The sequence below is a fragment of the Schistocerca gregaria genome, chromosome 4, assembly GCF_023897955.1.
Source record: "Schistocerca gregaria isolate iqSchGreg1 chromosome 4, iqSchGreg1.2, whole genome shotgun sequence".
In the NCBI taxonomy this organism is placed as follows: domain Eukaryota; kingdom Metazoa; phylum Arthropoda; class Insecta; order Orthoptera; family Acrididae; genus Schistocerca; species Schistocerca gregaria.
In genome coordinates, this window is record NC_064923.1 from 309,665,416 (window position 1) to 309,737,504 (window position 72,089).

The 72,089-nt window shown below is 40.1% G+C and overlaps 1 protein-coding gene across 1 annotated transcript; it reads right to left on the minus strand.

The window, feature by feature from the left end:
• Nucleotides 1-13,086: 13,086 nt before the first annotated feature.
• Nucleotides 13,087-40,808, minus strand: LOC126267002 (uncharacterized). The gene is made up of 7 exons (XM_049971763.1): nucleotides 40,193-40,808; nucleotides 30,276-30,528; nucleotides 20,808-20,862; nucleotides 20,505-20,654; nucleotides 15,413-15,570; nucleotides 13,879-13,984; nucleotides 13,087-13,790 (listed from the first exon to the last, which is right to left on the minus strand). Exons 2-7 carry the CDS (start codon nucleotides 30,525-30,527, stop codon nucleotides 13,696-13,698), a joined length of 816 nt encoding a protein of 271 aa, XP_049827720.1. The 5' UTR covers nucleotide 30,528; nucleotides 40,193-40,808; the 3' UTR covers nucleotides 13,087-13,695.
• Between the last annotated feature and the right edge of the window lie 31,281 nt (nucleotides 40,809-72,089).

Below are 72,089 nucleotides of genomic sequence, written 5' to 3' on the forward strand. Positions count from 1 at the left end.
TAGATAAAGGACAATGTTTTTCATGGTGTAGTTTATCCTATGTACAGAAAATTGATGGAAGCAGAATTGTGTCTGTCAGGTTAACCAAACACCAGGACAGTCTGATCACACTGAGGAAGAAAGCAATACATTTAAAGGACATGTAAGTATGTTGGAAGACTAAAAAGGATTATTTGATCCTATTGGACCACTGCCTGCCACACCACTAACTCAACATCATATTCCCACTGGAAATGAAGCACCTATTTAAAACAAACCATATAGAGTCTAAAAGCATTTACTGCCTGTCATGGATGAAGCTTCAAAAGTAGATTATGGAAACAATGGCCTTTTGTCTGAAGCTTTTTTCGGTGTCCACAACAAATCACCAAATGACAGCAAAGTATGTAGGTTCTTGATAATCTTGCTGTAACTTCAGGCTACAGTCATATAACACAGTTAAAATGGCAGTTCTGCCATTTGATTGTATAGATTGTTTATTATATGGTCAAGACATGATTTCAGCCTTTGGCTACTTACAAGTACGATACTGAGAAGATATACGGGATGTACCAGCTATCGTGTCCTCCCAAAATATCTCTGGAACAATAACAGCTATTGGAAAACGACTTTCACCGGTATCAATGTAGGGCTGGGGCACATGAATGTACATATTTGGAAACATTCTAAAATGAAAGCATGTGTGTTTTTTTAACACAAACTTATGTTTTTTTTTTTTTTTTTTAATGGACATCCTTTATTTTTTCTTCATCAATCCATAGCATGACAAAGCACATACTCAATGACGTTGATTGCATCGCAATATTCCCATTACATCCCGAGATATTAAGACGCAAAGTTGACACTTGAAACACCCGACATGCACTGCCAGCGCATGTCCTGAGGCTCAGGCATGAACCCCATGCTATCCGTAATCGCGATGTGATTGACATGCATAATCACACCTCCATACTTATCAAGAGGTCTGAAATGAATAATACTGCTGCCATCAACTCTCATAAGCACATAATGGTTTCCCTCTTGCACGTTTTACGTATCTACGTACACAATATGAACCAGTACTGATCGGTGTACACCCGTCAGGTTGTCTTATTTATCCTGCACACCCAAAATAAGGTTTATCTAATGCGTTATATGACCCATTGTGCCTGTCGTGCAGAGTCTGGCTCTACCTAGTCAAGTGTCCAACGTAGTTCCTACTACTGCCACAGTTATCACTTCGCCTTGTTTATGATTTGCGACCCATGCAAACTCCTGTACTCCACCAACCTCTGAGCATCCCATTTGCTGTTGCTTTGGCGTGCAGTACACCGCTTGCCAGTGTAGTCGTGCATCAGAGTAATCTAGTGACGGCACGGAGGTAGTACACATTGCGAATAAACGTTGTGTTGTGGAACTTATAATGTACACACATGAAGATATGCTAGAAATCCTGCTGATCTATGGAGAATATACATTGACGGGAAATACGTTATGAGATTGCTTGTTTGTTGATAGTACTGTTAGCGAACATTATGATTATTAAGTAAATATGTCTGTTTTCTACCCTACTCTACATACCTGTACTGTACCCTGTTGTAGGTGGACAAAATGCTGTTCAGGCAGAACGACTGTACAGAAGACGATTCCCTGACAAGTCATCACCTTCGCGTCAGATGTTTGGTCATCTCACATCTCGTCTATGTGAAACGGGAAGCTTAAATCCAAGACCTTGACATTTTCCTAGGACACGCACAGATGAACATGCTGAAGTTGCTGTGCTCGCTACCATAGCTGTGAATCCTCAAATCAGCACACGCCAAATTGAACGTGAAGTTGGTGTGTCGAAATCAAGTGCACAGCGTATTCTTAAACGTCATAAATTTCATCCTTACCATGTTCATTTACACCAGGATCTTCATGGAAATGACTTCCGCAATAGAGTAATATTTTGTCGGTGGGCTCAGCAAAAACTTCTGACTAATCCAAATTTTTTTGCAGATGTTCTCTTTACCGACGAGGCATCATTCTCCAACAAAGGAATTGTTAATATGAGGAATATGCATTATTGGTCTGCAGACAATCCAAAATGGCTCTGTCAGGTAGAGCATCAACGTCTGTGGAAAGTTAATGTTTGGTGTGGGATTATTGGAGATACCATTATCGGACCTTTCTTTATAAATGACATCCAAAATGGCAGACAATACTCCAGATTTATATGACACAATCTTCCTGTTCTCTTGGACACCGTACCTCTGAACCGGAGAATGGTCATGTGGTATCAGCATGATGGATGCCCTGCACATAACACCTTACGAGCACGACAACTTCTTAACCATAAGTTCCCTGGTAGGTGGATTGGACGAGGTGGCTCAGTTAAGTGGCCTGCCAGATCTCCGGACCTTACACCGCTGGATTATTTTCTTTGGGGAGCAGTGAAGGATGCTGTTTACTAACATGAACCAACAACACCAGAGAACATGAAGCAACACATTATTGATGCTTGTACAGCCATCAAAGAAGAAACAGTAGCACAAAGTAGGGCATCCTTCATCCGCAGAGTGACCCTATGTATGCAAGCCAATAGGCATCACTTTGAGCATGAGATGTGAACGCTATGTTTAGTATGTAGTGCTGGTATCACAGTGGAAGTTTCTACAAAGGGCCATTTTACCCAGTGATGTTAAGAAACATTTGTTTGAAACAATTTGTCATTTAACGCATTAGATAAACATAGCATTGATAATTATGTGATAATAAAACTAATTGGTTAAACATGTTTACATTCATCTTCTATGTCCTACCTGAACTTCCCAAATCAAAACATTTTTACCTAAACAACGGTAAAACTTTTAGTCCACTTGCTCGTTTCATTAAAACCATCAACATGAATTTTACTATTATGAGTGAATGATTAACTGTCATTTGCGTTAGATCTACAGTAAAATAAAGTTTTAACATTGAACGGCATTACCTTTTTAGTAACGATAAGCGAAGTTAACTTTGTGACAAACGTTGCAATACACAGATATGTTACAGAACCGCATTACCCCTAGCCTATGGGATAAATATCTGCTGGAATGTACGACGTTAATGCAGGATTGCAGCACACCATATTATTCGTTTCGGACCTCTTGATAAGTATGGAAGTGTGATTACGCATGTCAATCACATCGCGATTACGGGCAGCATGGGGTTCACGCCTGAGCCTCAGGACGTGCGCTAGCAGCGCATGCTGGGTGTTTCAAGCGTCAACTTCGCGTCTTAATATCTCAGGATGTAATGGGAATATTGTGATGCAATCAACGCCATTGTGTGTGTACTTTGTCATGCTATGGATTGGTGAAGAAAAAATATAGGAGATCCATTTAAAAAAACATAAGTTTGTGTTAAAAAACGCATATGCTTTCGTTTTAGAATGTTTCCAAATACGTACATTCATGGGCCCCAGCCCTACATTGATACCGGTGAAAGTTGTTTTCCAATAGCTGTTATTGTTCCAGAGATATTTTGGGTGGACAAGATAGCTGGGACACCCTGTATATTAGGAAAATTTCAGCCAAAAAGCCACATTCTGAATTAAGCAATGACAGTTGCATTTGCATAATGTGTGTGTGTTTTGTCTAATTTAAGAAAGGCTTTTTAACTAAAAGCTTACTTGTTAAGCAATCTTTTTGTTGCACCTGTCTGCAACTCAAAATTTCCACTATATGGTGAGCACCAATCTATCCTTTTCACAATATTGCAGTTATTCCATCATGGATTTTTCATTGTTTGAGGAGATATACACAAACACAATGCATGAAACATACAATGGACCAGAAATTAGATAACATTGCAAACCATAGGTATGAACTATATGCATTTGGCATAAATTCAGTTAGATTACTAATAAGCCTGGTTAAATATTGCTCTTGTTTTTAGGTTTTAATATAAATTTTCTTTTGTACTGTTATAGAATCTGAAGATGGTCATTGTATGGCTGAAACCAGTTATGACTGTGTCATAAGAATGTGATTGTGTTTATAAATAACAAAAAAAAATTTTTTTATAAAATAATCAGTCACTCACTCCATTGAGAAAATGTAATTTTTTCTTTTCAAAATAAAATATATGATTTAAAAAAATTTAATAAAATTAAAAATTAAAATATTTACAGTTTAAAATTTATTGAATTATATTACTTAGATGTTAAGCATGATCAGACTTCTGTAAACAAAGTCTTCATTGAAATACATTAAACTTGGTTATATGATGCAGGCGTTACAGCAGATAAGAGAGATCATACTCACACTGTCTGGCAGAAATAGAACAAACATGTCTGACATACATTTAGTAACTGTACCATAAAATTATTATTATTATTAATAGATAACATGTGATGTTACCACTGTGTCTGTGTTTGTACTTCTCCTGGTGTGACTTATTTGATTACCTAGTTGTAATATTAGCCTCAGTATGACCTGAAGAGATTGATGCATGTCTTATAGTTTCCATTCTCTTGCAGTCACTTCCCTTTACTATGACTTTACATCTTTTGCACATTTTTGTGGTTTGACTTGAGTTATTTTACTGTCTCTTTTCTGTATTAGCCATATTGTAACATGAATGCATTGCTGTACTTCCTAGAACTTTCACAAAATATTATCAGTGGCTTATGTCATCACATGAACTAGATCTATATTATACTTTTCTCTGGTTTGATTTAAATTATTTTACTACTTAGTTGTAATATTAGCAACAGTATGATCTGAGGTGATTGTTGTATTTGCTATACCTTCCATTCCTTGGTAGTCACTTCCGTTTGCTGTGACTTAACATCTACTGCACATTCTCCTTGTTTGACTTGAGTTATTTTATTGCATGATTTTAGTATCAACCATAGTATAACATGAACATATTGTTGTATTTATGAAATTTTTCAATCTGCTACACTCCTTTCCCACCATTAGGGTCTTCCTGGTTTAACTTCAGTTATTTTATTACCTGACTTTAGTGTTAGGCATAGTATGATATAAATGCTTTGGTGTATTTATTAACCATAATCTTTCTTTTATGAAATTATAAAACTACATTGTTTGACTGTTGCGACAATGCATTCATGTAAGCATGTTTATTATAGCCTTGTATTTCTTCCTTTTTCCCTTTCTTGTTTATTTTTTTTCCTTTTCCCCTATCTTGTTTAGTATCTTTCTTTTTATTTGTGCCCCCCCCCCCCCCCAAACACACACACATTCCTTTTACATCTTAGTAACATCTTCTATATTCCCACTCAATTTTTTTAAGTTGCCTATTGTTTCTCTATTCCCTATTCCCCAACCTTTCCTCCTCCACCCTTCCAACCCCCCCACCTCCTTCTCCCACCTTCTAATACTTTCCTATACCATCTTCCACCAACCCTATCGCCATATCTGTATATTCATTTACGTTACTCTATTTTGCTACATCTCCCTACTGCACCCCTATACATTTTCCACCTTCCTTTGTCCCCTCCCCCACTCCACTCCCTTAAATTTGCACTCATATCTTATTACTCTCCCTTCCATCACTTCCTCCATCCTCTACACTACCTACCCCCCCCCCCCCCCCCTGGCCAGTAGCGAGCCAGTGGGTGTGTTGGACCTTCCATCAAGCTACGGACCCTCTTGAAGATGTCTCCCGCAGTCGGAGACGAAACATTGGGAATTGACACAGAATTCATCAACCGACCACAGCATAACAGCCCGGATAATTATAATGGACATGATATTTCCAGCCGTGAAATTCTACATTTTAGTATAAAAACTGGGATACCCTACTTCAGTGTGCCATAGGAGCATACAATTCACAAGTCGCACAGAGAACGTGGTTATACCCTCAAGAGGTTGCTTTTGGCCGAATGATGCCTTCCCTTTTCTATCTTTGTAAGTCCCCCATCCAGGAAAGAACACATCATCAGTGGAAAAAATCTCAAAAATATTGAAGACTATTTGGCACTAAGTGAAAAAGATGAACACCATAGCTCTGGAACAGCAAGAAAGGACTCATAATAAGAAAGCAGTATTGCCAAAGGATCATGTAGGACAACGAGTTATGTTAACAAACCCTGTGTACCAAAAGGAGAGAAAAAAAAATTGTGACACGTTATCAGGGACTATTTCGAGCGATTCCAACTTGCACCACAGTAGTTCATATAAGTCCTTGTTTTCAAGGAACTCCAGAGGCACTAGTGCCTGGGAAAAAGAAGGCCAAACTTTGGCAAGAAAAGCAGGACACTTCTATAGTTATTCTGAAACATTGGTACGCACTTAGGACCAAGCAGGAATAATAAACTAACAACAGGATTTCCTCTTAATTTAGGACACCACACAGTTCTACCCCCAAACAGCACGGAGCAGTTCCAGTGCTAGGCAACAGATGAAGAACGAAACAGAAAACGATCTCAAGAAGCCTCGTTGTAATAAGTCTGCTGTGTTGTTGCAGGGTGGCAGAAGTCCTCAAGGTGTGTCTTCTATGTCAGACCATCAGTGGACCCCAGTGTATGGGTAGTGGAGAATAAAATTCAGTGGTAATATGACACTTTTGACAAGTTACAACTCATGATGGAAAACCAGACAAGGTCCAGTGATACACAGGGTGTATATCAATTGCCACAGCCAGCTTTTACACGGTTACAGAGACAGTTACGGCAAACTACAGAGTTAGTCCCACTAGTCCAACGTAAAAGGGGTTGACTAGACACCAGTGGTTGAATCTTAAGTCATTTTCAGTATCGTCAACACAGAGAACCAAGAAAAGATAAATAAGGCTTTACAATAAGTACAAGTGGATGGAGAAGACATCCAGGGAACAGTAGACGTATACACGCTGCAGCTCACCAGCCTAGAAAAGAATACAAGTAAACAATACCAGACAGCTAAGCTCCTTGGAAGCAACACTACATCCCACTTTTGACCATCGGCAACACAACTAATCATGACTTTGACACACTTGAGACCCGTTTGAATAATGTACATACACAACAATTGCAGAGCTACTCTACACCTTCACTAATAGTGTGACTGAAACACATACAGAGGAAACCAAACTACAGGAAGCCATATTACATGCTGTTCATGGTCGTTTAACACCAATAGTGCTAGAACCTGTTCAATTCCTGGAAGGGTTACATAAGACCACACCATTAGAATTGCTAATAGCAGTAGTGGAAGAACTTTTATCGTTGTACTATCAAGTGACCACCATCACATATAAAAATACCATTAACTTGCAGCGAATGCAGATTTGAGTGTTATGACTTCCATACTTACCCAGTAGCCTGTGACACTATGCGAAAATTTGTGCATCTGAAAGTGCACAAAATACTACTAGTGACCCTGCGAAAAGTCCCACACACTGCTGTCCACACAGGAATTTACTGTGCTGTTGAACCAGGATGATCACCTCCAGCCTTACACTGTAAGTACATGCCATCTTCTGATTATGAGAGTTCACCTTGCTACACCCCCACGAATCTGTGACAGAATAACTTGAAGATATAATACAGGAAAAACATAATTCTTCCAAAGAGCAGGTCTGCATCAGTTATACTCCATGGAAAACCCAGTGGTTAATATTTTTACTAGTTACGAGTGAGGACCTTATAGTGGCAGCCAATGCATAGAATTACACAGTCAAAGATTATTGATCAACAGCAGCTGGTGCAATATTTCAAGGCCAACTTTTCAATTAACTGCCACCATCTCTGGAACCACTAACCGAAATATCATCCACACATTAATTTGCTCACCTGACTGTCTCAAGAGATCCTATCTGCTGAAAACCTGATTTATCTGAATAACAGTTTAGACCTGACCGTGCTAGCCTCCCTGTGCAAAATGACAACATTGCAATGGAGCACCTTTTAGACCACATGAAAGGGTGTCATACAGAACAGCAGTGCCAACTCATAACTATAGGAACCACAACCTCAGCAACCAGCATGATTTAAGCCATAATAGTTACTGCTTACTACTATCACTTCAAGCACTACATTACCCAAATTCCGTCTCTGACAACTTCAACCTAAGGTTCAGACCAGTCAGAATAACACCAATGAGAAACGGTCTGACCAAGGACCCAATTAATAACAAACGAAACCTCTGTGTGGAGACAACTCCTAGTGTAGTCAGAAAGAAAGTGTAAAAGACAAAGTGTCACCTTGAGTCAATTTAAAAATTTGAAGTGTAAATACTTGTAAATAAATTGATGCCTATATTATAGTAAAACTTCCAATAGAAATCCAAGGACAATTTCTTTTCTTAGAAGGGAGGAGTTGTAAAAGAATAAAACTATGTCAGAACTTGAAGCAGGGTATGGGCCTGGAGCTGTAATCAGGCCACAGCCACTGCCTGCCGGCATTGGTCACTGAACTGCATGATTAACAATAGCAACTGCCTGTATCATCACACCTCAGCATGCTGACACTAGGCCAGTCCCCCAGGAAGTCTCTACAGTCCAATATGCTGTCAAGTATGACAGCTGGTTATTGCCTCTGTTCCAGAATGACATACAAATGGAGCTGCACCGTCAAGTGAGTTGGCAGCAGCTGCATTTAAAGTCAACTGAAACAGCTCATCATAGAACAGCTGGAGCAGATACATGATGCCTAGACTGTGATGGACAGTACCAGGTCAATGCCACAACTATATTTACCACTGCCAGCCCACAAACCCCCACCTGTAATTTGGAAGTGCAACACACAGGCTCTGCCATCCGTGCACCTGCTGAAGTATTAATGAAGGACTTACATGTCTTGCGCAGCTGGATGTGGTGCATTCTGATGTGTTCATGAGTTCACGACAGAGAAGTTACACCTGGCAATCATGACACGGTCTGGAAAATGCAAATCTTCCCTTACACAGCAGCTGCAGAGGAGGCACCTACTCAGAGCTATTTCCTTTGCACCTTGCTGGAGGTCAGTGCATTTGGAGACAATACTGAACAATATATTTAGTTTGCTCACCATCGAGGCCAGCTGTATCGGAGTCTAATGATTGTAAACAAACTGCAATAAAGAAGTTCTTGTATCTACTTGCTGTTTTCTCATGCTGCGCCCGCATCCATTTTCAGCAAAGAGCTGCTGCTGCCCACACCCAATCATTATAATATATACAAACAAGGTAAAATCATCTAAATTAAAAAAGCCAGTGCTCCTCCATTTACACTAATCAGCTGCTGCCTTTACCCAATAATTAAAGTAAACCATTTATACATCTTCATACAGTCCATTATCAGCTGCCTATATACGTGTAAAATCAAAATCTGTTTAATGCAAATCATTTACTAGACCATCTTACATGCTATTTAAACATCATATCCTTAAATTCTAAACTATCCAAAATGACCTCTGCAATGAGAATTAAATGGAACAACACACGTCCTGAAACAGAGTGATGTATTACGCTCACACGCATTCCCTGTTGAGATACGGGAATATATTCTGAGAAAATACCCCTCACAGTGTAACAATTTTCCACTAACAAAAAAAGATTGTGAGGATCATGAAAAATGTAAACAGCCAAAAACCATGTAAACTCTTCTTTAAAAAATTTAGAAGCCTACCCCTACTATGTGTCTATACACTCAAGGTTGTCATGTACATAAAAAAGGGCATGCTACAAAAGGAAAACGTATTTCCTTAAAACTGTACATGAATACCATTTGAGGTCACATAGTGACACACACAGAAATCATTGTTATACCATCCTGTGCAAGAAAAGTGTATATCACTCAGAATTACAGTTGTTTAATAGGCTACAAAGTCATTAAAGGTTATTAACGAAATATATATCTTTAAAAAATCTGTAACTCTACATCTTCTGAAAAATTGTTTTTACTCAGTATCACAGTATCTTGCAAACCACTTTTTGCAAATATATTGCACAGCTAATGCCAAGAAGTTCTTTCCTGGAAAATATGTATTACTAGTATTGTAAAAATGAGAGTGCACAAGTGCCAAATTGAATTAAGTGTATTGTATTGAAATATGTATGAAGGGTATCCTACTTAACAGAAGAAAATTATGTAAAACACCCATGTAAAGAATTTCCTCTCTTGTAAAGTATGCCCATAGAAACATGAAAATGACCCTAGCAAATAATATTCGATTTAACAATGTTTAAATTAATGAAATGTTATCCAACAACTAGGTTATAATATATGCACCTCAAAGATTTCAGACATAAACAAATAAGAAGGAGTTGTGCTGGTTTTATACTGTGAGTCAAAATACATACTGTCATTATTTTCCATTCTGTGACACAATACTCAACTTCTATGTCATTGTGAGGATCCTATAGCCTCAGACAGAATATTATTTACTAACTTTTGGCAGTTTCTAATCTTATCCTTTAGTTTGTCTGCACATTGCATACTAACAGTCACACAACTATAGCTGGTTAAGCTGTATCCAGCAGTAAAAAGTAAACTTTGCCTTCTGACAATGGTTTATGAATTTTGTATTATTTTTTGTTGCATGTGGCGGGCATAGTATTTCAACCATCCTTGGTTAGTCAGCAGTGTTCTTGACATGCAGACATGTTTGGGGATGTATTTCACTCTGAGGTCGTTAATGTGTGCTTGTGAGGTGGTGCTCAATGCGGTAGTAAGCTGACCCGAATCCTGGCGGTGGAAAAAATTTTCACTGCCAGTATTTGGTCAGCAAGGAAGGAGAGGTGGTGGTGTAAAGTTTATTATCACCAGACTTTGTGCCAATGTCCTGATTTAAATATTAAACCTCTCCTGTGTCTCATGGAGTGAGGGCATGTGACACTGTTGATGGTATTCTGACTGTTGGATGGGGATGTTAAGCTTGGTGGCCCCTTTGGTGCTGCTCGCAAGGAGTAGGCTGTGTGGTGGCACTGAGTGTCACCCTCTGGCTTCATTCATCATCATACAACATGTGACGAAGAAAATTGGGATATTTTTACTTCCTCTCGTTTTGCCATCTGCCTCCTTAAAATTCATTTTTTTCATCTCTGTCTCATTGGCATTAACACACGTGAGTGTAATCTGCATTTCCATAAAAGAGAAAGGTTGACCCTCAGTTTTAAAGAATGTAACATCAGATATAACTTTGTGCTTAGTTTTACACAAGTAATTGATTGTCTAATTTATTTTGACTACTCCTAGTTAATATCTTTTGTTATAGGGTGAAATCAGTAATTGTTTTCTAACTTAAATTCTATTGTTGACTTATAAACAAGTATAAATTCTGTTCTAATTGTAAACAGAGGGAGGAACAACTAATAGTAGCCTTAAAGGATGTATTTAGCTCTATTTGAAAACATGTTAGCAAAGACAGCTCTTAATTCCAAAGTAATTTCCAGTTTTGTCAATTTCTTGATTTAAACAAATAATATGGCTTAACCCTTCTAGTAGAGATAACTGTTAAAAGACGCAATTTTTTTATGTATGCAGTTAATTGAAGGAGTTAAGTTTTAACTGTATTTTCTGTAAATTAAACATCAAACAATGAGTAGTTTCAGTGCCTATTATTGTGATGATATGTAATGGCCCACTTTCTGGCTCCGAGATAGTTAGTCCACGGCTGAGTTTCATATTGGTTAGATCAACAACAATCTATCCACTTTACTGTGAAATAAGTGTAAGAGGCTATGTGCTAAAACAATGACAGTGTCTGTTCAATAATATCATGCGGCAGGAACTGTGTGGTTAGGTTTTTATTGCTCGTAGATACTCAACAGTAAACTATTGTAGCAGTTTGTTGATGTTTGCTTGCAATCTATTAAAGAGACTTATCGAATGTCACGCAGTTGTGCACTGGCCATATAACTGTGTATTATTGGAGGGGGTTGTGAACAGTGAAAGTAAAGAACTGTGAAATGCAAATGTGCACCTCTTGGCTGCATCATTTAAAGTAATCAGTGTTGAACTTCCACCCTCCATTTTTCAGCCAGTGTAGCAACACAGTATGTTGACACCGAGCACAATCAAAAAGGAAATAAAGTAGGTGAACATCACAAACACAAACATTACGTTACACAACCACACCACCCCCTCACAACACACACACACACACACACACACATGCAATACATACAATGTAGTATTACAAAAAGTTGTAATGGACATGGTGGCAAACAAATAAACAAACTACAACCAGGATGAAAATTTGCCCATCAAAAAAATGGTTCAAATGGCTCTGAGCACTATGGAACTTAACATCTCATCAGTCCCCTAGAACTTAGAACTACTTAAACCTAACTAACCTAAGGACATCACACACATCCATGCCCGAGGCAGGATTCAAACCTGCGACCTTAGCAGTTTTGCCCATCTCAAGACTATGTTTAGTTTAACTATTCATGTTGCAGTTGCATTATACCTGAAGTTTCAGCATGAAGAAATTTGTTACAGTTGCGAGATACAGAACTTATTCAAAACAAAGTGTATCTCAGATTTTTTTTTGGAGAAGGAATAATTCCAATAATAAACAATACTTATTGTGGTCTGTCATTAATTGTTGTCATTTAAACCTTTTATTGTTCAAACCATAGTATGCTACCAAAGGTACACATATGATTAGCCTATTGGAGAAATGGATGTGGAAAGCAGTAATATAGCACTGTCACTAAAATCTATGTTGCAGTGTTATGGCACATGACTAACTGCTGAGATTGGTCAGTGGAAAAAGAAAAGTGTTATGAGATCTAAAACTGTAAAATACTTGAGTTACCTGCTGTTTCAGAGAATGCTGAGCTTGGTATACTTGTTCTTTTTCCTATTATTGATTCAGACAAAAATATTAATTGTTAGTTATAAAATGATTATTTCGAATATAAGCTTGTCATCTTCATGATCAAATGTTGTTGTTTAAAGAGCCTTGTGACATCTGAGGTGTATGCATTGTCATGTGACAAAGTACTGCAGTTTATAATCAAAACTGATCAATGTATGACTACAATCTGATTGTCATCTCAACAAATAAAATGAAACAAATAGAAGTTCCTTAAGACAATAAATATTCAATGGTAAAATTTGATACCCCATGCCTTTTTATGTGACTTTCTCATTTATTTCCAAGGTGACTGTTTCACTTGAGAAATATTTGTTTTTATTCGAATCCACATTTCTGTTAAATTTTATTATATATATTTGTAAATGATATTTTGGAAGGTCTAGACAATTAAAAAATCAAAATCAAAATATTACGATTTTATGAAGGCCTACATAAGTAATATGCAATTCCCAGTGAGAACATGTGGTGTGTACAAATATGCTTCTACTTATGTAAAAACTTTATTTTTTAAAAACATATCAGCAACATATTTAGTCTTTATACAACTGATGATACATCAAATAAAAGTAATTGTAAAAGTAACCTCCATTGGAAATATATTCAACAGTGATACTGCACATTCTGTATACATATTACATTTCTGTATACATTAAACATTTTCTAATTCTTTGAAGAATTTAGTCTTTCTTAGTGTTTGAACAATAACTTCATAAGAAGAAACTCACTTGTTATATCTAAAACCAGTACACACTTCTAGTACACACTAGTAAAAAATTGCACATACTACCATTATTTTCAGATTATTTTGCACATGCAAAAACTGTAAAGTTAACTGCTTATTAACAACTGTACATATGGTTGACCGGTAATTATGCCAAAGTATCAGAAAGTGAGAACTGGTTGAGATGGCACATAACCAACCCTTAAATACAGTGTCATGCTGCTGGTTTCTTTGCTTTAAAAACTTCAACTTTCAGAGGATGGCAAATGCTGTCAGGTATTTCTCTGCCAACTGGAATCGATACATCTCCTAGAAGCAAAATTGTTATGAAACTGAGTACATAATGTGATATATTTTGCACACATTCTAATTTACTTCATTCCACTTTGTTACTCACCATGTGGACATGCACTTAATGCTACAAGAAGATCCATATCTGCTATAAATTCAATGTAGTCACCTTTCTTCGCTGGGCTGGCTTTGGCAAAGTACTGGTGTGTATCCTAAAAAAAAGATCAGATACTTAATATTATAGTTTGCTTTAGTTCAGCACTCCCATTGCATCTAGCATTTTGTAAATAATTGTAAAGGGCAATAAGTTAAAAGCATGTCTATTACCTATGGTGGAACTTAATGTATATGAAACATAACTCCCCACTGACATTTTGATTCACCAGTGACATCCCCCCCCCCCCGTACCTGATTGCATAAGCTAGTCAATATATCACAGAATGCCTAGTGCATAAAACATCCAATAGGACGACAGCTCTTAAATTGTTTCTAATTGATCACCAACCTTTCAGTTGGTGATGGTTTTCATTTAGTAAGCAGCTGTCACAGACGATACAAATTATGACTTATTGGATGAATTTTAATTCTTCACAGACTCTAAGTATAACATATAGCAGCTTCATATTCAAAGAGCTTATCTGAGGTACACAATAAGCTTATGAATATAACAAATGGAATATAGACTGCAATAGAGGCAAATAATGGCTTATACTCAACACTCACCGAAACAATTGTAATCAGGGTGGAATTAAGAATTATAAATTATGAATAAGTACTAAGGATTTTCCTCCTGAGAACAATGTGAAGAATTTTTGATCTGACAGCAAATGACTATTTCTACATTAAAAAGTACATTTACTTTTCAAGGCAGGGTTCTTTTCGGTCAATGCACATACCCCAACAATGTTTAAGTGATTTTATTCCATCAATGAAGTGCTTTTACGGAAAATCTGCAATATTTCCACCTATGGCTGCCATTGGACTCAAAATGTTTTCCACCCATGAATTGCCTTTGATGTACAAAGACATAGAGGGTGTCAAATCTGGTGAAAATGTTGGATGTTCCAATAACTTGTACCTCAAATCGCTGAGTTTTCTGACTGTCAGTTCATTTTGATGGTCAAATGCACTTTGTCCTATGCTCGGTTTCTTTTGCCCTCCCCCTCATCCATCTCATTCATGGTTTAAAATAAAAATGGTTTTCTTACATGTTTCTGACACACTCATTATGGAGAGATCGATGACCACAGTTTGGTCTCTTAAAAACCCAAATCCATCCATCCACACAAAGCTCTTTAGTTGCATATACTCCTTTTGTGCAATTAACATGGCACACAATATCAGGTATAGCATCACTGCATTTTAGGATTCAAACCTATTGGTGACTTGTACATTATGTCTTTCCCATCAACATTCCTTCACATACTTTTCATCTTGTACTTTTTGTTCCATGTGTCATCATGCACTGCCTTCAAGTCAATACAATAATTCTCGTGCCCATTATGGTGTTTTTTCCTGTTTTCTCTTATCACTGGCTAAATACAAAAACTAGTAATTCTAGTATCAATTCAAATTCTATATTTTTTTAATTCCTGAATTTGAAGTTGTTAGTAAGTACACAAACTAAATACGTATATTACCTTAGTGAATCCTGTGCACATAAATATATTCCATACATCATGTACATCATCTTCTGTCAGGCCCTCTTTCTTTACAGCTTCTGTTAAGTATGCGTGACACGAGTCATTTGTTTCTTTCCCAGTAATCAGCTTTGTTGTATACTGATCACACCTAGTTCCTGTGGTCACAAAAGACAAAAATATACCCTCCGTTACAATTTACCAACAAAATCACCAAAGTACTTCATAATTTTTTTTTCATCTGAGACAGAATTATCTCTCAATTTCAAAGCGCTGTGCAGGTTTCACAAGTAAAATATCTAAAGCTAAATGCATGGATATTTATTTTTTTATATTACATGTATGTGTATAAATAACTTTATATTTAGTTTTGAGACTTAATTAGACTTCACAAAATTCTTGAAAACAGCACATAAGTTACTTAATATTTGCATAATTTATCTGATCCAATTTTGTTTCCCACAGTTCATTTTTATGCCACTATAAACACAAATGAAATCAAACACTGGGAAATCCAGGATTGAATAATGACAATATTATGAAAAGGAGGCTGGCCTGAGGAGCTAGCGACTGTGATCACGTGTGTGCAAGTTGCATTTGCATATGTGTGTGTGTGTGTGTGTGTGTGTGTGTGTGTGTGTGTGTGTGTGTATGTGTGCGCGCATGCATGTGTGTGTGTGTGTGTGTATGTGTGTGTTTGTGTGTGTGTGCGCGCGCGTGTGTGTGTGTGTGTGTGTGTGTGTGTGTGCGTGTGTGTGGTTTTTTTTATTGAACTAATGATTGGTTCATTCATAGAGAGAGTAATATAAACATTACTTGAGGCAGGGAACACCTAGACAAGATCATAACCCACAGAGAGCTCAAACAGATGTAAGAGAGAAACAACGATGACAAAGCATTCATGAACGATCGTGTTTGTGCTAACTTCTATAAATTTGAAGAGATATTTCTACATATATGTTTCACATTTTAAAATCTTGACTTCAAGCTGAAATTTTCCTTTTGCTTCTATTGATCACTAAATATGAGTATCCAACCATCAAACTTTATAAATTCACACCAACTAACACATGAACAAAATGTAATTTGAACAAGTCATACATATCATCCTTTACATTTAGCAAAAACTGTCACAGCGTCTGAAACTGTACTGATCAAAAATTTAATAAACTCAGAAATGAGTAGTTCCTACATAGAAGGCAGGGAAGTACAAAAACTTTCACTACAAACAAAATGGTTAATGTGTGATGGTTCAACACTGCACTGAAAAGGCAGAACTAAGAACTATCCCATAACGTTAGCAGCAGTTCATCTGCATGCTGACTACTTCACCCATGGCTAATTTCCTGCCACTCTCGATGTACACTGTAACTGATACTGTTAAAAGCAATGATACTTGAATATAGGGCTGCAAATCAATGGATATGTATTCCATAGATGTCAGTGTCAAACAGTCAAAGTTAAAGACTAATATCATTATGACTGTCACTGTAATGGTAGCTGGGCAGACATTGTGCTACAGCTTCTTTTTTTTTTTTTTTTCAATGACCAGAACTTAAGAAAATGTTGATTTAGATGAACTGAGAACTATGTTCCTGACAGTGAGTAACTCTTTTATGGAAGATTTTGAGGAGTGGGCACAGACCTGAAACCCCTCTGCTTCTGGAGTTATGTGGACAAAACCATTATATTAAGGCCCTCAGATTTCACTTTCCCCTGCAACTTACTTGGTCTACATTTAATTTATTTTTACTTAGTGATTGTGATTCAGCCACTTTCAAGAACTTTCCAGGCAACCATGACTGTGTACTGGCTGATCTCATAGGTCTAGAATTACTGGAGCAAGTGCAACAAGAACATTCTGTCAAGTAACTGCACTGTTTTAGAATGACAATGGATGGAGCTCCTAAACAGAGTTGTATTGAAGTGCTCAGGGTCTCATGTGGAAGTGTGTTATGTGTGGTGGAACCATATTACATCACATAGTAAATATTTATACTTGGTCTCCTCATTCTGAAAGACTTGACTTCTGTTAATCAGGGAAACTGAATGGGTAGTCAAAGTGAGATTTTTTTATAGCAAAAAGATACATGTAAAAAATCAAGCAGTAAAATGAAGCGAGCTGCAAGCTTTGCATCATTCCACTAGGTAAAACACAGAGTACTGGCTTCTATTCACACAAATATTTATCTCAATAGACAGGTGAATAATATATGTCTTCATTTCCAAATTGTGCTAGTCAAAAGAACACGTGATAGCTGATTGGAGAATGGCATCTATAAGAAACTGACATTCGACAATTTGTGTGTCAACACACGTCAACATGAATCTAAGCAGATCGGACTTTTTGCACATTGGTACAGAGTTCATGTACAATTCTGAAGCAACATCACTTATCTTTGGAGAGGGACTTTTAAGAAGGACATATCTTGTCTATTCAGGGTGGTCAGAAACAGTCTGAAAAGCTTGTAAGAGTGCTGGAGGAGATGTTATACTCAGAAATAACGGTTAAGAAAAAACTGATACACTGCACCATTTCAGTCATTTAGCGTTGAAGTTAGCCAATCAGGTTGCTGTGTGCACAATTCAAGCACTTGAATGTGGTAAAATGCAGTGATGCACTGGGGTATGTGAGTTACCACTTGTTAAAAAGCTCATTACCAGTTAAAATATGCCTTATTCATAAGTGATAAATATAAGCTAGATGAGCAAAAGCTACATTTGTTTGGTCTAAGGAAACCAAATGAAGAACACATTTCATTACATTGCCTCTGGCAAGCTGCTTGAAATTGGCTGCAATGACCGGATTGGCTAACTTCAATGCTAAATAACTTAGAAATGGTGCAGTGTATCAATTTTTTTTTTCCCTTAAGAAGTATTTCTCAGTACAGCCTGCCCTGCAACACCCTTACAAGTTTTTCACACTGTTTATGAGCAACCTGTATAACTACACTGATTGTTGAATTCGATGGATATTTAGTTTCCAGACAGCTGCAACTCTCTCTCTCTCTCTCTCTCTCTCTCTCTCTCTCTCTCTCTCTCTGTGTGTGTGTGTGTGTGTGTGTGTGTGTGTGTGTGTGTGTGTGTGTGTGTATTTTTCTTTAAATTTCACATATTGTGGGGATAGTACATCCCTTGATTGATTATATTTAATGTCAAATAATTACTAGATTCTTTCAAAGATGATGTAAGTTTGAAAAACTAGGAGATATCACTTTCTTTAATGATTCGTAAGGAACATAAGAAGTATACTCATTTGCAAAAAGGAAGTTAGTCTGTTTTCTATTCTTATTTTGTGCCCATTACTCTCAACTATTGAAATGATGTTTTGAAAGAAGCAGTCACATATGTCCAATGCATAATGTAATAAGCAGAAGGAGAAACTTTCACCTTAACCATACATATAATGTGGTGCTCACTGTGTTAAGGATACACAGGTATCTAATAGATGCGGCAGATGCCTTTAAACAGTCAGTGTTGCAGTGACAACCCATTGATTTTAGCTTTGAGACATTGGTTGGTTGCTTGATTTGGGAGGAGGACCAGATGGTGAGCCATTGTTCCCACTGGATTAGGGAAAGGATGGGGATGGAAATCAGCACTGCGCTTTCAAAGAGATCATTCTGGCATTTGCCTGAAGAGATTTACGGAAATCAAGGAAAACCTATATCAGGATGGTCAGACGCATGTTTGAACAATAATCCTCCTGAATGCAAGTCCAGAGTGCTAACACTGCATCACTTCACTCCATGAGATATTGACGTCTACAAAATATACATATAGTGCCCTGCCAACATGAGTGTAAAACTCAAGCCTAAACTGGTATTTTACCTTGCAACTGAAAGTCTCTATGGTCGGTACCCCTAGTAGACTGAATTCAGAAGAGCTATAAGAATATTCCATGTAGTTACACAATACAGAATCAAGCTTGACATAGTTATTCTTGTAACTGCTAAATAATCTAGAAACCTTACATACTTGATAGATAATCTATTTTAAGAAAAGCCAGGAAAAACAGGAATGATGTCACTGAAAACCAGGGGCAGGTCCAGGGTGGACTCCAGGTGCGGAGCAGGGTGGAAAGGGGGGTGGGGGGAGGGGGTGGCAATAAAATTATCCAATGCTCTAAAGCTGTATGTTACCATTTAATTAAATAGCTTATGGAACTTTTGATTACCAGTCATCAATTTTAGAATATTTAGGGCTGTTAGAAAAATCAAGAAAAGTACATGATTTTCAGGCTGAGTCATGAGGACTCAGGCTTTTTCAGCACTGGTCCCTGTACTTTGTCCTCCATTCTCCTGGATCCATCTATGCTGAAAACTTTTACAGTCCTTTCAATCCGATGAATGATGTTCGCAATATTTAGGGGAATTTTCTTTTGTCATTTATTAGATGTCTGCTACCCACCTTCTGTGCATCAAAATTTTGTTTTGTTTGTAAATGTACCACATGCTGGTATGAAAACAGCACATCTAAGAGATGGGGCAGTGGGCAATGATATTATGACCACTGCAGCACTTGCTCCTATAAGAGATTCTTCTGTGCCATGTAAGTCCCACCTAGGAGATATGCTCCTACCCATGGAACCCCGAGGGAATAGAAAACTTGTTTGTTGACATCTGATGAAGATAAGTCAGTCACTGGTTGACAGCCAGGACACACAAGAGACATTGTACCAGGCTAATATTGCGTAACTCTGAGTGCAACCCAACTGTGAAAATACAATGTAGTTGCATAAAGAGATAATGAATACATGTATTTTGAAGAAGAAGAGTCTGAAATCATTCAGCAATAGCTGGGATCTTAAGTAACTTTCCAAGCTCACACAGGTATCACAACAGAGGTAAAGAAGTCTGGAGCCAAGATATCTGGGCCACGGTACTTCTGCAACTACTTCCAAGTGCAATGTAGACAAAGCTTATAACATACGGCAACCATAAAATACACACAAACGGACCATTACATGTGCATGATACATCGCACACAGAGGGAGTGTGTGTGTGTGTGTGTGTTAATATAGCAAATGGTCACTTTTAGTAGTTTTGTTACAATTTACTGATATACACAATATTATATTCCTCAATATTACCTATAACATCATGTACACCTGCACCATCCTCATCTATACCATACTTTATGGAGTCAGCAACTACAGTTGCCATTGGACGTAGGTACGGTAAATTGCTCCACAATCTGTCATAAACAGTCAGATGTGCAGAATGTAGCTGACGAGTTTTTCCTGCAAAACAAAGTTTGCTTTGTTTTTCTCTGGATGCATCACTTTCAATAAGCACAGTTAACAAACTAAAAGAGTACCATACTGTCTTTAAGATTTTTGTATGTCAAAATACACATTTTTTTAAAGTCCTTCCATTCTTTCATATTTACTTACCCGAATAAAATCTTTCCTTTGTATTGTGAAGATTCCAGAAGTTTAAATCACCAACCTGAAAAATCATGTATACATCAAATGAAAACTGTAGAAAATGTGCTAATGAAGTCATGCCAAACCTTATATTAATATTTTTACAAAATAATTTTAATATTACATCTCAGCACCTTAAAAACACAGAAAAAAATTTGTATCTTTTTAAAGAAGGAAACACTATAGGTATTTATCGGATTGTTTATTAATACTTATAACCAGCTACCTGTGTAAGTCTTCCATCACAAATGTCATAACAATAATCACTAAAAAATGTTTTAGAAACTTATTAGTATTTGTTGAAATATCTCAATGACTTCCATTTGTAAAGTTTGATAAATAGTCTGAAAATAGGTGAATGAAACTGTTATGTGAATATTTACCTTACAGCATTTGTTTAGACAGTTATAAGGTATATCAATGAGTATCTACTTCTATTTTTTTTAAAATGAAGTTTTCATTTCTTTGTAGCAAATTATGACACAGGCTACCTCAGACTGATGATGTATTGTCTCTAACAAGAAACATTTTTTAGAAAACATATGGGCACTATGCCAGAAACTGTCAGACTGCAGGGGAGTCCTGCAATACTGGCCTCCATTTAGTGTACCATATTACACCTTGCAATGAAATGAGGATTTTTGTTCTGTAATGATCTCCAGAGTTTTAACATACCATCATCATCTGCACTGCACTGGTATTGCTGGCAGTTTATTACAGAACGGTGTACTGACAATTTCTTTGGACTAGGTATTATTTATCTCCAGTAAGTGTGTGAATGTGTTTTCAGAATATCATCTACACATCATCATATTTCAGCGCTTCTGCATCCTCATTTCACAACTAATTTCCTATCAGTTCAATGTTTCAGGTGCCAAATGGAGTGACAAAGAATTTCCCAGAACAAGTTATTAGTAATATGTGGCACTCACAAATCTGTCTCAATATAACACACAGTATCCCTTTGAATCCACACTCAGTTACATTAGTATATGTTCTTGGGCACAATATTTGTTGCTGTTAATGTGCAGTTCAGGCAAAGAAAGTAATTCTAAGAGTTATATTCTTGTCTTTAGTGCTTCTATTAGTCCCATTCCATTTACTCCAATTATAGCAAGTGTTAAATAGGTGCTCTGTACCTATGTTAGAGTTTAGTGTGTATACCACACTGTATAAACTGGAGAAACAGAGCTCAAATAATGATGTATCTTCTACTTTGAAAAATAAATCTTGAATGTTAGGCAGCATACTAAAAAAGTTAATATTAATGGATCAGAACAGATTTCTCAATAACCATTTTGTATACTACTCTTTAAATCGCAGAGACTACCAGGATGTGACTACAGTATTTATATGGAGTCTGATGTCGAGAGGAACCATACATTCCCTTTCGGATTCAGTGCTTTAATAATCTGTTATTCAGACATAGAAAGTTCACACTGTCATGATCAGTCCAAATGCTCTATGTGTTCTGGCCAGCATTTATTCAGTCTGTGCTCATCACAGAACTAGCTGTGTTGCCTACTCTGTCAAGACAAGCACTTGTCAATTGACAGAAAATTCCTGAAACAACACTGTCTTGCTGCATTCAGGTGAGAGCGTGTTTATAAGGGTGTTGCTCCCCAGTCGTCTTGTACATCATACAAATCCTACACTGGCGTAGTATAGATATCATCACCAACTGAAGGAACCGCACTACAGAATCCTCTGAGGTGAGCATATCTCGTTGGCCCCAATCAAAGCGAGGGTCATAAGAGCCACACCATAGACAAACACCAAATAATTAGTGTGCCATGGCCAAATGTGTACTAAAATTGAACATACACATGACAATGCAGTTTTGCTAACTTACAACAATATCTTTGTGGCTATCAAGACCCAAGTCAACTGCTTTGTTCCAATGAACACAACTCCCACTTCTGTGCTTACTGTCAAGCTCCCAGCATAAATAGTATTGCAAAGGACAATTCATATTCATCAGTAACATCATGCCTATAAGCCATATCTAGACACCAGAAGGAACTGACATCTCAGGTAACAAAAATCCATCAAATCAAGAGCCTAGTTTGATTAATGAGAAATTTCTCAATATCATTAAAGGTTAATTGTCTAACAAAGGAAAGTAGGAGCACCAATCGACCTTTCAGGTAACTGGCATATTTTAAGAAACATAATGAATATTGATGTCGTTTATTGGGGTCATTCACAAATCACTTGAATGGTCATTCAAAACAGAGAAAATCTGAAAATAATGAATCATAGCTAGCACTTCTGTAAACATCTACAAGACTAATATTGTTCTCCAGCGGAATACTCAGTTCTTTTGTAACTAATTGGGAAGCTTTTCAGAGGGAACTCTCCCAGAACAGTTATTTTGCAGTTTCTTTGAGTGAAATGTGGCAAAACCCAATGTCAGCATCTACATCTAAGGTTACGACCTAGTACAACAGGAAGGTAAACATGGCGTTGGTCTTTTAACAAGCTCTGCGATTTCTTTCCAGAAAGTCCCTAATTTCATTGGAGGCAATACTGGTTAAGGTCAAGACTCCTACTACTGAATTCTGTATTGCTTCAGTGTACAAGCCTCTCCATTATAGACTCTAAAGCACTACTTGGGGAGACTTATTTAAATAGCCTCCATCTCCATATAAAGTCTATCGGGATTTTAATGTTCACCATCAAGCTCGGAGGTGTATGTCCATGAATGTGAGCAATATAGATTTGTTGGAGGCCACAGGTGACAAGAGCCTATTATTCTAAATTACGGTTCTCCTACAATGATCTCAGCACCACATAAAAGTAGATCAGCTGTTGATATCAGACATAGTTCTGGTGACTTGAGTTTTTCCGACAAATGGTGCACCAAAATGGACTCACTGGAGTCCAATTAATTCCAAATTGAGGTAAGAATCACAAGTAATCTAAAATGCACTTGCATACTTTGTCCCTCCACCACATGGACAGGCATTCTGGATAATTTATGCATCAATATTAGAAGAACCAGTCCAGCAGTTCAGCTGCTCATTACACACATACAGCCTACATGATGCTCCTTGATAACACTAACAATGCAGAACATGCTTCCATTCCTTAGAAGAAAGACTTTATCATTGGAAGGAACTGTCAGGAATCCTTCTTCTGTTTGGGTTTGCCTGCTCTCAGGCACTGGCATGACACTGTGCTTATCACATTATAATGAACTTTCTGAACAACAAGAGAATAAACACACAGTTAAGAAAGTCCTTAAGCATGGAAAGAAGCTAAGTTGGACAAACTTTTCCTCTGCATTAACTAAGGAAAGTAGTACTACAGAATTATGGCACAGAATCAATAAATTTTTGGTACGTTCTCAACCACTCACAGGTTCAATACGCCATGTCCACAGTTATGACTACCTTGTTTCTCCATTTATGTTAATAGAGCTGAAGAAACCAAGACTGGAGAACACACACAATTATCCCAGTTCTGAAAAGAGGTAAAGATAATTGTCAGTCAACTTTGTTCTGACCCACTGCACTTTGCTCTTGTATTGGATAAACACTGGAACAGTTTGTTACACAATGACTGTAGTGGTGTCTAGAATCAAACAACCTCTTGGCTTCTTCCCTGTTTGGATTTAAAAGGGGAAATTGCACAGTCAACAATATCACTCACTTCTTAACTGATATCTTGGCAGTCTTTTCAAAGAACAAAATATCATCGTTTTTTTTCCTTGATGTCAAGAGAGCATATGAAAATGTAAAAGTAGATCACTTGCTCCACAAACTGAGGGTTTTAGGTGTCCTAGAAAGAAATGTTTACAGACTAGAATGTACAATTTCAGAAAGAAAGCTTTTTATAAAGTTCAGGGTAAAATGATAGGTCCCCAGATTGCCTCAAATGTCCTCCCACAAAGGGCAGTTCTCAATCCTTTACTACATGCTGTGTACACCATGGATCTCAAAACAGCTTTTCCCACACTGATCAAAATACTTCATTATGCTGCTGATATTTGCTTGTACATTCACTCCATATCTTTTGTGGAATGTGAAGCTGCACTTTCCTCTGTTATGGCCCATGTGAAAAACTGCATCTGAGCACAAAGCATGAAAACTTTCGCCGATTCGTCACCCGTCGTTGTATTTTTCAAGTGTTCCTATAGATGAATTTGTGACACAATCGTCCTACATTTTCATTGCTACCCAGTCTCATCACAGACTTGATTTTTGGGCATTGTCCTTGATTCCTAGTTGTCATTGCTCCCTCACATTAACCTTGTAATACATGACTGTGAAAAAGCATTACATAATATCCAATCAGTCTCCCAAATTTGGTGGGGCTCTCATCCCACACATTTATTGATGTTACACAAAGCCGTATCTGATGAAGACTTGACTAAGCTCCTGTTGCATCCCATACCAGGCAAAATGACATTTGGAGAAAGTGGAAAAGTTTCAGTTTACATATGTTCAACAGCGCTCAGGTGCTATGGGCTTTACCACTAAGAATGTCTCCTTAATTGAAGTCCATTAAATGCCCTTGCATGTCAGAAGGCAGCTGCTGGTGGACAAATCTGTTCTTAATAGGGTATGCTTTTCAAATCGTCCTTTCCATTCGAAACTGGAGGCAACTGACTTCATTTACAACTGCTCTTCATAGCACTTTTGCACATGCACTGTTAATTAGAGATAGAGCATGGGCTTGTCTGTCAACAAAAATCCTCAGCTTAAGTTCACTCTATCTACACTCCTGGAAATGGAAAAAAGAACACATTGACACCGGTGTCTCAGACCCACCATACTTGCTCCAGACACTACGAGAGGGCTGTACAAGCAATGATCACATGCACGGCACAGCGGACACACCAGGAACCGCGGTGTTGGCTGTCGAATGGCGCTAGCTGCGCAGCATTTGTGCACCGCCGCCGTCAGTGTCAGCCAGTTTGCCGTGGCATACGGAGCTCCATCGCAGTCTTTAACACTGGTAGCATGCCACAACAGCGTGGACGTGAACCGTATGTGCAGTTGACGGACTTTGAGCGAGAGCGCATAGTGGGCATGCGGGAGGCCGGGTGGACGTACCGCCGAATTGCTCAACACGTGGGGCGTGAGGTCTCCACAGTACATCGATGTTGTCACCAGTGGTCGGCGGAAGGTGCACGTGCCCGTCGACCTGGGACCGGACCGCAGCGACGCACGGATGCACGCCAAGACCGTACGATCCTACGCAGTGCCGTAGGGGACCGCACCGCCACTTCCCAGCAAATTAGGGACACTGTTGCTCCTGGGGTATCGGCGAGGACCATTCTCAACCGTCTCCATGAAGCTGGGCTACGGTCCCGCACACCGTTAGGCCGTCTTCCGCTCACGCCCCCAACATCGTGCAACCCGCCTCCAGTGGTGTCGCGACAGGCGTGAATGGAGGGACAAATGGAGACGTGTCGTCTTCAGCGATGAGAGTCGCTTCTGCCTTGGTGCCAATGATGGTCGTATGCGTGTTTGGCGCCGTGCAGGTGAGCGCCACAATCAGGACTGCATACGACCGAGGCACACGGGGCCAACACCCGGCATCATGGTGTGGGGAGCGATCTCCTACACTGGCCGTACACCTCTGGTGATCGTCAAGGGGACACTGAATAGTGCACGGTACATCCAAACCGTCTTCGAACTCATCGTTCTACCATTCCTAGACTGGCAAGGGAACTTGCTGTTCCAACAGGACAATGCACGTCCGCATGTATCCCGTGCCACCCAACGTGCTCTAGAAGGTGTAAGTCAACTACCCTGGCCAGCAAGATCTACGGATCTGTCCCCCATTGAGCATGTTTGGGACTGGATGAAGCGTCGTCTCACGCAGTCTGCACGTCCAGCACGAATGCTGGTCCAACTGAGGCGCCAGGTGGAAATGGCATGGCAAGCCATTCCACAGGACTACATCCAGCATCTCTACGATCGTCTCCATGGGAGAATAGCAGCCTGCATTGCTGCGAAAGATGGATATACACTGTACTAGTGCCGACATTGTGCATGCTCTGTTGCCTGTGTCTATGTGCCTGTGGTTCTGTCAATGTGATTATGTGATGTATCTGACCCCAGGAATGTGTCAATAAAGTTTCCCCTTCCTGGGACAATGAATTCACGGTGTTCTTATTTCAATTTCCAGGAGTGTATATGCACAATTACTTGATCTTGTTTCACAAAATGTGTGAACATTTAACTGGCACATAACTAACATACAAGCCACTCATGTATTACAATACAATGTGCCTAGAATACCAGAAATGGTCAGACCTCTTGCATTACCAATGGCACTCAATTAAGAGAGGGAGAAAATGTGGGATGTGTCTTTCTCTGTCGACAAATACAAGTGTCAAAAATGTTTCAACTGCTGAAGTGAGCTTCATTTTCTTCTGCAGAAGCCATAGTTATGTTAATGACTTAAAATATGTCAGTTCCTTCATGTTTCCAAGTCTGGTATTAGGCACTACAAAGGTTGAATGCCTCCTTGCGGAGATGGACCTTGATAACTGATATAGGGCACCATGGCCACGTTGCGCTCACATGGCAAGTATGCCATCATCTTGCCAGATGAGTGCGCCGGCAAATACCGTTACACGTTACCAGTATTTATGCAACCGCACGGCACACAGCCAGTCAGCTCAGTGCTCACCTTCCGCAAGACTGTAAAGATCACTGCAATGCAACAGTTTTAACAATACATTTAAATTCTGCAGTGTAAGCAGTGTTGGAAGTCATTGTTTGCTGAATGACGAAGAAAAATGGAGTATAAGTTCGAGTAAGTATGTTTTACACAGTAACTTATGATGTATAATTTGGTTTTTTAGTATGGGTGTGCTTTAAATACTCAAATATATATTCTTTGGAGGTTATGCTTGCTGTGAAATAAATTACACTCATTTAGGCCGTTTGAATGTCGGTGTTGCCATATGGCAACACTAGGTGCTTGTACTCAGTAAAAGGATGAATTTTCTCTTTCTTGTTTTAGAAGAGGTTTCTCGCTTGCTGAGGCGCTAGAGATTTTTTATAATGACAATATTGTAGGTGATGTGTTTGTTGAGCCCCCAAATTCGAATAGAGAAGAATGATGGATTATTGTATGTGTGGTGGCTGGACAACTTACTTGTCACAATGATCTCTTCTTCATGTGGTGCACAAGAAGTTGGCCAAGTCAAGAGATTCTCGTAAACCAAGAAAAGCGAAATGTAGATTCCCAGACCAAAACTGGTAGCCAAATATAATACATACATGGGAGGTATTGATCAGATGGATAAGAATCTAGCGTGCTATCGCTTTGCAATAAGAAGCAAGAAATGGTACTGGTGTCTCTTTACATGGATTTTATATGTCGCCCTACAAAACAGTTGGATTTTGTATAATAAAGCAAGAAACCAAACTATTTCTCAGCTTGATTTCAAGAGAGAAGTAGCAACAGTGTACCTGCAAAGACACCAAGCTTTACCAAAAGGAGCCGGGAGACCATCTGCATCAAGGGCATGTTCCGACAGCCGCATATCAGATTCAATTAGGTTTGATAAGACTGACCACCTCGTCCAGCACACAGAAGGAAAGAAGAAGAAAAGGTTGCACACAAGGACTGTAAATCTATTGTGAGAACAATGTGTTCAAAGTGTAATGTGGGATTGTGTATTGACTGTTTTATTCCATTTCATGTAAAATAATGCTGAGTTCAAGATTTGACTTTTGATTATGAATTGTACTGTGTTATAAAGTATCAGATGTATGATGAAGACTGAATAATAAATTTGCACAAAACTTGTGTATGTAATAGAAATTTCAATAACCAACTTATTTTAGTTGAAGTTGTAATTCATATAAATTTAGGTAGTGAAAGCGCCTAGCGTTGCCATATGGCAACGTCAAATATCTCACTAATGGCAGTAATGACTTTTGTCGAAACAACTCTGTTGTGTAATTTATGCCTTTTACAGACATAATAACACAATTTAAAAAAAATAATTAAAAAATTAATTTTGTCGCTAATGGGTTAATGAAAAAGTTGATGTTCTTGCTAAAGAAGCTACAAAATCTTGACTTTCTTTGATCACAAACTTTCGTCTTCTAAATTGTACTGTCTGACGAGATGGAATGCCTTTCAGCTATGGGAAGAGTACTGGAATGTGTCTCTGTTCTTCAGAGGAAGATATTATGCCGGTGTTCCATCTGTCATGCCACGTAGACCCCTATCAGATGGCTGGTATCCACTGTCCACCATGTGTGATTCAACCATGGAAGCTTTCAGGTGCACCTTCACTGCCAGTAATTACTCCAACTCCATTCTGTGACTGGATTAACGCTACAGAAGGTGACAATCACATCCTCTTTCACGTGAAGTATGAGAGAGGCACAGACAATTGTTTTCGTAATAATTACTTCATCTGAAAGTAGAGTTTCCTACAATGCCATCATTTGGCTTTCTTTGAGTGATCCTGCTTATACTAAAGAGTTTTTTATAGTTTTACCTGCTGCCAAGATATCTTTGTAGTAATAACATGGCACTGAGAACTAAGTCAACCATTGTTTCATGTTAATATGTATTTTACATGTATTATTATTTCAATTTAAGCTCTGAACATTTCTTATGCTCCTGTTCATTGTATTTTATTACTTAACTTGTTGTGACAGACAATTACCTCTTTTAATCTAACACACAAAATTTTTGCACAGCAGGTCAAAAACTTTTGTTAAACATGCACTTGTATCTCTGCTTATATTTGTGCCACTACACTATTGCTAATTGTGAATGTTATTATATTGTTATTCCATCTTTTACTTTACTAACAAAACCCTACTGTAAAATATCTTACATGCATGTTAATCAACAGCAGGCTCCTAAATGCCACTTTATCACTAAGCTCTCTTATTGTGTCATCAACTTATGAATTGAATAGTATCTCAGTTATTTACATTTTAGATGGCGAAATGACCATTAGCTGCCAAAGGTCATATATATAAATAAGGGGTGCTCTATCAAATGAATCAACATAACATCAGTACAAACAATGACAGTATCCATAAAACAAGACATGGGCAAGCAAGTAAGGAGTAAGAGAGGCTGTAATTTAATATAGAAGAAAAAGATGATCAATGTCAAAAAACCAAGTCTATAGCTGTCACTGTTTAGGTTACTTAAAGGAAGGGAGATTAGAGCATTGTGTTCCAATCACGATAACGATATAGCCATCAGAGATGATACACAACCTTGACCTGGACAAAGATTAAAACATAATTTTGTCATACTGTTTTCAAAGAAATCATTCAGGCATTCAGCTTAATCAATTTAATGAAACCATAGTAAACCTGAATCTGGATGGTCAGATGGGAATTTGAACACTGTTTCTGACTTTTGTCCAGTGAGCACTGCACATGTTCAATTGGTTTCTGATTTAATACATGGTGTTTTAAGGAAGAATCTTACCTGTGAACCTTCACAGACAGTTATCCGACACAGCTCTCCTTGCATCACTTTCCATGTGCGAGCAGACTTCTTTGGCACAATGAGTTCAAGAACCCTGTCACCTGTGAGTGCTTCATAACGACGATCATCATAGTATGAACGATTAACAGCAGCAGCAGCAGGTGAATCATAGCACACTTGCACAGGCCTGCGTGTAAACTTCCTTGGGCCCTCACCACGACCACACCATCCCACTACACAGCCATCCGTCATCCTATACACAAAGAATATACCGCAATCATGCAATATGTAAGAATAGAGGGCTGTTGCATGTTATGACATTACAGTCTAAGAAAAAAACATAATTCATATATATATAGTCATTTACATATTTACAAGTCTAGTTTGACAATAATAAGATTGGTAGCCAGATGTGGCCTTACAGCAGGACCGTCCTAGTATACCTGAAGGAACTTGGGAACCAACAAGAAACAAATCAGGTTGGACAGAAAGAATGAAAGGCAAGGAACTACAGCTGAACCATCGAAAATGTCATTAATCCATCAAAGAAAAACTATAACCACTATCTGGAATAAAACACAGGTCATTTCCATCTACGAGAGGGAATACAGAAGTCATAATCTTATAGTCCAATATCATTGACATTTATATGTTGTAGAATAATAGAACATATTCTGAGCACAAAAATAATGTTGCATTTCCAACACAATAACATCTCCTCTGTGCCATCTAGCAAGGATTCCAAAATAACTGGTCAAGTGAAATCCAACTTATGTTTTTTGCATATGACATCCTGAAAGTTCATTAGTTAGTTTCATGTTCCATGGATTATTTTGCATGATAAATCGCAATGCTGTGGAATTAGTCATTTTACACTCGCATCACAAATTAATTTTTACATATGGTTACACGCTGAACATTTCTAAGTTAGATTAGAAAATAAAATAAAATAAAGATGTAAATAAAATAGAAAGAAACTTCCACATGGGAAAAACATATTAAAAACAAAGATTCCAAGACTTACCAAGCGGGAAAGCGCCGGCAGAGAGGCATATGAACAAAACACACAAACACACACACAGAATTACGAGCTTTCGCAACTGGCAGTTACTTCGTCAGGAAAGAGGGAAGGAGAGGGAAAAATGAAAGGATGTGGGTTTTAAGGGAGAGGGTAAGGAGTCATTCCAATCCCGGGAGCGGAAAGAGTTCCCTTAGGGGAAAAAAAGGACAGGTGTACACTCGCACACACACACACACATAAAAGAGTTCCCTTAGGGGAAAAAAAGGACAGGTGTACACTCGCACACACACACACACACATATCCATCCGCACATACACAGACACAAGCAGACATATGTCTGCTTGTGTCTGTGTATGTGCGGATGGATATGTGTGTGTGTGTGTGTGTGTGTGTGTGTGTGTGTGTGTGTGTGTGTGTGTGTGTGTGTGTGCGAGTGTACACCTGTCCTTTTTTTCCCCTAAGGGAAGTCTTTCCGCTCCCGGGATTGGAATGACTCCTTACCCTCTCCCTTAAAACCCACATCCTTTCATTTTTCCCTCTCCTTCCCTCTTTCCTGACGAAGCAACTGCCAGTTGCGAAAGCTCGTAATTCTGTGTGTGTGTTTGTGTGTTTTGTTCATGTGCCTGTCTGCCGGCGCTTTCCCGCTTGGTAAGTCTTGGAATCTTTGTTTTTAATATAAATAAAATAAAGATACACAGATGTGAGCTAGTTGGCCTACTAACAATCTTTTACACATAACAATAAAAGAAATTATTCTACAGGATAGAAGGAGATGTCAAGGAGAAACTGTCTCAACTTGTTTTCAAATTTTACTTTGCTGTCTGTCAGACATTTTATATCACTGAGCAAGTGATCAAAAATTTTTGTTGCAGCATTGTGCACACCTTTTTGTGCCAAAGATAACGTTAATGTGGAGTAATGAATGTCATTTTTCTTTCTATTATTTTAATTATGTATATCATTGTTCCTTTTGAACAGTAGTGGATTGTTTACAACAAACTTCATGAGGCAATAAATATACTGTGAAGTAGCATTCAGAATGCCCAACTTCTTAAACAGACGTCTACAAGATAGTTGTGGATGAGCACCACATATTCTTACAGCTCAACAGAGCAATGGAGAATTTCTAAAGATGAGTTACCCCAGAACATTATTCCATATGGCATTATTGAGTGAAAATGTGCAAATTAGGTCAGCTATGGATCAAGACAATCTGGGTGGAAGCAGTATTTCTTGATTTCCATAAAGAATTTGTCTCAGTACCCTATAAACACTTCTTAACAAAAGTACAATCCTATATGGGACATCAAATGAAATATGGAACAGGATTCACAATTTCTATGTAGGGAGTATTTCTTTGGATGGAGAAGTAACTTCAGAGTGCCCTAGCAAGAGTTTTTGGAACCTTACTGTCCCATATGAATACTAATGAGATTGCAGACGATATTAACAGTGACCTTAGACTTCCTGCAGATGGCACAGTAATCTGTAATAAAGCACTAGCTGAAGGCAACTGCACAGATATCCAGTCAGATCTTGATACAATTAAGAAGAAGCGCAAAGACTGGCAACTTGCCTGAAATATTCAGAAATGTAACATTATACATGTCACAAAACAAAAATGTTATGGTATCTAATCAGTGAGTCATAACAGCCACAACTGAAATAAAACTCACCATAATCCCTGGATGTAATAATTTTTGGGGATATAAAATGGAATGATCACATAGGCTCAATTGCTGGTATAGTAAGTAACTGTTGGTTCACTGCCAGGACATGGGAAGAACACAGTCAGTCTACAATGGAGGTTGGTTACAAAACACCCATGCGATCAATCTTACGGTATCGCTCCAATATTAAGGACCCATTTCAAATAGGACTAACACAGGATATTGAACATGCACAAAGAAGGGCAGCACAAATGGTCACAAGTTTAATAAAGTCTTCTTGGGCTTCTAGCCTCATCAGGTGGTTAAAATCCCTTGAGCATTCAACTAAGCTCTCCTCAGCCATTGCCAGGCATAAATGTCTGCTGTGTCACTGTGGCCTTGCCGTTACATAGTCACTCTGCTCGCTGTGACATGACTGGTGCTCTCTTCCTTGTCAACTGTGGCAATTTTTTCATCCTATATCTGCTGCGCCTACTTCAACTTCACGATGGCTGGGTATCAGGCTGTGTTGAGCTGCAAACCACCATCCTTATTGATGGTGTTTCAGATATTTTCATTTTTTGCTGCTTCTTTTATGATGCCATCCCAAAATCCCTTTGTCGTTGTAATGACAGACGTTTCTTCGAACAGAACTCAATGACAATTTTCTAAAGCACATTCTACCATGGCAGCTTTTTCAGGATAGCATAAGCATAAGCACCTCTCATGTTCCATCTGGAATCGTTCCATAGTGGATACTGTTTGGCCAATATAGCAACCACACTGACAAGTATTTTGTACACTCCAGGTGTTTCAAGACTAGTCTTTCACAGGCCTTATGAGCTGTCACATTTTTGCTGGGGGTTTGAACACTGATATGATATCATACCTCTTCAATTTTTCCTGATAGTGTACCACAGAAAGTCAGAAATGCAAGTTTCTTGTTCTCTTCTTCAGAAATAACCTGTGATATTTAGTGATGCTGTTTTCTTGGAAGACTTTTTGGAAGTTGCTTAGATCTAGTGGCAGATTTTCAGCATCTTAGACAACTTTAACCTGGTGAATTAGAGTGTTCGGAATGCCATGTTTTTGTGCTGGATGGTGGTGGCTAAGAGCGTGCATATACTGAGCCACACATGTAGGTTTCCAGTATTCACTGTGGCTGAGGTGTCCAATGGTTTTCCCGTGAACAATGACATCAAGGAAGGGCAATGCACTATCTATCTCTACTTCCATCCTAAACCTAATGTGGTTGTGAATGCCATACAGGTGTTCTAAAAATTATCATAGTTCTTCGTCTATTAACAATAAAAGCAACTTGGCCTATCTGAAGCCATGTCCAAAGCAATATCTTCAAATTTCTCATAAAAAGGTTGGCTGTCAGAGCTAACGGACTTGCAGTCGCTATGCCATCCAACTGAGTGCAATACGATGATGTCAACTTATGTCTAAACACTCCCACAATCATACTATTGAGTAACTGGGAGAGAAGATCTATGTAGTCTTTGACAGGAACATGTGTAAACAGGGAGACCACATAAAAACTGTCCATTGTATCACCTTCTTCAAGATGCAGATGTTTAGTTTGGTTCTTGATGTGTTGCACACAGACACCCACAAGTGGTGTAACAAGGCTGGCAGGATGTTTTGGCATTCTGTTAATCGGTGAACCACAGCGCTCACAATGGGGCAAAGAGGAGAACCCATTTTGTAGATCTTTGGCAGCCCATAAAGCTTAGGTGGTCTCAGTTTCTGAGGGAGGAGAATCTTAATAGCGGCTTCTTCCAATGATCACTGTTTTAGGAGTACTGATGTCATCCTCAGTGGCAGTTTCCAGTAGTATCCTCCTTGAGAAACAGCTGAATTTTAAGTGTTGTAGTCACCTTTATTCAGAATGATGAATGCATTGCTCGTCACCTCGTAGGACCACAATGAGGAGGTCACTGCAAAGTGTGTGAACCACCTGAATATCAATCATATAGGAATTACATTAACCACAGAGGCATTTAAACATTCATTCTTCCCACACACCATATGTGAATGGAACAGGAAGAAATCTAATATACGGTGGCATAGTGCCCTCTTCCATGCACTTTACAGTGAATTTAAGGGTACAGATGAAGATGTAGTACTTAACAGCCCATTAAACTTGTAGGCGTGGGAAGTAACTGTTGGTGTGGAAATGAGCTTTATCCAACATTCCACAAGAGTGAGGAAGCACTCCATAACTTTAAAAAGTCCAATACAGTATACAAAACAACAGTTTTTATGTAAAGTGTGCCCATTATTTTATGCTTAGATTCTCTAGCCCCCTTGGATAACTAGAGGCAAACAAAGATATTTGCAGCTGCAAACCTTAGAACCAATGACATCTCTGCAAATGAGCAGCCTCAACATTATTGCTCAAATTTCTGTTTATACACTCAGACTGTTGCTGAATTTGATATTTTTTATGAACCCATGTATACTATAATGCACACTTGTGCTCAAAATTAAAGCAACTAACTGCTATTTGTCCATTCTATGCCTAATTCATGAAATAATCATACAAACTGTCAAAAAGTGTCGGTATGATTGTGTTCTGCATGAAAAATGGCATTCCGTTCAACAGACAACCATGCCGATGATGACGTCAGCGCACCTACCATTGGGGCAGTGTTTGCCTGTTAGTCCCACATCCACAATCGCTGTGCATAAATTCACAGACAGTGCAGTATGATGCAGACAAGATGCCTACCAGACTCTTTGCAGCTGGGGGCCATAGGAAGAATGGAAGCTGGACAGTTGCCAACTGATGGCCTGAACTCTTAATAAGAATTGTTCTGTTGTTTCTCAGATGTGGTGACAGTTTATAGATACCAAAACAGTATCCCAAAGACCAGGGCGAGGCGAAACACATGTGACATCAGGAAGAGAAGAACGTTATTTGGCTGTAAGGGCATGACATTACCGCCTTAATACTGTATGGCAACCAGCATCGGACGTCTCAGCATCTATTGGACATGTTGTATCGAGGCAAATGGTGTATATAAGGCTTCGGCGGAATCACATTTATTGTCAGAGATCTGGTGTATGCATACTTGTGTTGTCTCTTCACAGAATGGAACGGTTAAAGTGAAGTTGCCAACATGGCACCTGGATGGTCGAAGAGTGGGCCATGTCCTTTTCATGAATGAGTACCGATTTAGTCCGGTGAGTGTATGGATCTGCATCTGGAGGAAACATGGTACATGATCTCTGAACCCAAACATTATCGAACTGGACCGATATCGAGGGGTATCCCTAATGGTGTGGCTAGGGAGAATGTTGACCACTCGAACGCCTCTTCACAAAATTGTACAAGTGAATAGGCAAGGTTTAACTGTTGTCAGGTATCTTAATGACATCTTGGGACATCATGTGTGGTTGTTGTTAGCTACTGTGGCCCAGATTTAACACTGATGGTTGATAATGCTCAACCCCGCAGAGCACAGGTGGTTGATGTTTTCTTGTAAACAGAAGATATTGCACGCATGGCGTGGCCTCCTCACTCTCACAATTTGAATCCTACAGACCATGTCTGGGATGACTACGGAGATGGACTGCATCACATCAGCATCCACCAACCACTCTCCATGACTTGCGAGTAGCTCTGCGGGAGGAATGGGCGTTATTGCCTCAACATGAGATTGATGACATCATTCACAGCATGAAACATTGTTTTCAGGCCTGTCTTGCTGCCAGAGGTAGTCACACCCCATGCTGAGCACATTAACCAGCTGCCAGAATGTGCATGCAAATCTGTTACGTTGGAAAAATGAAGTGCAATTTTTTCCACTGTTATGCATGTTTCAGTTGCTTACATTCTCTATTCTTTACACTGTTTCTACTTTACTGTCACCTGTTTATATTATTTTGTAGCAAAATAAATGCAACCTTACAAAATTTCTGTTTGTTGCTTAATTTTTAACACCAGAGTAGGACTTGCATCTGTTACTTTACAACCCAGTTTGAACTTTGACTATAAGAAATATGTCTACATTCATTATGTCTTTTTGGTGTTCTTCTCATTGGTAACATTACACTCTATTATAGAAATGCTGTGTACTTTTCTGGACCAATCCTCTCACTCTGTAAGTGAAAGGCACATCTTCCTTACTCTGCTATCTGCATTCCGTCAAGAACTGGATAGCTAAAATTGCATGCACTTAACTGTGTCCCATCATAAAAAACATTAACAGATTTACCATTAGTGTTGAAATATTCTTGGTTTGTTTGCTTAGTGAAAAGATAGTATATGGCATTTGGAGTTATAATGGCAACAGGAAAGTTTAAACATGATACTCTAACGTCTAATAACAACACTGGAACAAGACACCAAGCTGACTCAAAATTGAAGAACACCATAATGTGTAGCACTAGATGTAAGAGGAATTGCAAACAAGTGATTAAACTCTTGTCTGAAAAACAGGGTACAAAAGGTAGAGATAGCTAACATGCATGCTGTTGATAAATTTTTAATAAAACAGTTGTTAGATAAGAAAAATATGAACATAGGTGTTCCTCAGTGTAGTGTATTGGGTCTATTTCTGTTATTAATATGCCTTATATCAATGACATTCTAGACAGTAGACTTGGGAAAAATTCCCTTTGGTGGTGGCAGCAATATTATAATCACTGATAAAACACCAGAGCTCCTACTAGAAAAAGCAAATGAAACTCTCAAGGGCATCTACAACTGAGCAGTATAAATCAAGAAAACGAACAGCATACGCTAAAACATAAAAAAGGAAAACATCTCTGTCACATTAAGCATTCATGATAAACCACAGATTATGTAACAAACAAAGTTAGGGATGAATATGGACTGTCACTTAACATGCAATGAACACACAAAGATACTGGCAATAAGAATGTCATTAGCATATTACTTTCATAGATTTTATCATCGGATCGTAACAATGTCAAATAGAGACTTGTAATTCCTACATACACTCAGTTCTTAGCTATGGGATTCTTTTCTGGTGTTCAAAGGTATAAAATGTGCACACAATTTTTTATCTAAGAATGATAATCAAAATTAGTGGTCAGGCTTACTGTAAAGAAGTGTTGGAAAAAGTGGGCATCCTTACCGCACTGCATCAAGTGAGTACAACCACCAGTCTGTTGTGCATGTCAAGGAAAACATTACTAAGCGTTTCATTAGCAGTTCTACACAGAATCACAGAAGAAGACCCAGTCTGGACTTACATTCTCCAAGGAAAACCAAACAAAATACTCAAAACACTACTTTCAATCAGAAATAAAATTCTATAATAAATTGCCCAAGGTGAGGAGAAAGATCACTATAATACATCTGTTTAAAAAGGCAACAAAACATTCTTCATAAGAAATACAGATAACACTATTAATGATTACTTAGAGAACTCAGATCAGAAGGAAGCATCATATTGCACTAAAGTACATGATGATAGTTTAAAGCTTTTACAAAAAATCACGTTTCAAGATCTAAAATGCATCATATAATGTCTTGTGAATCTCCTGAGTTCAGCATCTAACACATCATAGGGGATGCTGATTAAGTTTTTTTAAGTATACGGAGGAAGGACATGATGATGTGCAGAGAATGTAGTTGAAAGTTTATGGAACTGCAACCAGTTTTCCAAACAGACTGGAGTTAGTATGAGGGGCACTGCAGCATGTCCATAGTCCAGGAATAACCAGCAGATGTCAGTGTGTCCAGTGATAAAGAGCAAAACTACATTTCATATTAAAAGTAAATTGTGTGTAAACCAAAGAATATTACAGAATAGTGAGCAACCAAAAGAGGTAGTGCAGCTGCTAAGACACTGACTCAGGTGTCCCGATTTAGTTATTCTTAAATCACTTCAGGCAAATGCCAAGACAGTTCTTCCATCAAGGCCACGGCAACCACCTGTCTCGACTACCTGTCCTGTCCTATCCTCCGAATGCATACCATAAAATGGGACGAACAGAAACAATGGGGCAATAAGAAACAAAATGTCCATAAATGTTCCTATGCTACCATATCAGAAGACAGAAGAATACCATTTGAAGTTTTGTTTGCCTAGGTTGTAGGGAATCAATGTAAAATACAATTCATTTAACATTTTTAGTTTTTGTATTAAATAAAACTTTTTTTAAACCAGATGAATTCTGTTTCTTACTCTCCTACATCCAAACAAACAATTGTCACTTGTCATTATTCACGCCAAAGACCAATAAATAGAAAAAATTATTAACACCGCTGTTTCTATTCCTCCTCTCTGTGGTGTGAACAGAAATACTAAGTTTTTATATTTTATGTTATAAAAGTGTGAGGTAGGTCTCCGATCCAATTACACGTTTAAAGTTAGACCATTATGTAGAATCCCATAGAGGCCAACTGTAATTTAGTTTTTAATGTTTATATTTCAAATTATCAATTTTTTTCCTTTTAAGTTGAAAACTGTTTCTATTCATTCCATTTTATGGTACATACATATTCTGTGTCTATGTATATTTTGAGCTATTAATTTTCATTGTATATTAACATGACAATGCCTATATCATTGTGAGATGAACCTTCAATGAATAAAAATAAATAAATACCTTTATGCGTTTAAGCAAACGTACCAAAGCTTTCTCAGGAACCTGCCAGTTTAATCTACATATAATACCAGAATATGGTATGTAACATATAACCAGAAGATTTATGGCAGCTGTGAAAAATAGATTTCAAAGTGTAAACAAACTGAGGAAACAAGTACAAAATCGTTTGAAAAAATCCAGGGAGCAAAGATTCCTGACGTAGTTCAAACAGCATTATATGGTATCTTCACTGAGCTTTTGTCTCTGCAATATTTCATAGACTTTCGGTTCGGTAACCTTATTCTGTGTTTTTTAAGTAACAGTGTGCTTGTTGTCCACAAAAAAATAATGATTTTGAGATATGAAGAGAAAGAAAGAAGGTTCCACACTGTCAACTAAATATGAAAAATACTGTAGTGTAAAGCAAAAGTGGGGAAAACTATTGTTTTATAGTTTGCATTTTGCGTCTATCAATCAGGCACAACAAAGAAAGAAAATATCTACGGCGTCTAGTTCACTGGAAACATCCTATGCATGTAAAAAAAAACTTTAAACCACTTTCCTGACAAAAATTACCAACAATGGTTCGCAGGTTTTCAAATGACAGTCAGAAGCATCAGCGCTTGCACACACTTGTCAAGCAGTCGACGCGAAAATTAAGCCTGTTGTGGCCTACCTGAAATACAAAGCTTCTCCGCTCCTCTTCGGCAAGCGTCGTCGCCCAACTGATGTGACGCTAGGAAGTAGGTTGATATAAGTAGCGGCCGCTCACTCAGCAGTAATCGACAATATCCACAGTTACGCTGCTGTTTCAGTCGTGGCAAGGTCAGCGAGGCTGAACACGTGCGTCCCCCCACCCGTGAATCAGCAGCTTCTGTCACACAGCAGGCGCCCGCCCTACCACAAGGTGCTGCAAAATGCTTCAGTAACGCTGTACGCGATAGCACGCAACACATGCTCAGCAATGACGCTGCGAGTTAGCTTTCAACTCTTGCTCGCTCTCTCTCTCTCTCTCTCTCTCTCTCTCTCTGGATGCTGCACATCACTGAGTAAACAAAGGCGTCTCACGCACGCGGCAAGCCTATTTCTTCCGGTTTGCGGAGACATTATTCTCAGAATGTATTGTTACGCATTGGCTGTGCCTGCGGCTTTTTTTAATGTGATTTATGATTGTGGAGTTGGTCTTCCCGTCTGCTACGTGTGAGCTTGGTGCACGGGCGTCATCGTGGACGTCCACGAGGATGTGGATTGATGAGGACAGACTTATTCATAGTAAAATTCTATACCGTAATGGATTTCATGTTTTTGCCTTTTCTTAGACTTTATTATTTGTGTTTTTTTATGCTCTGCGACTGTTCCATGACTAATTTGATATTTTTCTATTGAGTGTTTCTCTACGAGAGAGGCGAGATATGTAAATGCAAAAAATGAAGTACGTAGGTTTTACAATACCTGGACTGAGGAAAAGGCTACACTTCATACAAATAACTTAAATTGATGCGAGAGTTTTCATTAATTAAGCTCTTTTTAACAGCGAAAAGATCAGCTCTCTTGAAGGAAAATATACGGTTATTTTTGACGTTATTTTGTACTTCGAAAGCAAAAAATAACAGCAGTTAAGTTAAACAGGCTCAATGCATTGTCTTACAAATATTGTTTGATTTCTTTGTGTGTATATATCTTCGCTGGCAAATAAACGTCGACAGTCCGAAATGTCTAGATGACTCTTTCTGCTTCACATCTTCGCAGTTAGTCATAGCTACAAACTTTATCAAGGACATCCACAACGAAGTTTTCTTTGGTGTTTAAATACACTTTATCGTTGCTAGTTTCCAATCTTATAACCACATTTTCACCGTGAGGTTCTGGGCTGATGGAAGGGACATTGTATGTCTAGTGTGAAATCACCACTTATCGACGGTGACAGCACCTGTCGTTCCGTTCCATTGACGTCTGTGGTATCAATCGAACTTCAGCATAATGTGGATCAACACAATGAGAAGTACTACAGAGTTAACAGTCACTGAAGTTTATCACTCAGTTCGCGCGAAATAAACGCAGTTTTCCTTGTCGCAACTGTGTTTTTCCATTGGTCTAAGCGACACAGATCCAAAGCTTTGCAGAATCTGCGGAAAGAGTATATTCCACCTTTTTTGGTCGATTTCATATATATATACGGGATGGAGAAAAAATTGTTACACGAAATTTTAAGTGTGGATAGCTGATGCCAGTAGGAACCAAATTTACTATGTGTTGGCCGACAGCTCTGAGAAGGCGGATTTGCAGTAGTGTCCCGCAACACGTTGCAGATTTAACTTTGGCCTAAGAAGAAAAGTTTGAGTACCTGGGCTCCTGGATTAACAACAGTTTGAAACAGAAGATAGAAGAGCGAATAATTAATGCATGTGCACGCCCTAGAATAGTTACAGTGCTCCCTAACTTGACTACAGACTGCTTAATTTTTTTGAAGGCCTATAAGAGGACTTGAAAGAATAATTTCGACAACAGACATTCTGTTTCATTACATAGAACGTCATTTCTGCATTTACATTTAAATGATTACTATTCAATTCACAATAAAGTACCTGGCAGAGGTTTCAGCAAACCACCTTAAAGCTATTTCTCTACCGTTCCGCTGTCGAAAATCGCGCGGTAAAAACGAACACTTAAATCTTTCCGTGCGAACTCACAGTTCTCTTTTTTTTTATTATTTCATCATCATTTCTGCCTCCTGCGTGCATGGGCGCGATTCTCACACTCTGAGGAGAAAGTTGATGATTGAAATTGCACGAAAAGATCGTGCTGCAACGAAATATGATTTTGTTTTAATGACTGCCAACCCAAATCGCGTATCATATCCACGGCACTCTCTCCCCCGCGCAGCCCTTCTCTGAACTTTTTTGATGTCCTCGGACAATCCTATCTGATGCGGATCCCACACCGCAAAGCAATACGGCAGAAGAGGACAAGTGTAGTGTAGGCAGTCTCTTTAGCAGACATATTGCATTTTTTAAGTGTTCTGCCAATAAATCGCAGTCTTCAGATTGCTTTCCTCACGACATTACGTATGTGGTCGTTCCAAGTATTTAGTTGAATTTGCAGTCTTTAAATTTGTGTAATTTACCGTGTAACGGAAATTTAGTGGATTCCTTTTTGCGCTATGTGGAAGACTTCACACTTTTCATTATTTAGCGTCGATTGCCACTTTTCGCACCATATAGATATTTTGTCCAGGGCATTTGCAGTTGGTTTTGATCATCTGATGACTTTACAGAGCTATATATGACAGCATAATCTGCAAATAATCTAAAAGGGCTGATCAGATTGTCTCCTAAATAGTTTCTGTAGATCAGGAACAGCAGAGGACGTATAACACTTCCTTGGGGAACGCCAAATACTACTTCTGTTTTACTCGATGACTTCCTGTCAGTTACTACGAACCGCGACCTTTCTGACAGGACATAACGAATCCAGCCGCACTTCGTAGACACACAGTCCGATTGGAAAACACTTGTGAGGGATGGTTTCACAAGCCTTCTGGAAATCTAAAAATATGCAATCAATTTAACATCCCATGTCGATAGTACTCGTTACGTCGTGAGAATAAAGATGGTGCAAATGGCTCTGAGCACTATGGGACTTAACTTCTGAGGTTATCAGTCCCTTAGAACTTAGAACTACTTAAACCTAAATAACCTAAGGACATCACACACATCCATGCCCGAGGCAGGATTCGAACCTGCGACCGTAGCGGTCGCGCGGTTCCACACTGAAGCGCCTAGAACCGCTCGGCCACCACGGCCGACGAGAATAAAGAGCTAGTTGTGTTTCACAAGAAAGATATTTTTTGAATCGGCGTTGACTATCAATAAATCGCTTTCTTCGAGGTAATTCATGAAGTTCGAACACAGTATATGTTCCAAAATTCTCCTACAAATCGACGGTAGCGAGATAGTTCTTTAATTTAGCGGATTACTCCTATTTTCTTTTTTGGCTATTGCTGTGACTTGTGCAGCTTTCCAGTCTTTAGGTACAGATTTTGAATAAGAGTAGTGGTACTCGTGCTATGAAGATGATTAATAGGAATGGTTGCGTTGAATGAAATCGAATGCTTTGAATCGTTGTTGACTCCTTTCCCATAGCTACTTTAGACAGCAGGTGACACTGTTTTAAACAGTTAGAAAATGCCAATAAATAAAAGATACCAAATCAGTTCCACATAACGCATCTGCGAACGTCAATTCACCGTATTGCTTCTGCTCTCGTAGACGTACTATTATCACAATATAATTGGTGGATGTCAGATGACTTCGCACCGCTATGGATTGTGCCAACCTTAGGTATGAAACACTAAGTGCGCCGTAGCAGCGTAGCATTGCAGTAGGCATTATGAAAGCAGTCTTGATTCCAGTGTGCTCCTGCCTCAGAGGAGGAGGAGGGCTTGTTCCTCCACACCTTTCCTTCCTCAGCAGCAGCTCTTCTGCTATAAGGTGACGGTCGTGTGCTTTCGTTCCCAGCGTCCCCCGCAAAAGAGCCAAGTTACCGCAAACTGGAAATGGCTGGGTAACTATAATTGTTCGAGTAATCATAATTATTCTGGTAAACGATTTTATACATATACGCACACATGAAAAAAAAATCGCATCAGCCCAGTTCCCAGAACTCCTGAAGACAGACGTTGACTGTGGATATTTTATCACAGACACAGTCCCTTTGACTGTTCAGAGATTTCACTAAACCCGCCCAAAGGTGTAAACAACCATGCATGGGCAGCGCCTGTTTGACGGAGGGGGCCCGACAGCCAATCAGTTTTAATCATTACACCAGGAAGGAAGTAAACGGCTCGTATTGTCTGTAGTTCAACCGTGCCTGGACGGTGAACACCGTGGTTCGGTCGCGTCCACATTGTTACTTTGTGCCAGGAAGAGCTTTCAACAAGGGAAGTGTCCAGGCGTCTCGGAGTCAACCAAAGCGATGTTGTTCGGACAAGGAGGAGATACAGAGAGACAGGAACTGACGATGACATGCGTCGCTCAGGCCGCCCAAGGGCAACTACTGCAGTGGATAACCGCTACCTATGGATTATGGCTCGGAGGAACTCTGACAGCAACGCCATCATGTTGCATTATGGTTTATGTGCAGCTACAGGACGTCGTGTTACTACTCAAACTGTGCGCAATAGGCTGCATGATGCGCAACTTCACTCCAGACGTCCATGGCGAGGTCCATCTTTGCAACCACGACACCATGCAGTGCGATACAGACAGGCCGAACAATATGCTGAATGGACCGCTCAGGCTTGGCATCACGCTCTCTTCGCCGATGAGTGTCGCATATGCCTTTAACCAGACACCAGACAATCGTCGGAGACGTGTTTGGAGGCAACCCGGTCAGGCTGAACGCCTTAAACACACTGTGCAGCGAGTGCAGCAAGGTGCAGGCTTCCTGCTGTTTTGGGGTGGTATTATGTGGGACTGACGTACGCCGCTGGTGGTCATGGAAGGCGCCGTAACGGCTGTATGAAACGTGAATCCCATCCTCCGACCGATAGTGCAACCATATTGGCAGCATACTGGCAAGGCATTCGTATTCGTGGACGACAATTCGCACCCCCATCGTGCACATCTTGTGAATTACGTCCTTCAGAATAGCAACATCGTTCGACTAGAGTGGCAAGCATGTTCTCCAGACATGAACCCTATCGAACATGCCTGGGATAGATTGAAAAGGGCTGTTTGTGGACGACGTGACACACCAACCACTCTGAGGGATCTACGCCGAATCAACGTTGAGGAGTGGGACAGTCTGGATGCGTCGATGAATTTGTGGATAGTATGCCACGACGAATACAAGATGCTTCAATGTAAGAGTATGTGCTACTAGAGATACCGGTTTGTATACAATCTAGACCACCACCTCTGAAGGTTCGCTATATGGTGGTACAACATGCAATGTGTGGTTTTCATGAGCAATAAAAAGAGCAGGAATAATGTTTATGTTGATCTCTATTCCAATTTTCTGTGCAGGTTCGGAACTCTTGGAACCAAGGTGACTGAATATATATATATATATATATATATATATATATATATATATATATATGTGTGTGTGTGTGTGTGTGTGTGTGTGATGACCGTTCTTTCGTACACTGGATATATATAAAATTTTTAAGGAGAGATGGCCAATGATATCTTCAGTCCACATGCACACTAGGCTCGAACTCTTCCGGGAGCGGCTAAATGCCGTGAATAGTGAAGATAATGGGCAAAGGGCACTACATTAGTTGTGTGTGAATAAGTTGAGGTCCAATAGTGCTCAGAGCCATTGATAAGTTGAGAATTTGGGTCTGATGAGAGGCGTGCTATGGTAGTCCATGCAGTTGCAATGATCGCTGTGTCCGGATGTCTTAGTGTGTGAAATCTTGTGGGACTTAATTGCTAAGCTTACACACTACTTAACCTAAATTATCCTAAGGACAAACACACACACCCATGCCCGAGGGGGAACTCGAACCTCCGCTGGGACTGATGTCTTAGTGGTCAGAGAATATGCCTAGTAAGCAGGACACCCCAGTTCGAATCTCTGTCTGGGACAAATTTCCATCTTTCTCCCATTGATGATAGATCGCAGCCAATATATGTAATTTCTTTATTTTAATATCGATATTTCTTTCATGTCAATTAATTTTTCGTAGTCGGTTAGCCTTATGATGAATTAGTTCATTTTTCTTCAAAAAAAAAAAAAAACTGTTAAGTGTTGGTTTTCTGTCTGTGTAGCCTGACTGTGTAAGATCGGCACTAGTCGGAACATTTCGTGTCGACTTGAGTTGCGTAGCGAAATCTTGCGCTGTGCATGTCACTTCAGAAACAAATAACGTATCAAGTGTGTTTGAACATGAACGTCTCTATGGTATATTTTCCTCAAACCTGCACGTTCCCTCATCAGACGGCGGCAGTGTCATTCTCAGAGCCGGTTCAAGAACATTTTCCCGTACAAGTGACTTATTTGACGTCCCCCTCTGCCCCTGTCCCCTCGAACACTTTCAACAGTATCAGTTTTCGCTGCTAATTGTGATCTGCACTGTATTCAGCCCTTACACTTGGGTACCGCTCTCAGCTTGTCGCCCGAAGCGGCCGCTAATAAATGCAGTAATACGCCCTGTACAGAAATCTTACAGCCTTGGTGGCTCTAGCACTCCTATCCGCTTGCAGCCCCAGGCGGCGGCATGCGTCGCTCGGGCCTTAATCCGGCCGTGGCCCTTCTGCCTCTGAATCCTGCCCGCCTATGTGCCAGTGAGACTTCATTCGTAACCAAATCTTATTGTTGTGTCCACGTCTAAAGCTATCGTGTGTAAATATGCAAGTGAAGTTAAAATCAAGGCACCAAAGAAACCAAGGTGTAGTATGGAAAAATTTTGAGAAAGGTTACAACGGTTTATGTAAATGATGCCTGTGTTTCCAGGAATCTATGAGAAATACAACTAATCTGATGAATCATTTGACGGCACATAGCTGTTCTAGTAGCATACTTCCCATTATCGAACATTCTTGAAAAAGTAGTGTATTGTACAGTAGCTTCACACCTTTGTAAAAATAAAATTTTAACAAAATGTCAGTTTGGTTTCCAGAAAGGTTTTTCAACGGAAAATGCTATATATACTTTCACTAATGAAATATTAAATGCTCTGAGTAACCGGAAGTCACCCGTTGGGATTTATTGTGATCTCTCAAAGGCTTTTGATTGTGTAAATCATGGAATACTTCTAGATAAGCCCAAGTACTGTGGTATGAATGGGATAGCGCTCAAATGGTTTAAATCATACTCAACTGGAAGAATGCAGAAAGCTGAAATACGCAGTTCACATAATATGTAAAAAAACTGGTGATTTCTCAATCTGGGGAACAATCAAGAATGGGGTGCCGAAAGGTTCTTAATATATATTAATGACTTGCCATTCTATATTCACGAAGATGCAAAGCCGGTACTTTTTGCCGATGATACAAGTATAGCTATCACACCCAACAGATAATAATTAACTGATGAAATTGTAAAAGATGTTTTTCAGAAAATCATTAAATGTTTCTCTGCAGATGGGCTCTCATATGCATTGATGAGGGGCTGAACTGGAAAAAACACACTGAGGATCTGCTGAAACGTTTGAGTTCAGCTACTTATGCTATTAGGGTCATTGCAAATTTTGGCGATATTCATCTCAGTATATTAGCTTACAACGCCCATTTTCATTCTCTGCTTTCGTATGGTATCATATTCTGGGGTAACTGATCATTGATTAAAAGAGTGTAATCAGAATAACTGCTGGAGCTCATCCAAGATCATCCTGCAGACACTTATTAAAGAGCTAGGGATCTTCACTGTAGCCTCTCTCTCTCTCTCTCTCTCTCTCTCTCTCTCTCTCTCACACACACACACACACACACACACACACATATATATATATATATATATATATATATATATATATATATATATATATAATTACGAAATTTGTTATTAACAATCCGAACAATCAAAAGTAATAGCAGTGTACATGGCTACAAAACTAGGAGAAAGGATGATCTTCACTACTTAACGTTAAATCTGACTTTGGCTGAGAAGAGAGTACATTGTGCTGCCACAAAAGTTATTGGTCACTTATTTAATACCATCAAAAGTCTGACAGATAGCCAAATAGCATTTAAAAGGAAATTAAAAGAATTTCTGAATGGCAACTCCTTCTACCTATTAGATGATTTTTTGGATATAGTATGTGGGTAATTTCCCCACCCCCCACCAAAAAAATTATTAAGTGTCATGTAATATTTTGTGTTATGTAATATCTTGTATAGACACCTTTTATTAACCTGACACGTTCCACATCATTACGAAGTGCCGTATTCATGATCTATGGAACAAGCACTAATCGAATGTAATTGTAAAATTAAAAAAGAAAACATTAAGAGAAAAAATTATGGTACTTGTAAGCATATTCACCACAGTATCAGTGTTAAAAACACTGGCATTAATTAGCTTTATTCCAAAAGTTAAATAGATACATTTTTTGCTACAAACACACCGATGATAGAAGTCGTAACACCTAAGAATAATTGATGTAGGGTAGTGAAATGTCGGGAATATGTTTGCCTATGTAACATATTTAAGTGATTAACATTGCAAGATCACAGATTAATGTGAGCGCGAGATAGCCATTGCAGCCGGCCGCAGAGGCCGAGCGGTTCTGGAACCGCGGGACTACTACGGTCGCAGGTTCGAATCGTGCCTCGGGCATGGATGTGTATGATGTCCTTAGGTTAGTTAGGTTTAAGTAGTTCTAAGTTCTAGGGGACTGATGACCTCAGAAGTTAAGTCCCATAGTGCTCAGAGCCATCTGAGCCATTGATAGCCATTGCAAATGTGAAATGCTGGTATATTAATAACCGGTGTTAACTGCCAGAATGTTGAATAAGGCATACAAACATGCATACATTGTGTTGTACAGGTACTGGATGTCAGTTTGTGGATCGGAGGTCCATGCCTGTTGCATTTGGTCGCTCAATACAGGGGATTGTTGATGCTGGTTGTGGATGACGGTAGTGTTGTCGTCGATGATGAGCCGTATGTGCAGGATTGGAGACACAGCTGCTGATCGATAAAGCCAGCGCAACACGTCGGCGGTCTGTAGAGCGTGTTCGATTACAACAGCGGTATGTGGGCGAGCGTTATCCAGTTGGAAAGCACGCCCTGGAATTCCGTTCATGAACGGCAGCACAACATGTTGAATCACGAGATTGACGTACAAATAGGGCTGTCAGAGTGCGTGGGATAACCATGAGAGTGCTGCTACTGTCATAAGAAATCGCGTCCCAGACCATAACTCCAGGTGTAGGTCCAGAGTGTCTAGTAGGCAGACAGGTTTGTCGCAAATGCTCATCTGGCCTCCTTCTAACCAACACACTACCACCACTGGCACCGAGGCACAACCAGCTTTCATCAGAAAACACAACAGACCTCCACCTTGCCTTCCAATGAGCTCTCGCTTGATACCACCGAACACACAAATAAAGGTGGTTCGGGGTCAGTGGAATGCACTTCTGGCTCGGAACTGTCCTTGAAGTAAGTGATTTGTAACGGTTCGTTGAGTCACTGTGGTGAAAACTGCGGCTCAGATTGCTGCTGCAGATGTACGAGGTGCATTCAAGTTCTAAGGCCTCCGATTTTTTTTCTAATTAACTACTCACCCGAAATCGATGAAACTGGCGTTACTTCTCGACGTAATCGCCCTGCAGACGTACACATTTTTCACAACGCTGACGCCATGATTCCATGGCAGCGGCGAAGGCTTCTTTAGGAGTCTGTTTTGACCACTGGAAAATCGCTGAGGCAATAGCAGCACGGCTGGTGAATGTGCGGCCACGGAGAGTGTCTTTCATTGTTGGAAAAAGCGAAAAGTCACTAGGAGCCAGGTCAGGTGAGTAGGGAGCATGAGGAATCACTTCAAAGTTGTTATCACGAAGAAACTGTTGCGTAACGTTAGCTCGATGTGCGGGTGCGTTGTCTTGGTGAAACAGCACACGGGCAGCCCTTCCCGGACGTTTTTGTTGCAGTGCACGAAGGAATTTGTTCTTCAAAACATTTTCGTAGGATGCACCTGTTACCGTAGTGCCCTTTGAAACGCAATGGGTAAGTATTACGCCCTCGCTGTCCCAGAACATGGACACCATCATTTTTTCAGCACTGCCGGTTACCCGAAATTTTTTTGGTGGCGGTGAATCTGTGTGCTTCCATTGAGCGTTTCTGGATTGAAAAATGGCATCCACGTCTCATCCATTATCACAACCGACGAAGAGAAAGTCCCATTCATGCTGTCGTTGCGCGTCAACATTGCTTGGCAACATGCCACACGGGCAGCCATGTGGTCGTCCGTCAGCATTCGTGGCACCCACCTGGATGACACTTTTCGCATTTTCAGGTCGTCATGCAGGATTGTGTGCACAGAACCCACAGAAATGCCAACTCTGGAGGCGATCTGTTCAATAGTCATTCGGCGATCCCCCAAAACAATTCTCTCCACTTTCTCGATCATGTCGTCAGACCGGCTTGTGCGAGCCCGAGGTTGTTTCAGTCTGCCTTCATTAATCTGTTGCACACACGAACGCACTTTCGACACATCCATAACTCCATCACCACATGTCTCCTTCAACTGTCGATGAATTTCAATTGGCTTCACACCACGCAAATTCAGAAAACGATTGATTGCACGCTGTTCAAGTAAGGAAAACGTCGCCATTTTAAGTATTTAAAACAGTTCTTATTCTCGCCGCTGGCGGTAAAATTCCATCTGCCGTACGGTGCTGCCATCTCTGGGACGTATTGACAATGAACGCAGCCTAATTTTAAAATAATGCGCATGTTTCTATCTTTTTCCAGTCCGGAGAAAAAAAAATCGGAGGCCTTAGAACTTGAATGCACCTCGTAGTAGAGAGCCATACACCGAACATGATGGTCTTATCACTAGTGCTACGTAGTGCCACTTGGCTGTCTGGAATCCGATCTTATTGGGGCCATACATTCCCGTTACCGCATCTCCCAGCAATAATATACAGTGGCGAATTTAAAAATTTGCGCCTCTAGGCACACCGTAGTATATGCACCCCCGTAAAATGTTTTAAACAAATATATAGTTTTTAAATCAATGAATGTGCTTTAAGTTGCTAGTAAAAAATCAGATTATAATCTGAAATTTTTAAAACTAATATAAGGAAATAAACAAACCTCACCATCAGCAGCTTGCATCTGGCTTTGATGGCAGCAACTCGTTAATTATATCGTCATAGTTGAGACGGTCACTAATTAGGACGGCTTCGATGTGAAGAATGGACAAAACATTTAAGCTCTCCTCAGACGAGGTAGAACGCAGGTATCAGTCACCAAGTAAACTAGTATTGTTTCAAAGCTTGTATTGTCGATTGCCGTTCTCTCGACTTGTTTTAACTGCCAAGCTATTTCACAATATTAATTCCTGATGGAATCAAAATTAGTTAAATGTTAATAGTTTTTGACATTTGTGAGCGCAGTTATTTTGAAACGTAAAATGTTGAAATACATATAGTGCAAAAAATGCCGCTCTCTGAAGCTGCCGCCGCTAGGCCCATGTCAGTGGGTGTGGGTGTGTAAATCCGCCTCTGTGGCTACATTTCTGCCAAGTCTTCCTGCGATATAGCGGAAGGAACACCCAGGTTCTCGTAGCCCTATTACACGACATCGTTCAAACTCAGTGAGGTGTTGATAATGGCGTCTATTAAAGTCATTCTTGACTAACACCAACTCACCATTTCCAGTCTCAAACGTAACTAACGCTCACGAGTGCTGCATCAGGTATTTAAAGCAAACATGATTTGCATCCTCGTAGTGGCGCTACTAGCGTCACTGCTACGCGATTGGCGGTAAATCTGAGTAGAAATTATGTTTCAGAGGCAGAAACATGCCTACCACCTTTCGTTTTTGTCGCACAGCTCCTCCTTGGTGCTGCATTTTTTTCTGTCAGTGTCTAGAATGGCAATTGGGCCTGTTGTTGTTGTGGTCTTCAGTCCAGAGACTGGTTTGATGCAGCTCTCCATGCTATTCTATCCTGTGCAAGCTTCTTCATCTCCCAGTAACTACTGCAACCTACATCCTTCTGAATCTGCTTAGTGTATTCATCTCTTGGTCTCCGTCTACGATTTTTACCCTCCACGCTGCCCTCCAATACTAAATTGGTGATCCCTTGATGCCTCAGACATGTCCTACCAACCGATCCCTTCTTCTAGTCAAGGTGTGCCACAAATTTCTCTTCTCCCTACTTCTATTCTTTACCTCCTTATTAGTTATGTGATCTACCCGCCTAATCTTCAGCATTCATCTGTAGCACCACATTTCGAAAGCTTCTATTCTCTTCTTGTCCAAATTATTTATCGTCCAGGTTTCATTTCCATACATGGCCACACACCACACAAATACTTTCAGAAATGACTTCCTGACACTTAAATCTATACTCAACGTTAACAAATTTCCCTTCTTCAGAAACGCTTTCCTTGCCATTGCCAGTCTATATTTTATATCTTCTCTACTTCGACCATCATCAGTTATTTTGCTCCCCAAATAGCAAAACTCATTTACTACTAGGCCTATGTAATTCATTAAACTGAGCAACTATTGTTAGTTACAGAAAGAGAAATATACGTGTCATAGCAACAATTTTCTCATAGAGCAAACCTTTTTATCATAAAAATGATGCTTTATACACTCAGAAATAAATTAAATGTAACTAAAGAATTTATCGAATAATCGATCATTACGAAATGATTAATATTTTTATTTAAATAATAGGAAAGGCCATTTCATCGATTCTAACTTATGATCACCCATTCCTACCCCAAACCAAGTCGACGCTCAGTGCAGGCGCACTGTCGCTCCCACCAGCCACTGCGCCGCTAGTCAACTTGGTTTGCGCGGACGGTGTATTGCGTACAGTTGATACACAAAGCAGTGTTGTCTGCTAGTTCACGTTAGCAGCACTCAGAACTTGGTTAAATCTGGTCCGTGTCATTTGATTTCCATCGATTCAAGTAGCTCCCCACAGCCACCCCTCCGAGAATGTGTATATAATAAGTTCACATTAGATAGCTAACACTTTATAAAACTTGTTGATTGCAGGCAGGGTGGAGGGGGGTAGGCAGTTCGACAAAGAAACTATGAGTGGCCTCTCTCCGTGATGTCAGGAGGCAGACGGCCGATATCCGCATCAGCCAACTCGAAGTATGATAGCAAGGTTGTTGGAAGGTTTAGATAGCATGTACATTCCGTAAATCATTTAAACCTTTTGTAACATGTGTTAAAGAAGCAGAAATATATAAATATGTCTTAACAATTATATAACTGAAAAGAATTCCACACTAGATTCAATAATTCAGTTTGATAAACAAACATAATTGCATCCCGCAGGTTTTAAGTGTATGAATCGCCAGTTGTGAGTGAAGGAAAACGAATCTACAATTTTTACGTGGTTGAGATGCTGTCCACATCAAATTCTTCTCTGCAGTTTCTCCTTTCATGCTTGCTACTAGTACTTTTTAACATATGCCTTATGCGCGCGGGGGGAGGGGGAGGGGGAGTCGGGTCGGGGGGGAATTCTCATCCTTGCATACTAACTAATTGTATCTTCACGCACCAGGGGAAATTTTGCTTCAAAGCAAATCGTTAAATAATGATTGCTGTCAAAGTTTTGACTGCTTTGTCACACTTATAAATGATATGTCCATGAAAACAGAAAAATATAATTTCGAACTGTTTTTATATGATCACTCGGTCTGTTGTCAGAATCAAAAGAGTCCCTCGCTCAACAGTAGATACTCGGAATCGGAACTGAACTGAGCATTTTTCAATTCGTGACCCGAAAGATTTATCGATGGGTCGACACTTTAATGCAAGACAGCCTTCCATATTGTAAACAATCAGGCGAAACGTCCTCTGCATCAGAATTTTTTCCTCTGTTTCGTGGATTGTTCTCAGGAATTCTTTCTCCTCTTCATGTGCGCAATGTCACAACTACTTGCACGCTGAGCTTTTGCCGGCCGCGGTGGTCTCGCGGTTCTAGGCGCTCATTTCGAAGCCGCGCGACTGCTACGGTCGCAGGTTCGAATCCTGCCTCGGGCATGGATGTGTGTGATGACCTTAGGTTAGTTAGGTTTAAGTAGTTCTAAGTTCTAGGGGACTGATGACCACAGCAGTTGAGTCCCATAGTGCTCATAGCCATTTGAACCAGCTGAGCTTTTCTTCTGTCATGTCAATACAAAGTTCACTGGTAATGAATTTCATGAATTCGTCGTCGTGTGTTTCGGTATCTGCAGCAGTTATACCGGTACCCTCTGGCATGCACCTCACGGGGGTTTGCAGAGTGTAAAATGTAGACGTCTCTCAACTGCTGTGGGGCTTTTTAACGGTGGGTAGGCTGCGTTTCCTATGAAAACAAGAGGTCCAGCTCTATGCTTGACCCCCACTGCTTTATGTTATTATAGGAAGCAACTAGACCTCGAATTCTCGAAAAATAATTTCCCCAGACGGTCTTGATTTAGTCGGTTAGAATCTACCTTCATTCATCTTTTTTATTTCTTGAAACAGATTTGGATAGTTGAGAAACCTCTTTTGAAACAACAACGAACCCTTTCTGTTTTCAAAGTGCATATCACTGCAAACATCTCGAACCCTTCTTGACGTGAGCTCTTGATTTGGAAGATTCAGACCGAATCCACTATGTTAAGGCGTGCCGTGAACAAAGGGAGCTCTAGAATTCGAAACGTCATACTCTTCATTGCCTAATTCAATGAAAATACTTTCACGTTCGTTTCCTAAAATATACAACAGAACTTTAGCCGTGTAGTGTGAAAACAAACGGGCAGCCGTCCTAACATTATGTCGCGCTCTACCTGTGACACTAATGTAAGCTTCTAATGAGTGCTGTGTTACAGTCAGATCACCTTTGTGATGCCCGCATCTCGTGGTCGTGCGGTAGCGTTCTCGCTTCCCGCGCCCGGGTTCCCGGGTTCGATTCCCGGCGCGGTCAGGGATTTTCTCTGCCTCGTGATGGCTGGGTGTTGTGTGTTGTCCTTAGGTTAGTTAGGTTTAAGTAGTTCTAAGTTCTAGGGGACTGATGACCATAGATGTTAAGTCTCATAGTGCTCAGAGTCATTTGAACCATTTGAACCTTTGTAACTGTCTGAAAGGCCTTCAATAAACTAGTTCGTTATTGAAGTTCCGTTAGGCAGAACTACGACTTAACCTAAGAAGTATTTTCTAATAAGCTTCTGTAAGTGAGGAACTTCGTAGAAAACTTAGGTCTTCCTTACCTTGTCCACTAGATTTGTGAATTATGTTTTGAATGTGTTGACACAAAGCTCATGCCACACTCCAGAATTTCCTCCTTTATCACGCGTTATGGGCACAATACACAATCCTTCAATTTTGAGTAATAAATCTTGCAACAGATTACTAGCCATTGTCAGGTCAAATTCATAACAAACTGGTTCCTTCCAAGATTTACACAGATCACGAATCATCACAAGTAGTACATTGCTTTGAGGTCCTAAGACCTTGTCTTCCATCACATCGTAGCAGATTCGCCCGTCAATGCACATTTCGTCAAAACACGAACACGATTTTCTTTTCTAACACAGTGAATGTATAAGTCTTTGCTTTCAAAATTGTCAAAACTTTTTCCGAAATTCCTGGATTGCACTTAAAAATTCTCGTCTAATTTTGAAGCGTTGCACAACAGAATAAAGGAAAGTTGTGCTTTCTCAGTAAACATAAGTGTTTCCAGCAAAGGCCTTTAAAGTAGCCGGCCGTTGTGACCGAGCGGTTCTAGGCGCTTCAGTCCGGAACCGCGCTACTGCTACGGTCCCAGGTTCGAATCCAGCCTCGGGCATGAATGTGTGTGCTGTTCTTAGGTTAGTTAGGTTTAAGTAGTTCTAAGTCTAGGAGACGATGACCTCAGATGTTAAGTCCCATAGTCCTCAGAGCCATTTGAACCATTTGAGCCTTTAAAGTTAATGTATTGGCAAACTCAGGGAACTCCATCTAATCCTTCAGTTGCCTTGTAACAAGTGTGAATCTGTCCATGAGTGAAACACTTAGACAATACATTCTCTATCTTATTCTTTACAACACTTTCTTTCACGAAAGTACTTCGTTTTCTCTTTTTGAACAAAGTACACCCGACAGCTTTGACCCATTTCAGGGCTGCATCACGTTCTTTTAGGATCATTTCTTACACTCCATTTTTCTTCTACAAAACTTCTATTTATGTTTTCAGCCTTTTGATTTGTTCATCCTAAATCAGAGAGTTCACAGATGGGACGGTGTTTGTTTCTTCGTCCAGTTTCCTCTTCTTTGATTATTCAGACTCAAAGTCTTCAACTGCTCTCTCTCCCACGCCCCTCTTTTCGTATTGTACAGCCCATCCACTTGTATCCTACAGGAATAACAATGAAGGTGGTTAAAAGTTTGGTTAGGTTGTCTGTTTTATCAATAATACGCGAGAAATAATAGCTACGTACCTACACATAAAATAAATACTATTTGAGAAGATTTAAGCCAGTGAAATCAACGTATAATTTAGTTTAATCAGTTCAACGACATAAAAACTAAAACTCCGCACCAACAGGCCTTGAAGGCCCAACGGTACCCACCGGCCACCGTGTCATTCTCAGCTCATAGGCGTCACAGGACGCGGATATAGAGGGGCACATGGTCAGCAACCGCTCACCCGTCCGTATGTCAGTTGACGAGACCAGAGCCGCTACTTCTCAATCAAACAGCTCCTCAGTTTGTCTCACAAGGACTGAGTGCACCCCGCTTGCCAACAGTGCTCGGTTACCCAGCCAAGAGCTAGTCCAGCCCGACAGCCCTTATCTTCGATGATCTAGCGGGAACCGGTGTTACCTCTGCGGCAAGGCCGTTGGCTGTTCGGCAAGATAAGGCAACATATTTAGCTTGCTTATCTCACCGGCAGCTTCACTGTTGTATTCAGCTGTATGTGCACATCCATGCTAGTTTGCTGAATATTGTGATGGAAGTGCGTTTGCTTTCACTTTCTTTTTTATTGCAAACCAAGGAGCTCATTCTTTAAATCACTCTCGTAATCCTCTGGAAGAGAATGAATTGAGCGAATATGTGCACTTTTAACGTTCATTTTATCTGTTCGCTTGCAACGAGTGACCCATTCCTTTTGTACTGCATTTTTAGGGAATCGATTATATATTACACCACTATTTTTACGGCCATAATTGTTACAGTTTGCAACTTCACAATTACTTGTATATTAACTCATCTCTCTCGCTATTCTGATACAATAATTATTAAGCCTCGCATTGCGCCTAGCTCTTCACACGAGCCACTTCCACATTGTCAGGTGCCGGCTGTCTGGCTGATGACGACACAGTGCGAAAAGTACTGTGTGATAACTGGCTGCAGACCCGCCCGGAATGCAGTGTCTCGCAGTGTCTAGTTCCCTAGGGTTGGAGCGCCTATACAGCGTGCTGTATCATTATTTAGCGATATAAAGTATAGGGAATTTGATTACCCCAACAGTCGGAATACAAAGAACGCCAACATAGAAGTCGACATGGCACAAAAATAGGGAAGGGAGGGTGATTCACTAAGGAACGACACCCGTGCATTGGTTTACTGTTTCTCATTACTGTCTTAACAGAAAAGATATGCTACAAGTCATAAATTGAAGACCATATAAATTAAATTAGTTTTTGGCACATTCACACACTAAAAAAATAATAATAATAAAGTGCCTCGGGATTTGAAACTCTCACTCCCCCTCATCCCCCATCTATCTTGAGTGCGTATTTTCTACAAATGGGATTTGCCTTCTGTATACATAGCGCCAACAGAAAAAAAGAAGCCTTGTACATAAGTACAGTACAAATAAAAATCGTGGATAGCCATCAGTTCTTTGGTACATAAAAAGGTTTTTGTGTCGCCAGTAAAATTTAGGGTAGAGCGCCAGGTGTGTGTGTGACGCTGAGCCTAGCTCGTCTTCTCATGCCAAATACCATCTTATTTTGTCCCAGGCGGCGTTTATTTATTCCCTAAACAGGTTTTCGCACCTGTCAGATGGTACACAGCATGTTACATGACTGGTTGCAGTTTTCTGTATTTATCGGTTTGCATGCAACAGAATGCGTACTTAGTATGTAGCAAAACGACGCGCATAGAAACGGGATTCTTCTGTAGCTCATACATCAGGTTCTATTAGTGATAAAAAGGTAGGGTCCAGTGCTTTTGATAGGCTTTTGGCTAGGGACAGTTTGTATTCTCATTAGAAGGATCTTCTTAGTGTCGCCATTCTACAGTACAGGATCAAAGTATGAATATACAAACTTCCTCCTGCTTAAGCAAATGGAGCAAATCGGTTGGTTCTGTTTGCAGTAGTATAAGTTTATATGCCAAATAGCTCCGCAGATGACGAAGAGATTGATGAAATGTATGATGAGATAAAAGAAATTATTCAGATAGTGAAGGGAGACGAAAATTTAATAGTCATGGGCGACTGGAACTTGACAGTAGGAAAAGGAAGAGAAGGAAACGTAGTAGGTGAATATGAAATGGGAGTAACGAATGGAAAAAGGAAGCCACCTGGTAGAATTTTGCACAGAGCATAACTTAATCATAGCTAACACTTGGTTCAAGAATCATAAAAGAAGGTTGTATACATGGAAGAAGCCTGGAGACACTAGAAGGTGTCAGATAGATTATATAATGGAAAGACAGAGATTTAGGAACCAGGTTTTAAATTGTAAGACATTTCCAGGGGCTGATGTGGACTCTGACCACAATCTATTGGTTATGAACTGTAGATTAAAACTGAAGAAACTGCAAAAAGGTGGGAATTTGAGGAGATGGGACCTGAGAAAACGAAAAAAATCAGAGGTTGTAGAGAGCTTCAGGGAGAGCGTTAGGGAACGATTGACAAGAATGGGGGAAAGAAATACAGTAGAAGAAGAATGGGTAGCTTTGAGAGACGAAATAGTGAAGGTAGCAGAGGATCAAGTAGGTAAAAAGACGAGGGCTAATAGAGATCCTTGGGTAACACAAGAGATATTGAATTTAAGTGATGAAAGGAGAAAATATAAAAATGCAGTAAATGAAGCAGACAAAAAGAAATACAAATGTGTCAAAAATAAGATCGACAGGAAGTGCAAAATGGCTAAGCAGGGATGGCTAGAGGACAAATGTAAGGATGTAGAGGCGCATATCACTACGGGTAAGATATATACTGCCTACAGGAAAAAAAACTTTGGAGAAAAGAGAACCACTTGCATGAATATCAAGAGCTCAGAGGGAAACCCAGCTCTAAGCAAAGAAGGGAAAGCAGAAAGATGGAAGGAGTATATAGAGGGTCTATACAAGGGCGATGTTCTTGAGGACAATATTATAGAAATGGGAGAGAATGTAAATGAAGATGAAATAGGAGATATGATACTGCATGAAGAGTTTGACTAGCACTGAAAAACCTAAGTCGAAACAAGGCCCCGGGAGTATTCAACGTTAGAACTACTGGCAGCCTTGGGAGATCCAGGCCTAACAAATCTCTACCATCTAGTGAGCACGATCTATGAGACAGGCGAAATACCCTCAGACTTCAAGAAGAATATAATAATTCCAATCCCAAAGAAAGCAGGTGTTGACAGATGTGAAAATTACCGAACTATCAGTTTAAAAAGCCACGGCTGCAAAATACTAACACGAATTCTTTAAAGACGAATGGAAAAACTGGCAGAAGCCGACCTCGGGGTAGATCAGTTTGGATTCCGTAGAAATGTTGGAACACGTGAGGCAATACTGACCTACGACTAATCTTAGAACATAGATTAAGGAAAGGCAAACCTGCGTTTCTAGCATTTGTTGACTTAGAGAAAGCTTTTGACAATGATGACTGGATTACTCTCTTTCAAATTCTGAAGGTGGCAGGGGTAAAATACAGGGAGTGAAAGGCTATTTACAATTTGTACAGAAACCAAATGGCAGTTATAAGAGTCGAGGGACATGAAAGGGAAGCAGTGGTTGGGAAGGGAGTGAGACAGGGTTGTAGCCCCTCCCGGAAGTTATTCAATCTGTATATTGAGCAAGCAATAAAGGAAGCAAAAGGTAAAATCGGAGAAGGTATTAAAATCCATGGAGAAGAAATAAAAACTCTAAGGTTCGCCGATGACATTGTAATTCTTTCAGATGCACCAAAGGACCTGGAAGAGCAGCTGATCGGAATGGACAGTGTCTTGAAAGGAGGACATAAGATGAACAACAACAAAAGCAGAACAAGGATAATGGAATGTAGTCGAATTATATCGGGTGATGCTCCGGGAATTTGATTAGGGAATGAGACGCTTAAAGTAGTAAACGAGTTTTGCTATTTAGGGAGCAAAATAACTGATGATAGTCGAAGAAGAGAGGATATAAAATGTAGACTGGCAATGGCAAGGAAAGCGTTTCTGAAGAAGAAAAATTGATTACCATTGAGTATAGATTTAAGCTTCAGGAAGTCGTTTCTGGGAGTATTTGTATGGAGTGTAGCCATGTATGGAAGTGAAACGTGGACGATAAATAGTTTAGACAAGAAGAGAATAGAAGCTTTCGAAATGTGATGCTACAGAAGAATGCTGAAGATTAGATGGATAGATCACATAACTGATGAGGAGGCACTGAATAGAATTGGAGACACAACTTGACTAGAAGAAGGGATCGGTTGGTAGGGCATATTCTGAGGCATCAAGGGATCATCAGTTTAGTATTAAAGGGAAGCATGGAGGGTAAAAATCATAGAGGGAGACCAAGAAATGAATACACTAAACAGATTCAGAGGGATGTAGGTTGTAGTATGTACTGGGAGATGAAAAAGCTTGCACGGGATAGAGTTGCATGGAGAGCTGCATCAAACCAGTCTCTGGACTGAAGACCACAACAAGAACTGTTTGCATTTGATGTAGTTTACGTTTCACTGATGGAACTTAGCAAAGAATTCATTAGTTCAAAAAAGGGTTTTTTACTCTATTTTCTCCACTACTAGCGGAACAAAACCCAGCCGAGGATTCCAAGACGGCTGTGCACAGCAATCGTCGGAAATTTTTACGATATATTCTAAATTTACGACCTCGGACAACCGAGATTTTCTTGATTTTTTTCCGTTTCTAAGATACAGAGGTTCAAAGTTACCGTACTGCTACACTTAAAATGCGTTATGATGCGAAATATAAATAACTGCTCCAAGTTACTCACTTTTTAACGGTACATTCACTAGGCATTTATCTAGAAGAGCCCTGTCCCAGTTTCCAAAATTCTTATCCGTTTTCGGTGAACACCCCGAAAACTTGTTTTTTGGGTACCAAATCCCAACCGCGGACTTCGGGATGGTTACACAAAGCAAATGGCTGTAATTTTTACAATATATTCCTAAGGTCTCGACCTAGAACAACCTTGAAAATTTTTCTCATATTTTTATGCGAAAACGTAGTTTATAAACTGACTTAGCACGGATAGATACGCTGTAAAGCGTCTCCGTTATCATCTGGGAAACCCATGTTGTAGTACTGAAGCACATGTAATTTTTTTTTCTTTTGCATATAAAGTCTGGTCTGAGATGAAAAATTAGATTCGCGTTATTTCAGTTTCACATAAGTAAACTATTTAAAATTTACTAATCAATACATTTCTTTACATTTGAGTTACATGCCCTGCTGCGGTAGGGAACAGTAGGGAACCAACGGAGCACAAAAAACGCGAATATGTTCCTGTTTATTTAATACTGAAAAGTGGAGTACCAGCTGTCTCATTCTGCCTGACTCAGCACCTTTAAAAATTTTCCCAACAGTTTTGGCATGCGAACATATTTGTTCTTTTTTATGTTGCGGGAGAAGAAGACGGTGGCGGTGGCAAAGAGAGGGAAAAGTAATAAATAATGGAACATATTAGAAAGTGGTTGTGTTTTAGAAAGAACGAAGAAGACAACAGCAGTGAGAGAGAAAGAGAGGGACAAAGTGGCAGAACAGTGCTAGGAAAACAATGAAGGTGACAGTGCCAGGGAGGGGGGAAGGGGAGGAATAAAGATGATGATGATGATGTTCGGTTTCTGGAGCGCCTGTACAAATTCCCAGCCTTTACTCAGTCCAATCTCTCCACTTTCATGACTGATGATGAAGTGATGAGGACAACACAAACACCCAGTCCCCAGGCGGAGAGGGAATAAAGAGAATAAGAAACTGGAAGTGGGTGAGAGCCAGAGATAATATGAGGCATAGTATATGACAGTGACAACAAGGAAAAGAGAGATGGCGAGAGTGAGCAGGGATAGCACCAATAGAAAGAAGGAAAGATGTATTAGCAATAAGAGAGAGCAAGAGGAAGACAGTGACAGTAAGACTAGACTGTAGAAGTAGGACAGAACAATGGGGACTTTGATTGTGACACAAGAGACAATGACAGAGAGACACAAAGATATAATGACAATGAGTTGGGCTGAATGAGTGAGTGAGAAAAGGGCAACTGAGAGTAGATAGCTATGAACGAGTTGACCAGAGTTTGAGCCAGTTACAGTTAGAGGAGCTTGTGGGAGTTTGAGATGAGTTGCATGTTTAAAAAAGCGGGAGTATGTTCGCATGCCAAAATTTTTGGGAAAATTTTTAAAGGTGCTAGGGAAGGTAGAATGAAGCAGCTGCTAACTCACATTTCAGTCAGACTCTTATAAATAAATAGGAACATATTCGCAGTTTTCGCTCCGATAGGACCATTTTTCCTCTGGTATTAGGTACATCGTTATTGTTCCCATCGCGCTCTGGCGGCGTTTCTTGTGATTCAGTGACTGAGTGGCCACTCCTGCGACAGGTAACGTTTCCAGTTTTCGCTATCATGACGTTACTAACTAATGATAGACATAGATCGTAGCAAATGCGTATTTGATGCATTGTAGAGATTGTTCCACTGGTTTTGTTAACATAACACAATGTGCATATTCTTTGTTTACGTTTCGGGAAATGATTTTAATTTTCAGGTGTTTTACTGTACAGAATGACTTTGTTGGCGGTGGTAGTACGTTAGTAACGTTTCATTTTCTGGACGACTTACCAAATTTTAGTGACCAAGAAAGGTACCATCGCCACCATTAGATCAATGGCGGGCCGCATGCGGAAGACGTGTGTTATTAAGACCACAATTCAAAGCCCAAAACGTGCAAACTAATTATTGTGATTGTTCTTGAGTAAGTGAAGCATCTCAATCCAATTTAAACGCAGCTACCTGGCTGAGAAGTAGATTAACAAGGACATTAATTAACTTCATCATCTGCAAGAAAAGGGTACGCAGAAAGTAGCTCCTGGCATGTTTTATTGCAACCATACAACAAATCACGGGCACAAAAAAAAAAAAAAAAACATTTTTCTTGGAAGGTTACATTTGCTTGTGTTCCAGAGTTGGACACAATCTGTGTAAAGTGGTTGTGGTGCTTAGATGACTGGAGAATGGTTAAGACTTGGTAATAAAGTTAATCGTGCATCTTGTGTATGGTGATGGTATTTTGCGTTTAGTATATCCAAAACAGGAATTCATTTTTGTGGTATGGTATATGTTACAAAGAAATGAAAATTTATTTGATTATAATGCCGTTACTGTCTTGATTACAAGTAGTGTTTTTGGTGGAACATTGTAAAATATTTCCTAAAGTCAGTCGCCAAATACTCCCGAAGGTCATGCAGGCGTATTTCTGTGATGAAAAGTTGCTAAGAAGAAGTTTATTGGCTGGTAGAGTCAGCAGAATTGCACAGTCTCCTCTTGTGAGTGGAGAAGATGGTAACTGGTGCGCATACAAAATAAGACAAACTGTACTGCTCCGTGATAACGCGTACAGGCAGCCGTTTCTTTGAAGCGTCATGCGTTACGTCACCGCATGACTTGTTATATTGGTCCTTGAGATCGGGAGCACTGTTGAAACACTTGGTGGGGATAGCCCGCTGCGCTGTCATCAGCAATGTTACAATCTCCTACACAGTAAAATCTTCACAAGCGGGTGCCTTCATGTCCTTAACGCACTATTATTCAGCAGTTAACGCTTGAATGAAGTGAGTTCGCTGACATGGTTTCTTGTGTGCATAAATTGTAAATGTCACATCGATTCTTTTCAGCTGCTGCGGGGTAACAGTTCATCAAATGCCTATAGAGCATTTCATTTATTAATCACTATTCCAAACTCCACTCCGTTGTCCACGTTACTCGTTGAATACTTAAAAAGACAGTGATTAAAGTAAAACTTCGGTAGCTGGAAATCAATCACTACAAACGGTACTGTAATTAATCGATTCATTGAATTCCAGTGATCTAACATAAGCTTGATATTTTTAAAAGAGGCAAAGAAATTTATTTCAAATCGTAATTTGCAAAACATTCTATCAGGCCTACCAGCAAATAAATACCTATATGCACTCGATAGCTCTTTAAACAAGACAGTGATCTGTCTCTGAAGAATTTGATGATAAAAAGATATCAAATCAGAGTAAACAGCGTGATTCACATTTTAATAAGTACGTACTATATCTCCTTTTTTTAAAGTTTGTGTTTGTAATAAAATTGTTGTATATTTCCTGCTTGAATTACATCCATTGCGCGTACTGTACGTATTTTCCTGCTTTTCTTAAAAAAAAATATGCTAGGCCTACCTTTCTTTTCAGCGGTACTTTTTTATGTATACAGAACTAGCAGCGTCATAGCGATAATGATATCTTTTATAAAAATTGGTACTTTCATAGCAAGCTGCATGTACTGGTGCTGTTTCCCAGTTTTCAGACTTACTATAAAAAAATCAGTTTCAAAGGTCTTTCTTTCGTGATGTGATCTGTTGCCATTTCCCGATCAATCGGGATGGTTCCGATTTAGAATTTCGAGTCCCGGTGTCCCTGCTACATCTTTTGAGACGGTTAAATGTCGTTTATCGCCTGTTTGACTCTTCACAATGTGTCTGTACGGTGCGCAGCAGGTTGCGCTCGTCACATGTTTTCGCAACAGTCAAACTATAACTTGTAAGCGCTGAGGTTCTGTTGTTGCTGTGATCGTCTAATTAGAAAGCTTTTGATGACGAAGTTTGAAACGATAAAATTTATTTACATATCACATATTTCGACAGCTCTCTACCGATGTAAGTTAATTTTACTAATTACAGTACGACAACGCTTTAAGTAACTGCCCACCCTATAGCCGCGCTCGTCAGCGCACTACTTCCGAGATTCTTGCATGTGTGCCAGCTCCGGAATGAGTCCGCCCTACGGATTAACGTCTACGGCCGGTGTGCTAGCCAGCCTGGATGTGAATACCTGGCTGCTGCCCAGTTCCCGCCTCATATTCGCAATCAATTAGAAATCGTTCGCAAACTCTCGCATGGCTTACACAAACACATATAGTTTGGGGTGCAATGAGGTGGCGTCATGAAGGGAATCTGATCATCCGTTAAATTAACAGTGCCAAATACAACAGTAACCACGCCGTTCCCGCACAGACGCAAGGCAAAGGCAGAAGAAAAACAAGAAGTTTTTAAAGAAGACTCCCCATCCTAGTACCGCTTAGATCGCGTCGGTGTAAGTCGATTGATACCGAGCCTTGCCTTTTCTTGTTGTTACCAAGATATAACAGTCTGATACAGAATAGATGCACAACTGAAGTTTAAAATGTTACTGGTTTTCTAATGAGCAACTGCCACTTTAATTGTCTTTTAGTGTTTATTACTACATATAGCAACATATTTGAATGTGAGCCTCCTTACTGAGTGCAATCGCAGAACCGTGTTATTTCTGTGTGGCATTTCTACGGCAGCTTATAAACGTAAATGTCGTGTGACTACGGCCTCCCGTCGGGTAGACCGTTCGCTCGGTGCAAGTCTTTCGATTTGACGCCACTTCGCCGACTTGCGGGTCGATGGGGATGAAATGAAGATGATCAGGACAACACAATACCCAGTCTCTGAGCGGAGAAAATCTCCGACCCAGCCGGGCCCTTAGGATTGACATTCTTTCGTGCTGACCACTCTACCGGGGTCGGACACTGCAGGAGGATGATCGGCAAGAGTTAATCTATTAGCACTGCACAAACTGCTTACCACCGCACTGCTCCTTACCCATCTTTAAAAAGTTGTTCTTTACGTGAAATATAGTTTCATAAAATTAATGATGAAGTTTCTAAATACCGTATTTTATAATTTTAAGCCCTGCCCAAAATGCAAAGAGGGCGTGCAAATTTTCTGACAAATATAGGGAGAAATATCCTTTTATTAAAAAAAGGCAGAACAGAATATGAAGCATTCTGCAAACTCAGTAATACGTATTTAAGTATTGCTCACAGAGGAATTGCAGTATAAAGGATCACATAGGAAAAGATAACCATAAATCCAACGTATCATCCTCAAGTATATGTAGAACTCTCACAAATTATTTCATAAAACACGATAGTTTGGAAGAAGAAAAAATTGATGTAGCAGAACTGTGGTTTGCAAACAATGTGGTCGAAAAGCATCAGTCTTTTGCATCTATAGACTGCCGTAATAAGTTACTACCGAACACATTAGTGATTCAAAAATTACCACTCACAATCAATATTTCTCACCTAGAAGAAAAACAACGTATTTGATTAAGCAAGGGCTGTGCCACATTCAGTTAATTTCATTCGTAGTCAACCTCAAAGTTGCTCATTTTATAGCTTTAACACAGGTGCAAGCAACTATGAAAGTGAAAAAATTTCCACTCTTCTTTCAATATTATGCCAGAATATGCATAAATATGAGATTATTGATACTGGTAAGTCTAAGAGGGGAGACGACAGATATAATGTTCAGATTTTAAGTGATTTAATGATTGATGTAAAGAAGTGCATTGGATTTGCAGGCTACAATGCAAATGACAACTTGTGAGGACGTGAGATACATGGTACTAACAATGTAGGAAATAAACTAAGACCAGAAATTATAACAGGAATTGGGTGCCCTGCTCATATATTACATAACACGTCACACAGCAGGTGACCAGTTATCGTGTGACATTGATGAAATAATTCAAATATTATTAATGATTTTGCTGCGAACATTCTCAGGACAGAAAGGCTAAAAGATCTGTGAATTTATTAGTGTATAACATAAAATTCTGCTCTCACAGCCGGCCGGGGTGACCGAGCGGTTCTAGGCGCTTCCGTCTGGAACCGCGCGACTACTACGGTCGCAGGTTCGAATCCTGCCTCGGGCATGGATGTGTGTGATGTCCTTAGGTTAGTTAGGTTTAAGTAGTTCTAAGTTCTAGGGGACTGATGACCTCAGATGTTAAGTCCCATAGTGCTCAGAGCCATTTGAATTTGCTCTCACATACTGATACAAGATGGATGTCATGCGAATAGTGGATGACCTTTCCAGTGGCAGGTGTGTGTTGAGGCAGTAGGTTGTCATCAGCATTTTGACCGATTGTGGCTCAAGAAAACATCATTAACAGTCACTCATTTTACTAGAAAACAAGCTCCAGCACACGTAGCGTCGTCCCTTAGTGGCAACGCCCCCTTGGCGTGTGGTGACAGCAGCGAATGCGGCGGTGCTGATGCAACTGGTAGCCAGTGGTCTGTCGACAGCTCAGCCAGAATGCTGACGCACAACGTTCGTGGCAGCACATGCACCATCCCGACGCGACTCTCCAACTTAGGGCAGAGAGCGCCGGCAGGAGGTGGACCACCCCTGCGATTGTGAGCGGAGCCACACAATGTCAGGCAGGCAGAGCAGAAGCCTGACGGCAACTGACGTGAGCCCAGAGTTGGTCTAATAGCTAGAAGGCACCAACCCCACGGGAGTGGGCTTAGAACCGCAGTAGGCTCGTCAGTGGGGAAGGTTTCATAGAGGCTGCTTGCAGACCCGTGTCACTCTGTCGCTTGGCACAGTCCTCTCCTGGTAGATGGTGCTGCCAGACTGAGATGTTTTTGGCTAAAACTGATAGTAGGTATAGTGCGTATCTGTTGTGCCGAGACACCACTTCCACCCACTTACACTGAAAGAAGGCTGCAGCTAGAGGCACTTCAGTCTGGAACCGCGCGACTGCTACCGTCGCAGATTCGAATCTTGCCTCGGGCATGGATGTGTGTGATGTCCTTGGGTTAGTTAGGTTCCAGTAGTTCTACGTTCTAGGGGACTGATGACCTCCGATGGTAAGTCACTCAGAGCTATTTGAACCATTTTTTGCAGCTAGAGGGTGTAGCATCTGACTGGCCGTTTCCGTGGCAGGCCTGCCTTTCTGCTGTCTCATCGGTATTGTGGGTCCGGGACCATGGCCCACGTTGTGGCAACAGGTTGGTGATATTGTTGCATCTGGCTTAATGGTGTTTTAGTCAGCTCTGCACTCGCTAGCTTCCATGGACCTTTTGCAATAGCCGTGGAAGTGCTGCTGTTTCACCCTATAGCGCCATATGTATTGGCGGCGCTAATACGTGCCCCCTCTGGTAAGCCGGTCCCTGGATCTTAGCCGAGGGTAGTTCCACAATGGCTCGAAATATATTTCCACACTGATGACTGTGTAAAATACATTTTGACTGTATATGAAGCCTACGGCATTAGCCCACGGGCATTTCCATATGATCTGCAATTCTCTTAAGTGACTATTTATCAACTAACAACTCTTCTCTCCTGTTGTATTTCCTGTAATACCTACGTAGCTCAATGGGTCCCGTGAAAAGTTACACAAAACAAAGTGCACTGACTCCCACTATTCCATATAGCCACAGGCATATCCTTAGTGAGCCACAAATTGCTTACCTCACTTATTCATCATGGCATAAAAAGAAAACCTCTTCAATTGCTATACCATTAATCCCACCAGTGTATTACAGTTCAAGTTCCAGTCACTCGGAACATTCAAAGTATCTCGAATGTCATCCATAACATAGACAAACATATTCCTACCATCATTCAAAATGAATCTGGGACAAACTAATACAGCACTGGATAAGTCTTCTCCTCCTAACAAGCTCGTGATACAATGTCTCAGATAAATCACCTTTAACAGTAAATGGTTCTACTTCATTCATCTCTTATGTCAGGCATCAGGCATTTCTGTTTGTCTATCCTGTTGTTTCTTTACTTGCAATTTTGGGGCATAATTTGGAGCTTTATCTCTGCGACCAAAGTTTCCTTACGTTTTCCCTGGAATCGTAGCCCTACAATCACTCTCATCCATGAACCACATATGGCACTATCACACACAAAATGTTCCACCTTTTGCCCTCGTCTGTAGTGCTACTCACAGACTAAATTCTTCGTGCAACGCTGGGTTTTCTTGTAGCCCACATGTCTAGTGCTAGGCTCGTGCAGTGTCCGTTGTGCACAATGAACTGCAGCTGCATTGTAAATGCCGTCCTCGTCCGCAGTCACCATTCTCTGTCACTGCGCGAGCTGTGAGCTAGTGCTCTTACCGTAACGTTCCGACCCTCAAGCACAGAACCCTCAAAGGACACCACCTTGCCGACCAAAACGTTTCTTCTGTATTCTACCACCACCTCTCTGCTTCTGCAGAGGCGGTGCCATCACAGGTGGCGTTAAATCTGCGTATTTTGGATATAAATGTGTTTGTACTACTTCATGACATAGAATATCTGCAACACGATCAACCTCACTGATGGCTTCCGGTGCACTTCCTGCAGTATGGCTCAAATGGCTCTGAGCACTATGGGACTTAACATCTGTGGTCATCAGTCCCATTGAACTTAGAACTACTTAAACCTAACTAACCTAAGGACATCACACAACACCCAGCCATCACGAGGCAGAGAAAATCCCTGACCCCGCCGAGAATCGAACCCGGGAACCCGGGCGTGGGAACTTCCTGCAGTATCTACAGCAAATTGACTGTCTGAAGTTCCACTCTGCACGACAGAACAATCATTGGCACGTGCACTTCCTTGCATATCTGGCCTAGGCTCGAATGTCTCTTAACACCACCCATTATCCCCCAGTGTGATAGGTACTATTGCCCTTAAATCACCCATATTGCATCCTTAAACGTAATTTACTTCATTACAGCATACAATTACTTTGTCTGGTACGACAGTTGATTCAGATTCAGCATTCCTTGGAGCTGATAATTTTATATTACTATCCTTAAATTCTACAACCTGGCAAAAACTAACATTTATAATTACATATACAACTAATAATGTCTGAGTTTACCTGCTACATAATAAGCCTACAAATACAATTTGACCTCTGGCAAAAGACGAATTGACTTGCCATGATACTTGCAGCCGGAAAAAAATCGCAAAACAACGTTGCACTCGCCCCAATGCGGGTTGATGCTGCGGGTTGTGGCTGGAGATGTGGTTTCTGATCAAACTAAAGATACTGATTCCAGGGCTGACACCCAAATGTAGAGGCCCAAGATGAGTGATCTCTGGTTGAGTTCAGCTGACGGGTTTTCTTCAGGATGTTGACCAATGGTGGTGCAAGGAAACGTTGTTAACAAACATTTTATTAGAAAACAGGCTACAGAACTCGTAGCGATGTCCTGCAGTGGTAACGCCCTTTGGTATGTGCTGACAGCAGCGAGCATGTTGGTGCTGATTCAAGATGCAGCCGGTGGCTTGCTGATGGCTGGCTCAGAATGCTGATGCACACCTCTGTGGCAGCATATGCACAGTTCGGGCATGACTCTGCAACTCAGGTCAGGACATGCTGGTAAATGAGAAAGTCAACAGTGATTCTTGTACAGGAAGACAGCCACCTGCGATAGTGTTAACCCTTGTGAGCAGAGGTATACAGTATCAGTTTACCTGCATGAGTACAGGTGGTGGAATGGCGGCACTGCCCTGGTCCCGAATGGCTTCCCTCCAGGGCAAAAGGCTTATTGCAGTCAAAGTGAACCAAGAAGTGACCTGCTAGATGGAAGACGCCATTGGTGCGGACTTAGAACCAGCAGTAGGCTTGTCGGTGGTGGAACCCAAGTCTCGTTGTGGCTGCTTGCAGAACCACGTCGCCCTGTTGCCTGTGTAGTCCTCTCCTCCTAGATGGTGCTGCCAGACTGAGATTTTTTTTTTTTTTTGAGTCATCAGTCTTCTGACTGGTTTGATGTGGCCCACCACAAATTCCTCTACTGTACCAACCTCTTCATGTCAGAGTAGCACTAGCGACCCACATCCTCACTTATTCGCTGGATGTATTCCAATCTCTGTCTTCCTCTACAATTTTTGCCCTCTACAGCTCTCTTTAGTACCATGGAAGTCATTCCCTGATGCCTTCACAGATGTCCTATAATCCTGTCTCTTTTCCTTGTCAAGGTTTTTCTCATAGTCCTTTCCTCTTCGATTCTGTGCAGAACCACCTCCTTCCTTATGTTATCAGTCCACCTAATTTTCAACATTCACCTGTAGCAACACATCTCAAATTCTTCTAGTTTCTTCTGTTACGGTTTCCCAACAGTCCACATTTCTCTGCCATATAGTGCTGTACTCCAAACGTACGTTCTCAGAAATTTCTTCTTCAAATTAAGACCTATGTTTGATACTAATAGATTTCTCTTGGCCAGGAATGCCCTTTTGCCAGTGCTAGTCTGCTTTTGATGTCCTCCTTGCTCTGTCTGTCATTGGTTATTTTGCTGCCTAGGTAGTTAAATTCATTAACTTCATCTACTTCGTGACCATGAATAATGACGTTAAGTTTATGTTCTCATTTCTGCGACTTCGCATTACTTTCCTCTTTCTTCGATTTACTCTCAATCCATATTCTGTACTCATTATACTATTCATTAAATTCGGCAGATCATGTAATTGTAGTTCTCTTTCACTCAGGATAGCAACGTTATCAGCAAATTGCATCATTGAAATCCTTTCACTTTGAATTTTAATTCCACTCCTGAATCTTTTATTTCCCTCACTGCTTCTTCAATGTACAGATTAAATAATAAGGGTGAAAGACTACATCTTGTCTTACACTCTTTTTAATCCGAGCACTTCGTTCTTGGTCGTCCACTCTTATTATTCCCTCTTGG

What these genes read in the sequence shown, in the direction of transcription:
- LOC126267002 (XM_049971763.1), bottom strand. Translation starts at nt 30,527, where the DNA reads ATGACGGATGGCTGTGTAGTGGGATGGTGTGGTCGTGGTGAGGGCCCA. An exon ending in CTGTCTGTGAAGGTTCACAG is followed by an intron (nt 20,863 to 30,275) that starts GTAAGATTCTTC and finishes ATGATTTTTCAG; the next exon opens with GTTGGTGATTTAAACTTCTG. An exon ending in AAAGGAAAGATTTTATTCGG is followed by an intron (nt 20,655 to 20,807) that starts GTAAGTAAATAT and finishes TTTGTTTTGCAG; the next exon opens with GAAAAACTCGTCAGCTACAT.